This window comes from Platalea leucorodia, assembly GCF_965183815.1.
Source record: "Platalea leucorodia genome assembly, chromosome: 4".
NCBI classification, from domain to species: domain Eukaryota; kingdom Metazoa; phylum Chordata; class Aves; order Pelecaniformes; family Threskiornithidae; genus Platalea; species Platalea leucorodia.
In genome coordinates this window covers 121,646,566-121,718,654 of record NC_138826.1, presented here as the reverse complement: position 1 = coordinate 121,718,654, position 72,089 = coordinate 121,646,566, and positions in this window count along the sequence as shown.

The window sequence follows — 72,089 nt, the reverse complement described above, 5'->3', positions numbered from 1 at the left end:
AACCCAGAACAACATGGTTCCCACATATAGATCTGGAACTGCTCTTAGACTGCATTCAGATCTCCCTGCTGTTCGCTGAGAGTTGCGGCTACATCTGTGGGCAGTAAGTTGCTCTGTTTGCCATGTAATTCATTAAAATCTGTGGTTAATGAGAGCTTACATCGTGCACGCAGGTCTTACAAGTGCAACTGCAGAGTCTTGTTACATGATGCCATGATGCTCAAAGCTGGCTAGATTGCTATTTTATGTGGACTTTGAGGTCTTCTCTTACATCTTTACTCTCATTCTTCTCACAAGAAGAATTTAAAAGCAGTCTCAGTTCTCCACCCCCACATCCCAGAGAAAAATTAAGTTACCCTTCTATTAAGAGGTCCCCTAATTTAAAAGTACTCTCTCTAAGTAATATTTTCTATAGTAAACTACAATCTGAATTTTTCTGTTGGTATGAGTGTGGGATGCACTTATTGCACTTTACATCCTTTCTTCTCTATCTTATCTATAGATACTGTACAACCATGCACAGCAGTGTGTCCCAACAACAAAAATAGGTAATTATTCTTAAAAGTGACAAAGTAGCACAAAGACTTTGATCCACTGCAAAGAAAATTCACGTTGTTCCCATTGATGTGGTTGAGTAAAGGCAACAAGACGAATGAGCATGGATAAAGCTGCAGGTCCAATTCCAGGAGGCATAACTTTATCCTATTTACATGCAGATAAGAAGTTACCTTTGCCAGAATTATTTTTTGCTACAGTTACAGATGTTTACTGGGCAGGCATCATAGCAGAAAAATCCTAGGAAAAGACTTCAGTTAATTTCCAAAAAAAACCCATCATAGTCGCTCTTTAAGAAAAATAAAACACCTTAAAAACAAAAATGTCCTCTAATGTACAGAAACCTAGCTTGAATGTACTGTATACTTGTATTAATCTGACTGTACGAATCATTGCCTTGTTTTCCTATTAAACTCTCTGCAAGTTATTACAGGGTTAATTGTACCTCGTGTATTGGCAATTCAGGTTATGGATTAAATTTAAGCAGATATTATGAAAATACAGTCTATAACAATGGGGGGGGAAAACAAGCTCTGTTGATGAAAATGAGCCATGTATACAGTGAGCTTGTGATTTGGACATGAAACAATGTGGGGCTCCAGGTTGCAACATCACAAAACATGACAATTTGGAGGAAAGAATGAGTTCTGCATTTATTTCCTCCCCTCCTCCATTTGTTCTTATAACACACAACAGCAGTCGGACCACACAGGAAGGTTGCACAAACCTACATGGTGAAAGTGGGATGGGAAAGCAGAACTAGTTCAGCAGCAAAGGGCTGAGCATTTTTTCTTTCTTCAGCAACTGGAAGCTTAGTGTGGCACTACTGAATAAAATCAGCTGTGCAGGAAAGAAGCTGTATAATCAGTATGTATGACGGTTTCTTAAGATGTGATGATCTGGAACAGAGCAGTTACCTATATATGGTATCTTTGTATCTTCTCAGTAGTAGCAGCCAATTTTGAATTCCTTCAGGAAGATGATAAAAAATGTGCTTTAACCGAGGGGTTCCAGCAATAATTAGCTAATAATTTCAGACCTAGAAGGACTTCCTTATGAGGAGTGTTTTAATTACGGAGGCGAAGAGTTGTACAGAATAACAAGCACTTCTCAGAAATGGTGATTTAGGTTTTTGTTGTTTGAATTTTGTCATAACACAAAGGGGGGAAAAAATCTTGTGAGAGATTTGAAACCAATAAACCTCATGACAATCGGATCGCAGGATACTGTGCCAGTAGAAACCATGGAGGCCAAATGCTTAAACTGGGGAAAAAAAAATAAATGTGGATGATGAGAACATCTACAATTAGATAGGATTAAAACGGATGAGGAAGGATATAAGTCCTCACGCTTTAGGCCAACTACTATTTGAGGCTGAGAATCATCTTTCCTTATTTGGCAACATATCCCTATCCATGTAGGCTTTTTGCATCTCTTAGGGATAGAAGGTCATATAAAACAAATTCCCATCTGATCCCATGAGACAATTCCTGTGTTATACAAGAGTGTTAAAATCCTACTAATTGAATTTTCCTTCCTAATACTGAATTCTAACAGCATTTACTTTATTGATGCAATGCATGAGTCAAAAAACAGAACAAATCTTTCAAGCCTTGTCTTACTAAAGCATATACTTTTGTTTAACAGTTTTATATATGGTATCTTAACCACTTTCTGGACCAATGAGTTCCACAGGGTAATTTTGCATTGCATTAAAATAATTATCCGTCACCATTTGAACTTTGTGTAATCTCGGATAGGTAAATTGTATACTTTAGCAAGCCAGCATGCATTCCAAAATTGTTATGGGAAAGATTTGCATTAGGAAAATGTAGACTTCCTCCCCCTCCTTCCCATGAAAAAAATCTCCGTGCACAATAGCTGTACTGCCACATGTCATGGGGACATTGTGTAAATTACAGAGTTACAAATTTGTCAGCCTAACCAAATGTCTGAAAGAATAATATCATATTAGTTATATTTCAGCTGTAAGCCTGGCCTGTTTTAACCTTGATTTGTGTGGCAGCTAGCCATACCAACAGCTTGTGCATGGTTGATTATAAACAACTTTGTTTTAATGTAACAAAATTCTCATTTAATTCCTGGGAGCTTGATGCAATGGTGATCAAAGTAAATTCAGACGTATTCCTGAGGTAAAGGATTAGATTAGACCGACCAGAAAAGACAGGGTCCTGAAGATTTCAAGATCATAAGATCTTTTGTATGTTGTAATTCAAGCTTTCTGAAATTGGATAGTGCACCTGAAAATATATAGACAGAGAATTGCATTACGTTTATAGCAAGCCTTGATATAACTTGGACCTATTTTGATTTTTACTTAATTCTACTTTTGTGTGGAAGGACCTGTATGTTCAACCAAGATTTTTTTTTTTTTTTTTTTTTAGAAAAGCCTTATTCATTTGGGATTGCAAGTTATTTTTCCCCTACATTATCTTTCCACATTAAGGATGAAAAATTTATTCTGGAAGAGCTGGAACCCTTGAAATCTGTTTTCTTTGTTTGGGGTTTGTCTTGGTTGGATCCTCTTGTCCTGAATCAGATGAAAATTCAGACTTGGGGACGGGGCGTCCTAGTTTGGGTTTTTAGATATTTCTGGTGGCTTCAGTGTTGTTGGGGTTTTTTTTGTGTGGGGTTTTTTTTTCCCTTTTCTTTCCTCTTTATTATTATTTAATTTGTTTTAGAGTGGGTTTTGTTTTGGTTTTGTTTGTTTGTTTTTGTGAGGATTGTAAGTGTCCTTGTCTGAAGCGGTGTACCTGAGAGGCTCTCTGTCTTTACTTGACTGCCTATTTCCTGGAGGTTTAAGACAATTTAGTGTTTTTGAGATTACCACCTCCTTGCCAAGGATCTCAGAAGCTGAGCAAGAAGTTCAAAAAAGGTGGGAGGGTTTAAGCTAACATTTGTATGTGACTATACTTACACGTCTGCTTCCTAAAGAGGGTGGGAAGGCACTATGATGTTCACTTTATTTTGAAATCAGCAATAGCCAGCTTAAGTCTGTAAATGTCACATCTGAGGGTTTTGGTTACATGAGCAGCAAAACCTGAGTTGAACCTTTGAGTGGTTCTTAAGCTTGTGGTGAACTGAATCAAACTGCAGGAATGATCCTTAACTTAATTACCCCAATAAACTCCTGCTACTTTGCAGCTTTATGTTCTTTCTTCGCAAATAGCTGATTTTGAACACTGCCTCTTTCCCACCTGTAGAAAAAATACAACCCTTGCCTTCAAACAGAATCAAAGCTTTACACAGACATGGTCGGTAAGGTTGGGAAAAATGTCTTTTTTTCCCCTCAAGTATTCAATTCCCGATTTTTTTTGGTTTGAGACATAAACCATGAACTTTTATTTTCTGTGTCCCTTGCCTTCAAACAGAATCAAAGCTTTACACAGACATGGTCGGTAAGGTTGGGAAAAATGTCTTTTTTTTCCCCTCAAGTATTCAATTCCCGATTTTTTTTGGTTTGAGACATAAACCATGAACTTTTATTTTCTGTGTGGTGTTGTCAATGGTGGGGTGGGGGAACAGGAGTAATAACCTAAGGCTCTTCATTATGAGTTTGATATTTGTATCATAGGGCAATATGGCGTTGCCCATCATCATGGTGTTGGGGAATCTTTAGGAGTAAAGATAATGAATCCAGTGCTGCCAGTTTTCATAGTTACTTCCTTGGCTCTGGGAAAAATGACTATGTGAATGAGGATTTCTAGTTTATAAACACACAGGGAAAAGGCACAGATACTCACATGTACACAAAGGCTTTTGAGGTCAATAACCTTTTGTTCAGTCAGAAGGTAAAAATGCAGAAATTTGCTAGTATTTTTTTTTTAATACATAAAATCACATAGTGGGGTTTTCTTTACCTCTACGCTAAGATTATTGCACAATCTTAGGACTTGCTTTGAGACCTACATTTCTTTTGTGGTTGTCAGTCCATGAGTTTTTGAAACAGGAATGACACAAAGATTTCTGACCTCACAAGGTAACAGAAATTACTCTTCTAAATTCCACATGAACTTACAACCAAATGTTCACTTCTGCTTCAGCTGTGATATTTCCCCCTCAGTCTGGACTACTTGTGGTATAAATGTTTCTTGACTCCAAATGGAAGCATCAGTCCTGTTTCTGGGCCAAATTTTAATGGTCCTTTTAAATGTGTACTACAGAAACTATGTAAAACTCCTGCCCAACATCCACAGAAGACATCAGCTTGTGAAGGTTTCTGACAGTGTGCTTCAGGGAAAGATTTTAAGTCTTTAGTTCTTTTATATTCTCATGCTTATAGCTTGCTGGTTTAAAGACCTGTTATTTTTAAGACTTCATACCAGTACTAATCAATCTTAACTGTATGTCCCCAGATTATATATGAAGACAGTGTATTTATGTTTTTATTTGTCAAAGACAACTCTATGCCAAACCAAAGGCTTAATAATCAGTGAGTGCTGGGTGGGGATATTTTTTGTTTAGCTGTGTTTGTCCTGGAGATTGTTAGGCTGAACTATTTGTTTAAAAGAAACAAAATGAAAATGAGAGGTCTATAGCCAAGTTCTCAAATGATTCTCTTGCTCACTGGCACTCGCTGAGACAGGAAAAGTGATGGCTAGTTCTTCAAAAATCCTTCGTGCTCTCATTTTTTGGAATTTGAGCTCCTAAGAGAGTCTGGCTTTTTGCCTGCATCCTGAGATTAGCCCAAGCACTGGGTTTGTTTTTTTTTCCAGTCTGCACAGTCTGAAATTAAGACATAGGTTGGGAAGTTTTTAAGCCAGTTCTTGTTAAGGCATCTTCTTTGAGGTATTAGCCTTGTTTAACTATTCTTGACTTCAAAGAGTGTTGATGAGTGAGTTCCATATTGGCATATCAAAACAGAAACCGACCCCCAGTTTGGGGAGGTATGCTTTCATTAGGTTTTGGACCTCTCTTGCCATTTCTTCTCTGTGACTCTCAATTGTTTCTAATACTGTGTTTAACTTTGCGGTGAACTTTTGTTTGGCAAAGGAACGTATTTGCTTGTTTGGGGCAGGCTGTTTTACTGCTTTGCTGGTGTTCTCCAAAATCACAGTGGCTTACTTGGGAATCTTGCCAGTGTTTTAGACTTCAAATAGTGATAGTAAGATTTGTGTGCTCATTTGAGGCTTACATAAGGCTAAAGCTAATATTTGTGGGCATGATTAAATGTATTTGGTATTTTTGGGGGGAGGGATGTATCTAGCTTATGAGTTATACTTGCTGCCTTGTGGGGAATCTTATGAAATGTAGCAGCAGCTCAACAGGTTATCTAGCAGAGGGAGAGTTAATGCATAGTGCTGATACTCATAAATCAGTAGATTAGTGCCTGCCTTACACCTCTTAATAAAAATAGCAGAGAACAACAATCTTATCACCATACATGTAATCAGTAAACAAGTGTCATATTCATATACAAAATAGTTTTTTATCAGTCTTCTGCTTCAAACCATGTGACTTTGCAGTGAAGCACTTGCAGGAGATGAGTTAATACATGTTTGACGACAGTTGCAGCCAAAAAAAAAAAAAAAGACAAATCATGAATGCTAACATGAGGAAGATAATTGGGATGTGTGGGCGGGTGAATGTCCAGATTTGAACTTTTGAACTATCAAGCATAAAAGCCTGCTGCTTTCTCTCAGCAACTGGTACAGGCTGGTTGTAGATTTTGTGAACGCCTGGACTAAGCAAAAGTGGCACGTGCTAAGTCTTCCAATTAATAAAGAGAGATGACATTGATGCATCAATTAGCAGGCTGACCACTTGTTGTCCTTCTGCACATAGACTATTTTGATTGGTAAATGGGAAGTTTGGGGGCCCAGAAAGAAGAGAAGGCTGAAAAGATGTGTCCCTAGAAGGAAGTGGTCTTGGAGAGGAGGAGAAGGTGGCGGCTTAGAAAGAAGATGATCACAACTGGAGGAAAGATCTGGGAAGTGAAGCAAGTCCTAGAGATGAGAACGATAGGCAGAGACGAATGTTGAGGGATGTCTGGAGACCTTGGCCAGTGATGCCCAAGATGGGTAACTGCAAGCAGTGGCACAGCACAGATCAACACAATGTCCTACCCAACCTTCCCAGACCAGGGATGTTAAGATCTTGTGAATGCACCATGAATGTAGTATGTGAGGTGATCAAGTATTGTAAAACTGAATGTCCTTGGTTCCTAATTAACTCCTTGCACCACCATGAATGGTCTGCTGAAACATTAACAGATATTCAAGCTTGCATATATAAGGGCACTCCTTAGGTGGTGGTATGTAGCACTTTTCAAAGCACAAAACAAATTCTGGCCCCTAGATTTAAACATGTCATGCATACATATGCATGCACATGATATACAGGCTCAAAGATGATGTGGAATTACAGTAATTCGATAAATGGTGTTTATAGTAGGTTGTGGGACTGTAAGCAGCAATGTAATCGTACATATTTTGCAGAGGAGATTGTAGTTGCCATTTCAATGCCAGTCCACTTCCAAAAAGCCCAAATAAGCTTGAAACATTTTGAATTAAATGGTACTCTGTGAAGAGTAGGTAGGATTCATTGCACACATTCCTAATTAGGTCTTTGAATATAAATGATTTTATATGGTATTAAATAACATATTTTGCTTTGAACTCTCAAACCTCACTCTAATCACCTTCTAGCTTTCTTTGATACTCTTGGGTACAAACTAACCCCCTCTCTTTTTCCTCAAATAATCTATCAAGGGTTGTTAGCTGTGGGAAGAGAGTCCTCAGAGAAGGCAGTAAGTCAGTCACATAATTGGTTTCCTCTCAAAAATGTGTATGAATGAAGATAGTTACATCTGTTAGTGAGTACAGAGATAAACTTTCCATGCTTTGATTAAGAGTCTTTTGATACAAGTTATTTGTGCATACATTTTGCAGCTAACCCATTTTAAGGAAAAATTTCAATAAATAGGATATCTGTAATTCCTAAAAAGTGAGCTCTTATTAAAAGTGAAGGAAATGATAAACTATTTTAAATGGCTTAACTTTCCATAGGAGAGACATGGAAAAGTAGGTGTAAACCCCTGGTCTGTATCTTGAAGCTGTAATAAATGATGACAGGCATAGTTATTGTTTCAGTATCATCTTCCTACATAAAGCTAATAAACCATTTTTCACCTGATTTTCTCAGGGCTTTGAAACTCCTAGCATAGGTGCCTCTCCTCCAGCAGGTCTTATAGCCTTCATCACTGATGGTTTGGAAAGTTAGAGAGGAAGTCTCTCTTCTCCTGCCCCCATCTCCTCACCATCCTTAACCCATCTTCTCCAAACATTAATTGAAATTAATGTTAAACCATAAATCTGAGCAGAATCCAGGTGTCAGACCCCTAAATCTTATCCTTTAGAGTAGCTAGGATATATAATAGCTGTATTAGCCCAAGCAGAGGAAAGAGCTCTATCTTGTAAAGATGGCTTAGGCACTGGGCAGAACCATTTTGCCTCTAGTCATACACAGGGAGCTCTCAAACTATCTTATAAAAAGGACAATCACAAATTGTTACAGCTTCAGATACTTACACTTGGAATTGAAAGAGTTTGGATCACCTGTAGTTAAATTGCAGTGGTGACTGAGACTCCTAACTCCCAAACCAATGCTGCTATTGAAAGCAGACCAACATTAGCTCTGAGCCAGCTAAGACCAGGTTAGATTTTAAAATACATAAATATGTCTGTCTGTCAACAAAGAAATTTTAAATTAGGTCAAGTGAAGCTACTCCATAACCACAAGCATGGCTCTAGTGCAACATTAGTTGTTTGGTGGGGGGTTTTTTGTTTGGTTTTTTTGTTTGTTTGTTTGTTTGTTTTATGCAAGTCTCCATCTTAGAGAGTTGTACTCATGTAATTGCCAGCCAAATGCTTGACTGCAATTTCTTTCTGTCAAATGAAGACGCAAATACAAGAACAATTTAATTTACATGGCGCGCTTTTTTTTTTTTTTGTGATTTACAGTGATTTTTACAGACGTGCCCAAGTGGACAGTGGCCCCACTAAGTTCAGCGTGACTTTCAAAATCTGCCAGAAACCCTGGCAAATAATTGAGCAGTTTGTCAAGGCTAAGTTCTTTGCTACTTAAAAAAATATACCGTTATCCATTTTCAAGTAGGTTGGGTACATTCTGATCTAAATGAGCTAGACTCAACTCACGAAGGACTAAAGGACTGGGGGTATCTTTTGTATCTGTACTGCAGCTATTTACCTGTAAAAGGAGTTTGACAGGGATGATGTCCAGGTAGATGCATTATTAAACTGGGGGGGCCACCAGCATTTGCACCAAGGTACACCACTCCGAGATGCACATGTGAGAAATGATGTGCTGCACACAAGGGTTTTTTTCACTAGTGTATGAAATTGGTGCAAGTGTGAAGTGTTTGAAGTTTCTTGTATTAATGCATTGGTTGTACCGCATCTTCTTTCCACTGATTGCTGACTGAAAAAAAAAAAAAAAATATTTGCTGTCTCAACTGCTGGGTTCACAAAATGCTTCATTCAGTGAGTCACACCAAATGCACAGTATAGTTATCATCTGTCGGGGTTAATTGATAGAGAACTCTTCAGAAACAGAAATAGACTCTTAATTCTACTACATACTGTTTCTCCTTTGTACAGAGATGACATGAAGGGAAGAAAATCTTTATGAAGAATCTCATTGAATTGATAAGGTTATACAAAACAGTACTGGAGACAATGTATGGGTTAATGTGCCTAAACTGTGTTGTAAAAACCTAACAATTTACACATGCCTATTTGGGATATCCAACATACATTCCAGAGGATACTTGTAACAAAAGCCCTGTGCTTGCTCTCCCTAACCCCTTCCTCCCCTGGGCTACACCCTGCTGTTGAGTTGAAGCCTTTTTTCATCACATCTTGATTAATACTAGGTGCTAAAAGCAAATTGGTGATAACTGCTGGTCATGACAGCTATTGTGCAAGCTCTTGCCAATGGCAGTGCTAGTTCTTTCCTGTTCTTACCTGCAGCAGCCTTCGTATTTTAATCATGGGCCCTGAGCAGAAATTGTCAATTAGATTGAGCCTTGTGGTTGTCTTTGAATAAATGTTCTTTAGCAGATAGATTTAGTGCCTTGCTACTCTGTTCCTGTGGTTTCTATGTGCAATATACTTTCCATATACACTAAAATGAAGTATCTTCCTGGGGAAAAAAAAAATCTATCCAATCACACACCAGATAAAGTGGCTACTCTGCTGAACTCAAGAAAGAAATGAGAGGGCTTGATGAATGCCTTGAGGCCAAAACAATGATTCTCTTGCTGCTTTCTCTTGGAAAAAAAAAGAAGTAAGATGGAAAATCTGAGTTATTTCAATTTAAACAGTACAGAGGATTGTGGTAAAAGAGGCAGAGTCACTTCTTTTATCACGTCTACATTTGATCAATGCTTCTTGAACAGTTTTGTCCCAAGTGGGATAAGGGAAACTGGGATCTTCTGTGTAACTGGCTACAAATTATTGATAAATGGGGCAGGATCTGTAAGGATGCAGGGTGGGTTGTTCCACTGACTCATGAGAGCTTTGGGGGATGCTGCACACAAACGCAGCTCAGTTGTGCTTCAAAGGGTAATTGCATAGTCAGAGACCTGCCCATCTTAAAAATCACAGACAATTTGCACATAATTATATCTGTTGGACTTGAGTGGGCCGTGAAAAGGAAAGATGATAGAGTCTGGAGTTTGGTTATGCCTAGGGAAAGTCTAGCCCAAGGCAGGGAGGGACAGAATGTCATCTTGCATCAAATTTACAATTTTTTGAGTTTCTGATTCTTTTTTCAAAGAAGTTTCTTAGTTATGTTTTATAGTGGAATCAACTGTATATGTAGGATTCTCATACACTAGGGTGAGTGAATGAGGGAAAGCATCCCACTTGAAGGGAATGTTGTGGCTACCAGCAGGGCACTGAGACGACTCCAGGATCCCACAGCACTCCATGGTGCTGGGCTGGTACATGGCCATATCAGCCATAGGAGACATAGGGAGAACTGCCATTATCTACCGAAGAGGTGGAGTCCAGAGACTAGTGACTGGGCACTGTGGCTGAAATTTTCACAAGGACGGTTTGTTCTTTTTGTTTTTCTTTTTTGGTTGGTTGGTTTTGTTTTTTATTTTTCTTTCTTCATTCCACTAAATTAGTAAAAAAGAAAAAAAAAAAATAGTAAAATAAGAAAAACACAGGAAGAAGCTTATCTAGCACATATTTCAGCAGTTGTCCTGACTGGCCCTGAGTGCACACATAGATGTGACTTGCTGACCGAAAACATGATGTTGGGGGTTGAAGGTGGACAACGGGATTTGTTGTGCTTGGCAGCGTACGTGCATGCTGTAACACGTGCTTTTCTGTAAGAGTGTGTGGCTGGAGGAGGTAAAAAAGAAAGCGAATAGTTGTTACCATGATATGAATGGGTATAATTAGGTGCCTTGCCCAAGGTGACATGGAAATCCTCTGTCAAAAATGAAAACGGTAATCCAGGTCTTGTGGAGAAAAGCCTGCTGCAATAAACACAAAGTTATCCTTCCTCTTCTAGCTGCCGTTTTCCAGCTAAGCCCTCTCCTCCAGGGCTGTGGGCTTTGGTTTTACTTCTAGTAACATAATGATTGAAAAAAAGGTGCTTGGGCAAAAAGGATTAGCTTCCTACCACGGGCAGTGTGTAGAACAAATGCCTTTTACTGGCAATTAGTTCAAAGGTCCATCGTAGGTTGAGGGGCTTTTTAGTGTTTTCACTATTCATTAATTTTGTAATTAATATCTGAACTTTAGAATGGAAAAGACTCCTGTGCAATGCAAACTCCAGCAATTTTGTACTGAATAAAATGGAGGCAGCATTTGCCTGTGCTTCCCCTGCAATTACAAAGCAACTCTCTTGTTTTGTTTGAATTTCCTTTGTCGTTATGAAACACAACAGGCTGACGGCTTGATATTAAACGCAATTGTGTTTCCATTCATGCAGATGCCAGCCTGTTTAGGTGAATTTACTAAGTCCCTAGACGTACATTTTTATATTATTGCTGTCTCTGGGCCGTGCTGAGCATTTTAATTCTCTGAAAATAACCTCTGTTTTCCTTTCATCTCTTCATTAGCTCTTTCATCATGAGGACATGAATTTAAAAAATATATACATCTTAAAATTGTATGTAATAAAGATGTTTTTATCATTCCAATTTGTTGAGCTGTGCTTTTAAAGTTGCACGGCTTTCACAACCATAAAATGGCACAATTATTTTTGTGTTGTATTGCTTTGTACCCTGAGGTTCCATTTAAAGCAAAGCAGAGAGACATGTTTATAGGCAGTATTGAAAGCAATGTATATGGATCTTGATGTCAAGCATATTTTATTGGAGTAAGATTAGAAAGGGATCTGATGACAAGTTCTGCACTACTGAAGTGAAGTCAGAATGAGGTTTTGTGCCAAGCTGCACATAGTTAAATCAAAATTAAAGTAAATACCAAGATGTGTTGTTATTTTCGTGGATTTTTGGTGGCATCTTTTAAAGACGGACTTTATAGCCAATTATGAGTATCTTAAAGTAAGTATTCTGAGCTTTTTGGACGTGTTGGTACATTGCAGCACACGCTTATGCTATCCCAGCTAGGCATTGGGGTTGGGGGGAATTTCTGTAGGTGTATCAGATGTCTGAAGATTGCAGTTTCCTGCTATATATTGTAAATGCATGCTTGGATTAAATCCTTGAGAGTAAAACTAATTTCCTTTCTATATAAAATCACCACGTTAAGTACATTTCAGGTGAAAAGCCCTTTTTATTTGATCTCTTCGTCTATTTTGTTAATGTTCTGAAAACAGGCTGAGAAGGTTTGTTTTTTTCAAGAGGGATAGGCTTAAATTCAATCTGTTTTTAAGTCAAGTGCCTGGGGTTGGCTCTGGTTAATATCTGCAGTACAGGAAGGAGAATAGTACCAGAAAATTAACAAAATTGTGGATTTTCTTTCTGTGTACAATTTTGCATTGTGCTGGGAAGCAATCCCATAGGAAACGTAGTTTTGCTTTCAAATTTGCATTTTGGATTAATAGAAGGGATCCATTTCTGTTTAATAGAGGGGCCACCAAAACTACAGGTTTAATTAGGCTATTTGTGCTTCAGGATGTGAAGGAATCACCTCTTAAAGGATGGTCAAATTAAATATCTTGCTTCAGTGCTTTACGATGAGTTACTCTGCAGGAACACCTTGTAGTTTGCACATGCACTAAAATTTTTGTAATGCTACAGTATTAGTGTCTGGAAAATACAGTTACTTGAGGCTTTTGAAGCTATGAAGTAGTGTGACTCCAACTTCTTAGTGTGCTATTGCAAGAATTTGAGTATGTAAGGGAACACCAGGTTCCTATTTTAACTGCCAGCTCTGCGTGTTCAGCCTGGGCTCTGAATGTCAAGCTGGATTTTTTTTTAATCATCACTGGCATTATTATGTCTCTCACCTCTCCTTCCCATGAGACAGTAATCTTAGAAATATATTATCTAATAAATATAGATGATTTAAAATCCCAGCCGCCTTTACTCCATCTAGTCATGGTTTAGCCGCTGCCTGGTATGTGTCACGTAGTAACTGTCTTCACCTTTTTTTTTTTTTTGGCTGTTTCCCTTCCAGGTTTTTGCTTCTTTTCCATTGAAATTGTAAATGATGGAGACTCTCCTGCAATGTGTTTTATGCAGCATTCAACACAATCAGATCTGGTTCCCATTTTAGGCCTGTAGATGTTGGCATCCCAAGCATATTCCTACTTGCTATTATTATTTCTTTAACGTGCTCAGTCCTAGACTCCCTTCAACAAGGGTGAATAACATGGAGCTACTGTGCAAAATGCACTTCTTCGGTCAGGTGCGCTTTTTAGTTCCAAAATTTCTGCTTTCATCACTGAGTGATGATTCTATGCAATAACATATTATATGATTATATGGAGAGAATCATGTATAATATGATTCTATATAATAACAAGATCTGCGGTACAGAAGTATGATTTTTGCCTGTGCACTGAATTTGACTGTGAATTTGGGTTTTGTTTTGTTTTTTTTTAATGTTAGCAAAATCTATTTGCAGATTAAATCCTATCCTTAGGACTACTACTAGGTGAGGACTAGTAATCTTTAAAAGCTAGTTTTCTGAAAATCTGTTTATCCAAGGGGAGGAAGGAAGAAAAGTTGCTTTAATTTAATTTTACATTTTGAGTTATTTGGATGGCGCAGTAAAAAGGTCTTTTGCCAAGCTCAGGGGGAGAAGATAGTAAATGACTTATTGTTGTCTCAAATTTTTGGCTGTTATAACTTGAGTATGCTAGACCCACAGATTTTTAGTTAATTTTTGGAATTTTTCCTTTTGTTTCAGTTTTTATGGAGAAATTTGACATGTGGAGAAATTGAGGATTTTACCACCCAGCAAAAAAACAAGCTGAATGTATTAGTTAATACCAACCCCAGAGTTGGTTTGTCCATTCTTAAAGGGACACATACTGCTTGGGCTTGGAGAATTAATGAAAATAAAAGACTAGGATGATATATTCAGGGGAAAACTTTGCAGACAGTCATGTTTCTGCAAGTTTGCCCAAATGGGCAAAACTGGGGAATCCATACCAATGACCTTCTCTGTCTAAAAGGCACCACTCCTGTGTTGTTCACTGTTAATAAAAGCATAAGAACTGGGTATTTGGGAAGCTACTGTCCTACAAATAATGAATGTTAGTGAATGGCAGGGAAAATGCACAGGACACTGTCTGAGATCAAATTACTAGCTTTAGCAGAGTTGTCTGTCACCCACTGCAGGTAATACACAGAGAAGGATGTCTTGAGGGAAATGATGTTATCCATTTTTGGTTGCTTTTCTTCTGACGTTGGCATGAAAGCAAATAGGCTTCATAAGATCTGGGGGCTTTTGGCTTCCCATTTGTTTTTTGGTGCCAGATGACCTCTGCCCTTGACACTCAGTGCCGTTCTCAGCCAGGCATGTGAGTGCAATACGTGTCAGCAGTTGCACTGCATATATATTTTTTTTTATTTATCCTTGGGACATGCATGGTGAAAGACTTCTTGAGCCCCTGCTGTAATGCAGCATGTCAATTTGGCAGCCTTGTTTATACAGGCACTCGTCCTTTTCCTTTTCTCATCCGTTCAAATGCTCTGTTTTGGCACGTGTGTCAACAAGTGTGATCAGGTGTAAAGAGGCATGCCACACAGAAGTGACATAGCTGTCACATAGGATGGACTTCCCGCAGTCGAGACGGCACCTCCCGCGGTATTGCACAGGCTGCCCGTACACAGCCCATTGGTACCTGTGCCCCCATGAGAACCAGTTCACCTGCGAGGAGGTAGCATTTATGTCTTTTGGTAAATGTTTGTGTTTTGACTTCAGCGTTGCAGTGCCACCACTGCATTAGCTCAGTGCCTTCCTTGCTTTGCCCTCTTCTTGGCATGGGAATGCGGTGCCTTTCATCCCGCTCGTATTTCGGAGCAATTTGGAGGCCTGCCAGCCGAAGGTGACTTGATTCCAGCTGTCAGTGTCAAAATCTGCAGACAACGAGACATCGCTGCTTTATTGGTTGCTGCCAGGAAACCATCCTGGTAGAACAGACCCTGAAAGTAATTTAATGGGACTGCTACATTTCAGACTGCTTAGAGGCCTCCACTGAAAGCAGGTCTTGGTTAAAGAGAAACTTCACAAAACATCGTGCAAGGCTAACTGCAGCAAGTACTGTATGTCGTGTTGGCCTTCCCAGCAGATGAGGAAGCAGTACAAGTGCTAAATACTGGTGGAAGAAATTATCGGAGAAGTATGAAAACATGATTTGGTCAGTAGGAGTTATGAAACATTTGGTTTCAAACCATTAACAGTCCAACTGTAATGTTTTGAAAAATAGCGTACGGGTGTAAACATTTTGGTGTTTGAGGAGATTGACGGCAAAAGGCATTTTAACTCAACCATCTTCCTTTGCATCTAGCACAAGCCAAACCAGCTGGAGAGGTTTAGCCATCTGAGGTTTCACAAGCTGATGGGATCTGAGACAACTTCCTAGAGGCTGGGTGGTGAGAACCCCAGCTGGATGTAATGCCCTTGTGAAATAAGTAGTCTCTCAGTCCTGTCTTGGGTGTTGATAACCACAAAGAAGTTTCCCTACCTCAGAAGAGAGACCAAGGATGGGTTACTCCAAAGGTCAGGGATTTTAGCTGCTTTTAGCATTTCTCTGCTGCCTGCCCGTGATGTACCAGCGATGGACTCCATCAGTAACTTCCAGCTGTAGAGCTGTCAGTCTTTCACTAGTTCAAATTCAACTTTAAAATAAAGCCAGGGCTTCTCCATAGCTATGCAGGCTATTTTTGATGGCTTCTACCACGGCTGAGAAGCAGGCAGGTGTCTGTGCTCTTTTTCAGTGGTTAGGACAAAGCTTTGTGAGTGATATGGAAGAAGGAAATGAAGAAGGGTCACAACAGGGTTGCATTTTGCTGGGCTTGCCTGTCCCCTTTCAGATGTTACCCTCCCTCCACCAAACACAATTTTTTCTGACTTCCATGAAGTTATAAGTGATTAAGGTTAGGAATCAAGAAATCCCAGAGCATGAGAGCTCAAAGCATTCAGATCAAACAGGGCATGGTGACAAAAATGTAGGCAAAGGACACAGAGCAAAATTCCAACTGTAATTGCAGTTCTGCTGTATCAAGCAGTTATTCAGACAGTGAACAACTGAAAAGCTATTCACATCACTTCACATTTGCTTAGGCTTGTGGCTAACATGTCATTTTGGCTATTGTTAGATGGCAACCAAAAGCAGTGAATAGTCTTTACTACTTGGGGAAGAATTTTAAAATCTAAGTAAATTAATAGTTCTTTCTTGTATGTCTCTTATTGCGCCAAGTTAGACATTGATGTGTTAGGTGAACTCAATCTGCTCTCTGCAAGTGCCTTGATCTGTCTGTAGCATATGTGGAAAGCCAGGGAAAATTAATTAGAAAGGATGTATCTAATTTTTGTACAGTGAATGCTAAGTAACGCAGAATCAAGCATGACAAAAATAAGGTACAAGGAGACATCTCTTGACAGGAGTCTGTGTCTGCTTGCTTTGGAGATTTTTCCCCCAGCATGAATACAGATCTTCTATTTCTGACTTTGGATGAAACTGAAAGAAAACTGAGAGAAAGGCTCTTTTTGCAGGAGGGGCCTATCTGAAGCCTGAACAAGAACTAAATCAAACTTCTTTAATCTAAAGAAAGCATCTGGTTCAAATATTGGCTTTGAAGTTGGCTGCTGCTTCTTCTGTAGAAGCTGTTAGCCCTTCCCCAGGTCTGACCTGGGGCTTCCAAAATCTGAAGGTTTTTCTCTTTCTTTGGATTGCTGGCAGCAATTGCTCTTAACTGTTACATTTAAAAAACAAATGAACAAAAAAAAACCCACAACAACTAAAACACTCTCATGTTTCAAGTCCATGCTATAGAGAGATGATGTATTATAGCTTTGTGAAGCAGTATAAGGGAAACCAGCTACACAGGAAAGACCTTCATTAGCCACAAAGACTTGCAATGGTATCAAAATAAAACTAAAATTAATATTAATCACTGCAAATGCTATTGTTTGGTTTTAGCATTTCACTTGATGTAGAACAAGCTCAGACAAATAAAAGATACCTGTTCATGATAAGGAAAACTCTCCGAAATGCTCTAGTCAAGAAGAATCAAGCCTGTTTGCCCAAATCCTTGAGATGCAGCATACTTGATTTGTTATTTGTTTTAAATTTATTTCCATGTTTCTGCTGAGTGAAAATTGGGCAACACCACGCAATTGCTTTTTGTATGACAGCTAAGATGTCCTTCTGTATGTGTTAACGTGTGGCCTGACACAACAGTTAACATGGGAGAGAAGGGATGTCTCAGACCTTCCTTTTACAGTTTCCAGCTTTCATGAGCCCTTTGGAACAAGTATCAAAAGCAATAACCAAACAGGGTTGGCTGGTTTGATTGTTTTTCATTTGTATTCAGCTCTTTGCATTGTAAGGATCACAGCTTAATTGCTTAACTGCCTAATAAAGAGTCAAAGGCACATGGTTAATAAATAGATCAAACAAGGTCAAGACGTAGGACTTGAAGTCCACAGGAGTTGAGGATCCCATCCCAGGTTGGCAATAGGCATCTTGTGTGCCCCTGGAGAAACTGTTTAATATCTAGGGGGGCGCTGTTCAGTATTAGAAAAACAGGATGATAATAACTTAAGTACTATGAAGATATAACTCATTAGCACTTGCATGGGGCTTGGGCATTGCAAAGATGAAAGCACGTTCCTGATGTGGTCTTAACTTCACGGCTAGAGTGGACTCAGTCAAAATCCAGTCTGTCCGCCAAAATATTACTGAGTCCAGTTTTCTGTGTGCTTTAAGGATAAGAACAGACTAGGTGTGGAGGTTTTTTGTTTTGTTTTGTTTTTCCGTGGTTATGCCAGTTCCATTGACGAGGTAGGAGCAAAAGGCTTTTGGAAATGAGGGACACAGTATTTGGATTGAATGAAACAGTGTATCATGCAAGCTAAATTACTTTGTACAAATAACTAACACGATTATGTTTCTATATTAAAAACAGTAACTCACAGTCACAAAAATCCATTCCCTGAAGACAGCCTAATACAAAGAGGCTGATTTGGCAGTTATGTGTTCCACCCAATCTTTTTCAAAATTAGATATTTATTTTGTTTTTTTGTTTTGTTTTGTTTTTTTTTTTTTCTTAAGGATACTTCAGAAAAATAGTAGAGAGAAATATAAATGGGGTGTCTCCTTCTATAAATTCTTGTATAAACACCTAGACTCAGGAAACCCAGACAGACCTATCTGCCACTGTGCTAGGCTCTGTACAAAAGCAGCTAAATTCAGTCTGTATTACAATTTAATTAAAATAAACTGCAATGAGTATAAGGAAATCATTGAAAAGCAAAGGTGAGAGTCTTTGGAGATTAATCATATTTGTCACTTAGAAGCACTTTCAGTGCAAGTAGGGGGTTTCACGTCTTTAAAATAAGTAAATATATGTAGGTTAGGAAGCTGCTAACATCTTCCAATTAAGAAGTGATAGTTCCTCTATCAGAAGTGGTGTTTCAGGAGGGATTTTTGTAGCTGGTAGGAGTTTCCTAGGAATGTGACCTGGGTATAAAAAGAGTCCAGTTAACCTGTTAGAGGTAGTTATGTCCCTTCCTGGAGGACTAATTTGAGGCAGATGATACTCAATTTTGAAGAAACAAGATACTGTAGTACACCTACATGTGAAGTACATGAGTGAGCAATGAACACCACTTCTGGCAGAGTGGATACTGTAAAATGAAAGTGAGGACTAGAGTTGGTCTTAAGTCATTAAGCAGCACGGGAGTTTTAATATTAAATAATATTTGTTCTCATTTCCTGAAGTGTTCACAGCTCAGTTGTAAAAATCCACTAATTCATAATATTGTGTTGTTTATGTTCTTCAGGAAAAAGTGTTTTTTTAGTACAAAATCTTACTCTTGGTGGGGGGAGAGGGTGTTAAAAGGGAGAGCATTTTCACGTAGCATTCATTAATAGCAAATTCTTTTTTACTTTTTACTTGCAGCTTGTTTTCTGTTCAGAGAGGGATTCATACTTACATATGTTTAAGGGAAGAAAATTAAATTCCTTATTAGATTATGCTTTTTAGTGTTTAGGTCTACTTTCATCAGTGTCGATACATTGGAAAGGCAAAGTTAGACCTATTTAAGTTGCTTGCAGAGACAGACCTCAGCAGCCTTGCAGCCTCTGTTTATCAGGGCTATCCTGTGTGGCTGCATTTATAACATCAAGCATCTATGAACAGGCCACAGGGCAAATAGTTTAAAATGTGTTGCAATTTGAGAGGCTGCTTCTTTTTTATCCTCTCTCTAAAATGGAGTTGTAGTGGTATGTCCCAAACAATCTGAAACAAACTGTTTTATTTTTTTTCTCTAAATTCGTCTTTCTTGGACTCAGTGTAAAGGTTCACTTTCAGTTCTGTGATGAGTCGTAGAAACTCAAAGTAACAAGTCCATCCTAGAAAAGAACATTATCGCAGTTATCTATGCAAAAGAGAAGCTGAAGTGGAATCTAAGTCATCCAGACAATCTCAAGCCCTGAAACCTAATTTTAGTCTTTCAGGGAGTGGAGAGGGATGCACAGATCTACTTACTCCAACATTAGACCAGCTGAAAACGGCACATGTCATTTGAGACTTGAGCCTGTGGAAACAATTTGGAATGAAAATGTAGGAGGAAACTGCTTGCTTAATCATCATCTTTCCACATCTTCACTGAAGAAGAAAAGTAAAGTCATATAAATCCAATTTGCATGAGATTTTTCATGCAGGAAGCTCCTGCTGTGAAGTAGAAAAATATTTCCTCTGCATTTGGGGAAGCCATGGTAGCCTGCTAGTGGCTAGTTTAATACCTGTAAGCCCACCCAGCTCTTAACCAAGTCCTGTGAATCCAGGCAGATAAAGCAATCTTATTTCAAAGATAGTAAGTTCAAATCTCGTGGCTGCACGTAGTGTTTTATCCTCTATGCCCAATCCATTACTGTATTTTCAGCACTTATTTATCATATATCATACCCAGATAGTCTAAATTGAGAACTGAGATATGTTTCACTATGGAGGACCTTGCCTGAGTAGTAGGAATACCTTATTAAATAAAACATAATATTTTTATCAGTGTAGAGGGTTGCTTAAATACTTTTGCTTATATGCTAAAGGAAAAGGTATGATGATACCTGTTTTCAATTAATGATTTCACTAACTGTTGCATGCTTTTATAGTTTTTCCAAATAAAGCCCTTCAAGGGCTTTAGATGTTTTAACTTAACATTGTTAATGACTTTTGGGAGGCATGAGGGCAGAAGTGTGTGTTTTACATTGAAGCCTTCACCATGTCTTTTAGCTTTGCCTGCCTTTGTGATTATGGTGCATAGCATATCACGTAAAACTTCTGTTTTCCTTTTCCAGAGCTGCAAAGTTTGAATTTGTAACTTAGTGGATTGCTCCAAACAGAGCTGGTTTAACCAAGGAGCGTTACTACACACTGGAACAGCTGGAGTTTGGCAAAGTTACAATCCGTTGGTCATGATACGAGCTGCTAAGGGAGTCTTAATTGCAGTTAGTTTTGAGGTACTGCATCAGTATGGTCATTAACATTGGTGTTCCATTGTCAAAGCAAATACTGATCAGAAAGCTTTTTCTACTGATCGGAGAGGGAGATATATATATATATGATATAAGGGGATGGTGCATATTTTCCAAAGGTAAGGAGAACGCGTACTATTTAAAGTCCTTGAAATACTGCTTCAAATTCTGAAAAACGCTCTAGATGTCACTAATATATTTAGAAAATGCCAAGCACCTGGGAATTTAAGTATGTAAAGGTGTGGTGCTGCAAAAGAGGTGATGCTTCCTGTGTGGTCAGCAAGAGCAGAGGACATATCCCACCCTGGAAACTCCAAAACCCTTTCTCAACCAGTAAACTAATAGTTTCTTGCCAGTGATAATTTTCTCTGAATGACAAATAAACCTTCAAAGAAATGCAATATCAAAAAGCGCAAGCCCTCTGCATGACTTCATCTAGCAATGAGGAAATGTTATTATCTGAAAGTGGAAGAATTGAACTTTGGGAACTTTGTTTAACAATCATTTTTTTTTTTCCTGATTGAAATAAATGAGCCCAAAGATTTAGCCCCATGTTCACTCTTCGGAGAAAGGGCATTTACATTGAATTCTTTCAATGAGCATAATTTTTTATTTTGATGTGCAATTAGGGCAAATTCAACTTATTTTTTCCAGCTCTTACTTTCACACAATGCCCCTTAATTAAACACACTATACAGAGATGGCAGGTGACTTGACGTGCAGGGCTGAGACTCTGCTGTGATCAGAATTACAGCCACAGTTCCCACCAGCCAGTGGCACTTTTAAGAATATAAAGCTGCAAAATTGAAAGGTTGTTTAGCCTGGAGAAAAGGATGCTGAGGGGAGACCTTATTGCTCTCTACAACTCCCTGAAAGGAGGCTGTAGCGAGGCGGGGGTCGGTCTCTTCTCCCAAGTAACAAGCGATAGGATGAGAGGAAACGGCCTCAAGTTGCACCAGGGGAAGTTTTGGTTGGATATTAGGAAAAACATCTTCACCGAAAGGGTAGTCAAGCATTGGACCAGGCTGCCCAGGGAAGTGGTTGAGTCTCCACCCCTGGAGGTATTTAAAAGACGGGTAGACGTGGTGCTCAAGGACACGGTTTAGTGGTGGACTTGGCAGTGATAGGTTAACGGTTGGACTCGATGATCTTAAGGGTCTTTTCCAACCTTAACGATTCTATGATTCTATGAAAGCCAAAGCCCATAATGGCTCACTACAGAGCTAGCCGGTGAAAGCCAAGCATAGGCTAGCCCTCAGCTGTATGTAGGAGCTGGTGTGTATAACATTGTGTTGACTAGCTAGTGGTCACATATAGCAAAGGATACATCTCACTAGCAAAATCCAAAGCCAAGTCTGAACCCCCAATTTGCTTGCAACTTGCTGTTCAACAGCAACCCCCAGTAAGTAAAAAGAGCTCCTGCTTGTCAGCGAAGGCTGTGCTAATTGTGTTTAATGTGATTCGGTTCCCTGCCCTGAATCCTGGGCTGAAAGCCAGCGGGGACCTTCAGCTCCTCCTGTGGCTTTGGGCATTCACAGTTTCCATTGCCCTAATACGTGAGTAATTCTTGCATCCCGTACCAGCGTGATAATTCTTCAAAGCGCTTTGCAAATCCCTGCGTGGCCAGTTCCAGCTGGCCGCTGTAAAGGCACGTTGATTTGAATGTGTACGTGTGGACACTTACCTGCCTAAGCAATGCTATAGCACAGCTTTGCTTGAATTTTTTTGTGCAAACTGTGTCCCGAAGTATCTTCCAATGATAAATACTTTTTTAGAGCAAAGCAGTTGTGGTAGAATATGGAAGATACAAGGAAATAACTGGGTTTTTTTCTACTATGCTCTAAGGAAGATGGAAAATTGAGAAAGCAAGAGTATCCAAGGAGACTTGTCCAGGTGGCTAAAGGAGTATTTAAAGCGATTTTCGTGCCAAATTCTTTCAGACTTTTAAATTCCTGACCTGGTCAGGATTTCAGTTTCTTTCTACTACGTATATCAATGTTTCTTGACACTTAAAACTAAGAACATACTCAAAAGCTTAAAAAGGAGATCAATGTTAGGCAAAGGGGAGACAGGGAGGTAAACTGAGCCTCTGAAAATGGGCTTTAAGGATAAAACTGGGCAAACCTCAAATTCTGAGATCAGTTGGTATTCCAGCAATAACCTGTTTTCAGATGCTACATGTTTTGCTGAATATATGACAAGGATAGCTATGACACAGGGACTTGAGGAGCCTTGGAGAAAAACATAGTTAGAAATACTTCTGGGTTGGCAGGATTTTTTTTCTTTGTCTTCTTTTTAATATATCCTGACTGCCACAGTCCATATTTCCTTTGTTCGAAACTGTACAGTAGCTGTCTACAAACTGCTGTAAAGTGCAGTTACCTGTTATTGCCCTGTAAATAATTGAATAACCTCTTCCAGGCAACATGGTCAAGATGCAGATTTAATTTACTCACAGGCCAGGAGTAAAGATGGTTGAATCCGTTCGGTTCACTGTCTGTGTCTGGAGGTGTTGCGTACGGGTACATAAATAGTTTACTGAACCTGTCAAATTCTCTGCCAGGAATGAGCATGCCCTCTGGTCTGCTACATGTGCTTATATGAAACAGTTCCCCTTCAGTTCTCAAGCAGTAGGGAGTAATATATTTTCCAATACTTTTGTGGAAGTAGGTAAAAGACATAATGAATCATACACATAGTAGCAGAAATGGACATAGGGTTTGGGTTTGGGTTTTTTTCTGGTTGTGGGTTTTTGGGGTTTTTTTGGAGGTTTTTTGTTGTGTTTTGTTTTTTTTCAGGGGGAAGCATGGTATGAGATTTTTTTGTCTCTGTGCTCTTGTGAAATGGTATAACCTCACTGGAAATGTGATGTGTAATTGTCTCTGCCAAAATGTTGAAGGTAATAGACAATAGGGCTCAAATGCTCCCTAATGTAATGTTCAGGTTGTGAAATGAAGCGCAGGAAAATGAAAACTCAAATTAGTCACCATAAACATGAAATCAGATGTGCGTGGCCTGCAGCTTGCTGTGGCAATGGCCCTTTGAGCTGTGATGCTGGGGACCAGCTGGTTGTTTCGTACTGAAGTCAGGCTTTCAGAAGTGCTCAGGGGGCTGCTCCCCATCACCAGGGCCTAGGTTTGTCACATCTCTAATGAGGATGTCACATTAAAACTGCTTTTTGGAGAATTAGTACCATGATAAGGAGTGTGATTTAAAACAAGAGAGTAGCTTATATTTTACTTAAAGCCAAAGTCAGTAATACCCCTTGACTAGTTACCTGAGCCTTTCAAAATCTTTCATGTCTGATTTTCAAACTTTTTGTATTGCTTTCTGTCTAAAGAAAAAGCAAATGCTTTTGATTCTGATCTGCACTCATTACATAAAACTTTATATAAATTTCTCCTCAGGTTAGTATGTTTTGAATTATTTAGTCTCTGTTATATTTTTTGGTTTTCTTTAAAGACAGATGAAGAGAAAGAATTGTTTAGGGGTGGGAGATGTTGGAGGGAATAGAGAGAAGAGAGAAACCTTCCTTTTATGAAGACCGTCTTAAATGAGGTATCGTCATCTGCAGATGTCCCATTCTCTAAATTGCTTTTCCAGAATAATTAATAAAACCTGGATGCCACTATTTCTTCATTAACACTATCCCTTTGGAACTGTAGATGCTAAAAATCATGTTGACAGCACAACTCTTCCAATTGCTGCCATTAAAAAGGCTAAGAAAATAGAAAAAAGAACACTCCATTCAGCTGTCAGTGCCCAAGATGTCAAAGCTTTAAGACCTGATCACATGTAATCAGTAAAATTCCTCTTTGTTTTGGTAAGATGGTGGGTGTCTAACACACTGACACACACACACACGGGTTTGCAATATCCTGGCAATGATCCAGAATGGATAATGATTTTCCTGTCTCAGTTCCCTTACAGTTTGGATTAGATACAGTATTTTTCTACTCTTGCTGTTGTAAACTCTTTTTATATCACGTGGCTGTGCGCTGTTAAACAGCTGTTACCTTCCTCTCTAGAGGCAGATGCATTAAGCCAGGCCGTTTGCAGAAATACTTTAAGTGCTTTTTAATGAAAAGTATAGAGGTGGGGAGCCACTGTCCAAAATGATGATATTTTCTTGGAAATGGCCTCTCTGAAGGTCAGTGAAGATATTCTGTTGTTTTGAATGGGTGGTCCATAGCCTTTCAACAGTCCATGTGTCCCGTTTGTGATTGCCCTCCATCCAAGGACAGTGCGGTGCCTTCCTGCAAAGTGACCAAAAGGCGACTGTAACCAGATATGTAACCATCGCACAAGTGGTTTGCCATAACCCTGACCAATAAAAATGTAATAGTACCAGATAAGACAACGTGAAGCCAGATCCGGTATCTCAGAGATGATGAACCCGGTGGCAATATTGGTACCCAATGACTCTGTTAATGCACGACCTGGGAGTTTCAGAAGGAGTTGCTATCATTGCCGTCACAAGGCAAAAACTCCTGACTTGAAGTCTGATAGTTTTGAAAATAACCTTCTTGTATGGATAGATATAGGTAAAGGCATTATACCTGTATATAATAATGTGCAGCTAATATTTATAGAAGTGCTCTGTACTGCTTAATAGTTTGTCACTTTTGTTGCAAGCTTACATAAAATCTATGGCTGCTGTAGGGCAAAGGTATAAAACTTTCATGAGTAATATAAAATATACAAAATGTTGTTGTTAATATTTAATACAATTTGCAGCAGTCAATGAGCACAATCAATGTTTATTAATTAAGTTGTTCTGTTGCAATAGCAATTTCTTCTTTTTGGTGTACGTGTGTCTTCGGGGAGAATTTAGCAAGTTTTTTTACCCTTTTGAAAAAAAATGGCGTGTTTAACAATAGTGTTGGCAACATCTTACGTTACTTGTTTGCCTTTTCTTCAGCAAGTAAACACAACTCTTTTAGTGACATCTTCTATTTAAACACACTACATGATAAGAGAACTGGGTTTTGGCCAGGGTGTTTAATAAGATGTGTCGCAATTCAGGCTGTTCGTAGCAGCCATGCTGACGCACTGCAGATAATCTAGCATCTGGGGGGGTGATTTTTTTTTTTTTTTTGTTTTAACCCAATTTCTGACATGTTCATGGGGGTTGCAGATGGCAGTATGCAGGGTAGGAGCTGAATTTATTCAGCTGATGATACCCGTAAGATCAGAAGACCTTTAGTTAAATTTGTGTGTGTCTTGCTGTACCTGTTGAATCAGGCCACATACCAAATTGCCCCAAAGGGGCAGTGCTTTGGCCCCAGGCACAGACGCGCCCATGTTGGGGTTGCTCCCCCTCGAGCCTACAACACCATGGTGTGCTTCCGCTGAAATCACAGGAGGGAAGCAATTCCCAGACCCAACTGTTCTTGCAGAGTTGAACTGGCCAGCAACAGTATTTTAAGTAAACCCTCTGCAGCTCAGCTCGGTCTGGTTTATCAAGACTGCATGAAAACCACTAGCTTTGAGGTCTTCATAGTACCAAAGTGGCTGATTTTGATGGAGAGCCCAAGGGCCAGGGCCTGTTTTGGTGGCAGCAGATGCAGCGTTTGATTCAAGTGGATCCAGGAGATTATTTCTGTCACCTGAAGTATGTGGTTAATCTCTCACTGTGGTTTTAATCTGTCTTCCCCATTTTTCCATGTTATGTTTCTCTTAAATAAAACTAAACAGTTTTAAGATGACTTCTTCACACTATAAAACAACTCGATACATGTATCAAAAACGGTTTTTGTGATAGTGCTTAATGCCATATTCAAAATTGTGTGTAATCTGTAAAGTCCATCCTTTCATTCTCATCTCGGTGCTATACCAGTCGAGAACAGCTCAAGTACATTTTACTTCTGTTTTTTCCCCTAGACCATGTTGAACTCTCCAGCTGCATTAGAACTGGAGCACTTCATGGTTTGGGTTTTTTTCAGCTTCTTCAGAAGTAAAAACATTTTACAAGATAGACTAGAGCAGTGTGAGAAGTGGTTCTGCAGCAGCCACGAAGCGGTTAAGTCATTAATTTATTTGTCTCAAATAATCCCTAAAGTAAACATAAAAGCCATGATACTTTATTTAATTTGTCCTCTGGGCTAAAAATGTCTTAAGATTACCAATGATCTTAGTTGTAATAACTTATATATATATATATATATATATATATATCTGTGCCACATTATTTTGAACTATACTGCTAGGGGTTTATTGAAATATATCAACCTTATTGCTAATATTTCACAGACGGTTCTTCATTTCAGCAATATAGAATTCAATTTAGCAGAAATGTGATATTCCTTCTGAAATTTTAAATTCCCAGCAGATGTATAATTCAATTAAGTCCAGAAGATTAAAAAAATTGAAGTCATTCTCTATACATACACTCTTTCTGCTCAGTTCCAAAATAATGAAAAACTACAGCTGTTCAGTTTTGGTTCATCTATCGCTTTGTACAATTTTTATGGGTTTTATGTGTAATCACATTTGCAGAGAGAATTTTTATACAGTCTGCTCCATTTTGCACAGTTATTATCTTTCCACGTTAAAAACAGATTGTAAAAACTGATACACAAGCCTTGGGCCCACTCCTTAAGGAAAGTAAAGCACGGTCATTAATCATGGTGGGGCAGGCAGGGGACAAAGGCGCTTGTAAAACTTAATTGTTCTGTTTCCTCATGCTACAGGATGGCCTTTGTCTCCTCTTCTTCCTTTCATCAACACGCTTCTTTTATTTTAAACTCTTTCCAGTCTGTGTGGAACTAAAGGGGTCATTTATTTGTGCGTAACCAACTTCAGCAGAAATTGGACACACACATTACCTAAAACCGTAATTTTCCTCCAAAGGTGAAGAGGTCCTTTCATGCAAGTGCCTGCATGCTGAGAGTCTTACCAAACCCTTCTTAAGTTCTTGGCTCGTGTTCCTAGGCCAGCGCTCAAGGTCAGGTTTCCATGTCAGATGTCACAACAGTATGTGTTCTGTGCAGAATAATTTAATTTCCTGTGCCTCAATTTGTCCGTTTTTGAATGCAGCTGCAACACAGACCTGTTTCAGAGGGTGCTACTTGCATGTCAGAAATAGCTCGGTTTGTTAAACTAGGATGCCTACAACCTTGTTACTCTATAGGGGTATAAGTGAGGTAAACCTTGAATATATTCATATAACTTATGCCTCAGAGTCTGCACGTTTGTTTTTCTTCTAATCACATTGGTCTATTAAAATATTACCCCTCCCTGTCTCTCTGAATTCCTGGTCCAGAGGGGAATGAAAATCTATTTCATCTTGGCATTTCAAACATAAAATATATAAAACATTTTTATTCAGAGTTCCAAATGTAGAGTGTCAGAAGGGTATTTTGAAAAAAGTCTGATTCCTTCCAAAAAGAGAGCATTTGCAACTCTCCCTAAGCAGTCACTCAAAGGCAAATAGCTTAAGCATTAGTGATCACCACTGCATCTAATCAACTACCTGATTGCCTATATGAACCCTACACTGCTCAGTATTGACCTCCATGAAGAAAAAATTGATTCACTGACCTGTCACTAGATTGTTTTCCAGAAAGTACAAGGGACTTACCCATGCTTGCTGAAGGTGCTTCTTATCTGTAAGGTGTCTCTCCTTTAGCAGATAACAGCGGGGTTTTTTTCTCTCCTTCTTCCCCAGCAAAACTGGAATGTACAGCTGTTGAAATGGGAGAACGAGATGATTTCACTTTGATTCTGTTTTAGCTAAAGAATCTGGCTTTGGGGTGAATAAATCAGCTGAGGAAAAATAACCGGCAAAAATTTAATGTTGGCAGGAGAACAGTGTTGGATGGAACTGTGAACAATCACGCTAGGTGAAATATGATGTATGTACTTGCCATAGCATGTGCAATAACACAGCTGTCCTGTCCATGGTTACTACTTCAGCAGCCGTGAAAAGGTTTTCAGATCAGACTCTGCATTCATCTGTGTTACAAACTGATAATCAGACCACCTTAAAAATTATGGAAGAGAAAAACTTATTTACTGTTGACCTGTGGTTCTTACGTCTTGTGTACGTGGCAGCATGTTAAGATCGCAGTCATCATTTGGGTACTATGCATTCCTCTTCCTCCTCCTCTTAACCTCTATCTTGGTCTATGAAATGTGTATAGAGTTTGTTTGCAGATTTGTAGAGATCCAGATCCCAGGTTTGTTAGTTTTCTAACAGGAAAAATGCCCATGCCATCACGAACCAAAAGGTATTAGTACCTACTCTAACTTTTCACCTCCTTCTGAATCGTGTCCTTTAAAATATGAAAATCTTTGAGCTGCAGTTGAGTAATTATTTCTTCCCTTCCTCTTGAAGTCTGCCTGCGTCATAGATGCCTCCCTACATCTACTAAGTTACCAAACCTAAACACTGTGCTCTTCTGATGCTGCTATTCCTCTTTTATTATACAGTCCCTTTCCTTGGACTTCATGCTTCTACATACGAACTAGAGCTATAGGAGATACTCTAAGTAAAGGACCATAAGGAAGGTCAGTGCTTACTGTGATCTGACCTCTGTGCTTACCCATCACACTTGTAACATGCAAGTTGGACATCTGCTATTATATATGTCTAGTTATGTGAATTCTGCATTCCTCTCACTCCGGACATGGAGACCATATTATTCTCCTCTTTTTGCAGCAGCCTTTTCTGTATTTGAAGATGTTGAAGCTTCCCTCAGCCATCTACTCTTCAGATCATCCCAGCAACCCCAGTTCTTCCCCCTTTTGCTACTTGTAGGTCCTAGCGTTTCAGACTTGGACCATTCTTGTGGCTCTCCTCTGGGGTCTCTCCAGTTGGCTCATAACTTTGTACTAATTTGGTGCCTGAAACCTCAGCAGCACTGGGTAGAGTGCATTGTGCTAAAAGTTACTTTGATGGAACAAAAATTCCCAGTTCTCACTGAACTGTGTAAATGTGGTGGCACTGACTTTGTGTTTATCTTTCCTGTGGTCAAGGAGGTCTTCCCACCCTTCCTTTCACATCTCTGTATGTTCCTTTCAAGACAAAACACCCTCTTCCCACTATGTCCACACTGCACTGCTGTATTAGGACTTAACCACCTGCAGAAAGAACTCCTTCAGCCTGGCCAGCCTAAGCTGTAACGAAAAGAAATAATTATTGTCCAGTTGGATGATAATTTATCTGTGATGTTTTCTTGTTGAATTTGCTGTATTGCAAAACTTTGAGTCATGTGCCTGTAGCTTATTTTTTGGAAGCTGACCCTGTTGACGTAGGAAAGGCTCAAGAAGGGCATCCAGAACAGAAGATGTTGAGACATCCTATCCATCTGGCTGACTGATGACACAAGAAAAGAAGGATGGTTTGGGTTTTTTTTGCTGTTACCCAGTCTGTGCTCAGACATTATCTGCAAATCCAGACACATTGACTTTTTCCCAAAAAATCTCTATGTGAGAATTTTTTCATAGTTCTCCCATTGCACTGAAAATTTATTGGCCAGTAGATGGGATGGCAGTACTGAGATACCATATCTATATGTGATAAGTTCCTTGAATGACTAAATAATGCTTGTCGGTAAATACTTCTGGGGTTTTTGTGCAAAAACTGTATTTTCTTCATAAGTGGGTTTCCCTCTCTTAGATTATTAAATGAACCAGCCATTTAAATTTGCCATTTAATTTGACTGGGCAATAGGTTATGTGACTGGAGCCAGGAAGGAAATGGAGCTGGATTTCTCACCTTAGTGTTTTGCTCTTTTTATTGCAGTGAGTATGTTTTGTTGTCAGCTTATACAGGTTTTCATGCCTAATGCCCCACAGCAGCCCCTATATAATTTACAATTAATCAGGGCCTTAATGTAATTTCCTTTGTAAAAACTTGATAAAAGTTTTGAAAAGCTTGTGAATTTACCTTTTATCAGGTGCAGGCATGAGTCTCTACTTAGCCTGCCTGAGTTGCAAGTGAAGAATAGTCTGGGTTGAGCTTTGAAGTATTTTTTTTGCAACTTGCCTACAGTTAAACGTGACTCTGTTGGTCTGAGAATGATGGACTTATTCAGCCAGATTCAAGAACATAATCCCAAATTAGTAACTGAGATCACCCCAATTTGTAAGATAATTTCTCCTTTGTTTTAAAATGTTAAATCCTTTATCTCTAGTAACTGGAAAGAAGACGACGGACTAAAGTGTGCTGCCACAGGCCTGGTCCTTCTTTCTCGTTTTTTTACTGCTGGGTGCACATTAGGCTTTCAATTACTTTCTTGTTTACATCAAGAGAGGAAAACAATGCTGATTGTACCCACAGGTGGTCAGCCTTTAGGTAATCAAATGAAAGCAATTAATTCCTTCCCTGCACAGCAATGCACTTCCTCCTAATGGAAAATAAACACTGTCACTTCCCATAACACAGCCGAACAGCAGGGGAAGGGCCCACGGACACAGGGCTTTCTCAGCTGCCATATTGCTTTCCCTTTCCCCCCTGAGAGGGGAGAGGTGAGGGGTTGGAGTGGGGCAGGGAGGATCTCTGAATGGATGTTTTATTTCCCAGCTGATGCCTTTCTGGAGAAACAGATCAAAACACGCAGATCCCTGATGTGGAAAACATTGGAGCAATCCATATCCACTAAACTCTGGATATGAGTTTGGATGGATATGGAATAAGTGTTTTAAGGGGCAGTTTGTGGTTTACTGAACTCCCAAACTCTTAAGCAAGCAGCAAATAGATGCTGGAAGTGACTGAATTCTTGCAGCAGCACCTGCTCTTCAGCGAGCCGGGGTCCAGGTACCTCATGGCCCAGATCCAGGGTCGGTGGTTTCACAGCTATGGGTGCACGCTGGGATACTGTTGACTTGAAAACCAGCTGCTGTCTTTCCTTCAATGTCCAAGAAAAGCACCTCTTTTTACCCAAGTGATGGCACAGCAAAAATGAAGATGAGTAAAGCAGGCATTGTCTGGATAAAGACAGGAATCCACTCATCCCAGCACTGGTAACTAGGTATTTAAGAGATCCTCATTAAAACATTACAGCATGGGCCCTCAGAAGAAACTAGAAAGATGGTCTTTCAAATGCTCAAAGGTATACAAAGCTCTAAAGTTGTTAGTTTGGGTTTTTTTCTCTCCATTAACGTGAAGCCTAGAAACTTACTTGTAAAACAAACAGAAAAAAAGCATCCTGCTAAGAAAAGTGCCACCATGGGACTAGCAATAAAAGTGAAGGAGCTGATAATCCTGTATCCCATCTTTCCCAAACATACATCTGAGAATTTTACGACTTTGACCTGGGTAAGCATGAAATCTTACTCAACCCTCACTTGAAACTCTTGTGGGTTTTGTCTTTTGAATTGTAGTATGGGTGAGTTGACTATACCAATTTAGGTATACTTAATGTTTTGTTGTGGGTTTTTTTTTTACCATCTTGAAATTAAAATGTCTTGTTTTCTAATATTTACAAAGATCCTGAAAGTGTTTCCTTGTAAACTGAAAAAAAAGAAAAAATTCTCTATAGTGCAGTCCTGTTTAGTCTGTTTATATGCGTAAGTGGTCAGCGTGATACTCGTAAGAGATTGCAACCTAAGTGTGTCCTAACCCAAAACAAATTTGGAAAAAACTCAGCGATGGACAGGGTAGGGCCTTATTTTAATTGGGGCTGATTTTTTTTTTCCCCTCATTAGTTTATGCTGCTTTAAGGCAGGACCAGTGATAGAAGGAAGACACTGCAAGGGGGATGAGTTTAATGCTATCCCCAGTTTAGTAGACAGCAATGACTTAGAATCATAGAATCATTAAGGTTGGAAAAGACCCTTAAGATCATCGAGTCCAACTGTTAACCTATCACTGCCAAGTCCACCGCTAAACCATGTCCTCAAGCACAACGTCTACTGGTCTTTTAAATACCTCCAGGGAGGCACTCCAGGAGCACCACTTCCCTGGGCAGCCTGTTCCAATGCCTGACTACCCTTTCAGTGAAGAAGTTTTTTCTAATGCATTTTCTTAATGCATTTTTTCAACTTTTTTTTTTTTTTTTTTTTTAAAATCTATTAACTCCTAAATAGTTGAGAGCAGTGAAAAAGAAAAAAGAAAAGGCAGCAAGCACAGCTCTCTGAATTTATCAGACCCACCTTTCCTGTGCTGTGGCAAGATCAGTCCTATACAACTTCTTGTGCAAATAAACTTGAGTAACGTGAGCTTGATAATGCAAAGAATATTAGTGCTAATCACTTGGAAGCTTATGTAGCTCTCTGTCACATTTATCTTTGTCACATACATCAAAATGAAGTTTACCTTTTTTCTTAATATCTCAACATTTAATCTCTGTAACTGGACAACTCAATCTCTACTCCTACTGCCCCCCAAGATGTTACAGAATAACTAATGTCTGCATTCAACAGCCTGCTCATCCTATGGCTATCCACAACAACCTCAAGAAAATAAGCTTTTTTTTTTTTCCCATGCAACTGTTAGGCCTCCAGACATCACCTTTTCTGTGTTCAGTTTTGTATAAAGGGCATAATTGTTCTTGTGCTTTAAGTGCCCATAGGAGTGACCAAAGCCTTGAAGTCCGTTTTGCTCTTTAGCAGGAAGACCACTGTGGTTTGTGCACATCAGCTTGGCTGCTGCTATCTAACGTGTAAGTTGTAAATGTGAAGTGTCATGACTCCTTCAAGTGGCTCGAGTGCTGAGAAACTGCCTTGAAAGCTGTCAAACCAGCCAAAGCATTGCTCCTCAGACATGATCTGTCACTAAAAAATCCTTTCAGCTAGAAGTTGCCTCAAATCGCAAACTCGTTACCTGGGCTATCTGACCAATTTCTATTCATAGGGTGGAAGAAAAGGAATGTACAACACTGGGAAAATTACTTGCTGGTAATTTTTTGTTGTTATCCTGTTCTTTTCCCAGACTGCTTTCCTTCTTTCTCGCCTGTCTGGGATGTTGCTTGACAGATGTTTCCTTCTTATCTCACTCTTTCTTTATTGCTCTGCCAGTAGTATCTGATTGATAGAAAGTGGGCAGGCTGGTACTTACAATACCGTTCTTGGCTGATAACTCTTTTGCCACCTTTTTTTAAGAGAGCTGGAGTCATTGCTCTGTTTTGACTGATTTCTGCTAATAGAGCAGGAAAAAGAAAGTAGGATAAATTGCCCTGTGGTAATTATTATTCTTATTTTGCATGGAATTTTAGTAAAGCCTGAATATATTTGAGCAAATCCTTGAGTTTTAAGGATCTGAGTGATCCATTTTACTTTAAACATTTAGCTGGGCTTGGACTTGGATTGAGCTCAATGATGTAAAAAGATTTTGGGCAAAAGTTTAAGACCTTCCATCATCTCTGTATAAATAAGCCCTACTGACCAAATTGCTGGTTATGTTGGAAGTGTCACCTTTTTGCCTGGCTTTTTCTTTCCATTTGTGCAAGTGCTTATTCTGTTGCTGAATATCTTTGGTCCTGGTCTTAGTTCAGTAAAACATATGCAAGTCAACAGCACGGTTTGTGTGAAGCAGGACCATTAGTGGGGATACGGAGGAGACCTAATGGTCCTCCTAGGCGTAGGAGAAGCATATTTATTGGTTTCATTGCAATTTAGTAGACAATTTTTGTCTTGATGGCTCTTTAAACTATCTGGAACCTATAAAACCACTTATGTGGGGAAATTTTGCCGAGTAAGAAATGGAGACCGGTCCAAATTGCCGTAGTGCCTAACGCATTAGGAGTGATCTCTGTGAGGATTTTTGTCACTGTATTTCTCTTTTATCACTTTATTTACTATATGTCATTGCCAGTACACCCCGTTCATCTGTGATTAATAGGATAATTTCATTCTTGACTTAACTGGGACTCTGCATAGTAAGAAAAATGTGGTGGTTGTATTGCTTTATGCGATAAGAGTTGTGTCATGTAAGCAATTGGGGAAACATTCTGCCTGCATGTGTTTATTACAGTGCAGTACTTTGTAAAGTCCATTTGAATTGAACAAGGCTTTTGAACTATTGATTTAGCTGGCACTTTGCACACTGAGAATAATAAACAGTTGTATGTAGACAGCAGTCTATAAAGAGGTAGGAGTCTGCTGCCGTATGTAATGCAACAACCAATGTCAGCTGCACTGATGGGAAGCAGTAATGAATATGGTAAAGCATAAATTAAAAAAAAAAAAATATAAAGAAAAAAGATCTTAACTTCAAACCGTCTAAGCACGAACATACAACGCATTTTGTCCTGAGGCTGGCTTTAGGTATACAGGAAATCCCATAATGTGTTTTGCAATGATGTATACTTTGCTGAAATAATTTACAGGGTTCAAATAGACTTAGAAATCGATCTAATAGGAGAATAGCATATGTATTTATATTGGGTAGATATGTTTGTATGGGCTAACCTTCTTCTTCTGAGAGATTTACCTGGAAATAAAGAAGTATAAAATACATTGTCTGGAAATTTTCTAGCCAGCTTAAGTATTTGTAGATTATTTATGAAGTTTGCAGCACAATGATAGAGCTGCACATCTTAAATCTTTCTGTTTACTAATGTATCTGAATCGACTTTTCCCCTCTATCAGTGAATGGAAGAGAGGGTTGCACCCACTAAGATGAAGCAGACATAAGAGATAGTAATGCAAAGCTCATGTGGGGATAGGTCAAAATTGCTGCGGGGTAATGGGGATGATCTTTTTTATCTCTGGGAACTCCGATGACTAATGAACGCAGATCAAATCCTCAGCACCACTTTCACTTAGTTGTGTTTTTTGGTTTTTTTTTTTGGTTTGTTTTTTTTTTTCTTTTTTGTTTTACCTCAAATGCCTGCCTGAAATGACATCCATTAAAAGTGTAGGCGCTAGCTTTGTAGAGGACGATGGGCCACATCACGCTGTCACTTTGGAGGCAGAACTCCCACGGACTTCAGCGAGCGCTGCTGGGAACCAGATGGCGTGTCTTGGCCCAGCCGAGGCGTACGAAGCCGAACCGAGGCATGAGCAGCCTGTTCGGCAAATCCTTTTGAAATTGGGGTAAATTCTTGTGGCTTTCTGTGATCTAACCTGGATTTCAAATAGTGGGATTTTTTTTTTCTTTCTTTTATTCCACAGCATCAGCAAAGCTTTTTCACAGTCCTGCCGATCCATTGTGATCAAAAAATGGTGCTTGAGTCTTGCTGCTGGTGGGAGGTTTCATACGGTACCTCCGTGCACAGAGTGGATCCTCTGCTTAAATTTGCAGCAGGTGGAGGGAATAAAGCAGTGTGTTCACCTGGTGTACATTTTTATATATTTAAATGTAACGTTTTATGACAGAATTCAAAGCAACCAACTTTATATTCGTAGAGAAGCTCAGAATTAAAACTGGTAGGGTTTTTTTTCCTTTCAGATTTTTTTTTCCCCTTCACAAAGGCCTAGAGGCAGCAGCAAGATTAACACATCGTGAGCTTTTAAGTGCAGGAGCATTTTTTTTTTTCCCCTTCATTTGTGTTTGCCACATGCCTAAAGTTAACCACGTGCTTAAGAGCTTTGCTGGATCAGAGGTGAAATCCAGCAAGTCTGGCTGTCATTTCTAGCACAAGCGAACAGAAATTAAGGACTGTCAGTGAGGTTTAGGTAGCCACAATTGTTTGGGACTCTGGAGTCCCCGGGTAAAATTGCTGGACCATATTGGGTGTGCAGAGTTCACAGTTAACCCGCAGTAGCTGCTTTAAAAATTTTTTATTTGATGATATACTCTCCATAGTCTGCCTGAAGCATTGATCATAAACTGACTGATCGCCACCTTGATCCAAAGCGTGTCGGCTGTCAGCCATGGAAGAGTTTTGGGTTTTCCTGTGGCATTTGAAAACTGGTTTTGGTTTATTTTGGCCCTCCTTCCTGTATTTGTGTTGATTTTGTTACCCTCATTTTCTGTAAGATGCTCCGCATCCTTTGACCCTTGCAATGAAGGGTTTGCATGTACATGACTGACCACAGGAAAAATGTGGTGTGTCGTTATTCCTGACGTGTTGTGGGAGCCAGATTTTGGTTTGCTGGTCCTTTTTTTTTCTTTTTTTTTTTTTTTTCTCTCTTTTTTTGTTCCCCTCCGTTTCACTGAAGAAGCAAGGATTATATAGTTGAATTGTCTGTCAGCCCCTATTTTTTCTCCTCCTGTCTCTGTGGCTTTTTACGCCAGTGAATACATTTTAACCAAATTTGACAGGCACAGAGGTCTCTGATATATTTAATTTCTGCCAGTTTCATGAAAATAACAGGCATTACAGAGGAGAAAAAGTAGTCTCTACGAGGGAAAGTCAGGAGATCAACCTTTATTAGGTATTCAAAAATTCGCGTGGGAGGGCAACTTTGAGACATAAATCAATAGGCAACAAGGCCCCTTTGGTTCTGCTGCTCGCCAAACCCCTCGTCTTTCTCCCACCTCTACGTTTAGCTGAATCATTAGGAGCAGATATGGCATAATTCTCTGTCTGAGCACACTGTGGGATGACATAAGATGAACGTGAGCTGTACTAGCGTTACATTGAACACAAAAAGCAGTTGGGGAAACTAAATTCAGATTCACTTATTATCTCTGGATGGACTTCAGAGCCAGGGAAGGCAAGGAAATGGCCCCGCTTAAATGGTCTGCACACTTAGAGTGGTTGAGCATGGGAGCGGGTCAGGCGGGCTGGTGCTGCCTGTGTGTGTATGTGTGTGTTTGCAGTGATGATTAATTAAATTTCTTTGTAGCTTGGTAGCAATTTCATCCAGGGGAAATGAAAGGATGTGCAGTTAAATAACGTTCTGTGTGTATATGTAATTTCTGGAGCTGCCTGTGAATGTTAATATTGTTATTCAGTAAGTTATTTCTCGGCTCTTGCAGCCACCCGGCAAAGCACAAATGGAAGTTTTGTGAACTTCTAGGTGATTTGCCCAGTGAAGACACAGCAGGTTGGTGAAGGCATGATCTGCTTTTGTGTTTCTCTTCAGTTCCTAATCTCTGGGTAAAAATCTCCATTTATTTTCAAGGAAATAATAGGGAGAAGAATGATCTACAGCTTGTCTAAAAAAAAAAAAAAAAAAGTCTGAAGTATAAATTCTTCATGTATGTGAATTCAACTCTAAAAATGAATCTAAGCTAAGGAATTTTTCACTCTGAAATCTGTGGATTTGATTTTTTGTTGTTCTCTACTTCTGGTTGCCGTTCTGTGAGATGGCGCCTGTTTGGAGGTGTTAATCTATACATAATGAAATTTCAGAGAACACACGTCCTATATCTGTAGTGCTCCAACTGTTCTTTGAGATCCCTGCAAATGCATCTCACATAATAACCAAAGAAAAGAGCGGAAAGTCTGCGATTAGAAACCTAACAAGTAGAGCTTATATAGCAATAGCTAAAAAAGCTACCATTCACGTGAGCTCATTTTCTTTATACAGCTCAACAAGATAGATCTATGCCTTTGATGGAGTAGAAAACACTTTAAAACAGAGTACAGGAATTTATGATTTCCATGGCTCTCTTTGAAAATCGATCTTTTTCCAATGTTTTTTCTTTTTTTTCTACTGAAAGCTCTTTTTGAAGGTGCAAGACCTGTTACACTAGCCAGCTTAATCTTTTTTCCCCACCCTGTGTAAGTCAGTAAAGTGAGAACCTTTCAGGCAAGCAGCACTAAAAGATTAGTACCATTAAAAGTATAGCTAATACCTGTGTTGAGTCAATAACAAAGCATCTTACATAAAATTACTGACCATTCCTTATGTAGTAGCTTCATGCTTAGTCTTATTTTCTAGGACATTGTGTGTTTGTCACTTGCTAAATAGGAGGGAAGATGTGGTCTGTGTCAAAATAACTTATATCTAAGCAGTCTGTGGCACGTAGATACAAATATGAGCATAGTAAGAAGTAAGGGAAGTGGCAATTGGCTATAGCTGAATATTGCAATATATTGGTAATTTGTGCACTGGGTTGTTATGTATATTCCAGGTTCACTATTCTGCATGGTTTGAGGGAAAATTTGGCTTTATGAAACAGGCCTGATGTACTAAAGAAGTTTTGTGTAATGGATAAAATACTTGTGTTTGAATGTTATTGATTGATGGTAGAGGAGGTGAAATACAAGACTGTATTTCTGGAGGCAAGGGTACACAGACAGATCAGAATTGCCAGAATAAAGCAAGCTAGGGCAGAGGAAGATGTAAAAAGGGATTGAAAAGCAAGAGGAGGTGACTGCGAACTGAATACTGGGAGTAAACCAGACTAGAAGAGATTTAAAAATAGAAGTTAAAAAGACACATGAGTGGCAGTGAAATAAGGAAGGACCACTGAGATTTCTGCCAGGAAAAGATGTGGAAGTATGGAGATAAACCTCAGCGGTGGAAGAGAAAAAGCAAGAACATCAGTCAGCTTGCTGGGTTTTGTCTTTTGGTTGGTTTTTTGGGGGTTTGTTGTTTGTTTGTTTGTTTGTTTGTTTTAAGATGGGTAAAATCTCGTGCATGTTGATAGTATTGGAGTATGAGGGGAGAACTTCAATAGCTGACAGACAATAATGTAACTGTCACTGTTGTGCATGTGGGGAAATGTCCCTGGAGTTTATAAAAGTGTTTCTAACTTCTAGTCCTTCCTATTTAAAATACAAAGCTTTAGTGTCGCTGTGGGGTGTGGATTTGGTGTTCACTCAGGGAGCGTTACTGGTGAGAGTCGCCACCAAGAACTTCCTGAAGCATCTGGGGTTCCCTCGGAGGTGTCTCCCACAGTCCCAGCCCGACCTGGCCCCGTTTCACTTATGAGATCTGACGAGATTGTAGCCTGGGGTGGGACTAGCTTCTGCAGAGTTCCATAGATTCGGGGAATAGGACGGATTGGGGTCAGGCTGACAAGATTTAAGTTGACACACATTTCGTGAAATGAAAAGGTCATGTTTCAATGAAAAAGAAATGGGTTTTTTGTTTGTGGGATTTGTCTTTTGGCTTGAATTTCACTGATGGCAATCTGGTCCACAAACGTAAATGAATGCCCCAGTCCTTGAATATCAGGGCTTTTGTAGGGATTTCAGGTGGTTACAACTCATTCATCTGATGTGTTCCAGTTGTCTGAATGTGCCAGTTCACTCCACACCTCCCACACCCTCCATATTTCAAAAGTGTTGCCCATGGCTTCATAAGCTAATAATATCCAAGAAAGCTTTGCCCCTCTCAGCGGGATGGCAGAGCTGCTCCAATACCCCTTCGTCTCAAGGGATTCAGCTGGGGGAAAGTGTTGAGATCTCTGCCTGGCTGAGAAAACTCTCCTTTTGTCCCTGCTATAAAGTTTTAAACCTAAAGAAGCAAGGATTTTAAATGGGGTAAATCTTCAGTAAGGACAGGTTTTCTTGCATTGAACCATTCCTGGTTTTTTCTATTGAAACACTTATGGCATCACCTCAAAGCTCTAGCTGTGCTCTGTGATGTCTGTAAATGCAACAAAAAAGTTGCTTCTGGCTCAAAGAGAATATAATATATATATAATATAATGCAACTAGAGGGAGTTCTCACTAATACGGGCTCCTCAGCTGGAAATAAACTGTTGTAGATATCTCTACTGTGGACAGGAGGGTTGGAGGCTTCTGTTTTCTGCCTTTGAGATTGCTTTTAAAGGACTTCTGCTGATAGCTATTTTTATTCTTCTCAGTATTTTTCCCTTTGGCATTGATTTGTTTACAGCTCTTGTAGTTGCACCCAATTTCCACCTGTCATGGAGTTGCGATGACTTAAGTTGGATCTCATACATAAGGAGTCCCTAATACCAGTTTGAAATACAGTACCCCCTAAGGTGTATGTATTAAGACCCTTAACACTTTCATTCACTGGTCCTACTTTTTCTCTTGTGCAGTTAGCATGGTCGCTCCGAGCAGCTGGCACCAGAAAGATAAATCTTCAATTTTCCTAAACACACATGCATTACGATGTTATTGGAAGCTCTTTTTTGCCCAAATGGTATTATTGACTAACATGACAATGTGTTCTTCCACCTCTACCCCTTCCTAGAGGGCCAAATAGACACCTCCATTTTTGCCTTCTTTGATCAGAGCAATCAGCACACCCATAGCATCTAAAGATGAGTATTTCCTTACTCAAGTGAATGTGATAGCAGCAAATCTCTGCTCCATGGGCAAATAAGTTGTCAGGCATTTTAATGATGAGGTAGGTTAGCCAGGTTATAATTGTCTTTAATTTGCACTTGCAGAAGCTGTAACATTTACCTGAACATGATTGGCACTGGGAGAAGTGGAAAATTCTGTTGCGCTTTTTAAAAAAATCAAAGAAACAACTTCAGATCTTGTATTTGAAACAGAATATCCTGCTGATTGACCATGCACACTGGTATCAGTAGGATTTTTTGATCCGTAGAGCTGAATGATCACTGCAAGTAGTGAACACAAAAAAAACAGTTCCATGGTGGAAAGTAAAGTTTTCCTTTTATTTTGTCTTTTTTTTTTTTTTTCTTTTCCAAGAGCATTTCAGAACACTCAGCCCTTTTCCCTGCTGAATGACACGTTGAATTCTTTCTCTTCTCTCTGCTGTGCTCGGAGACTTGGAAAAAATTTTAACTGAGGTTATCTAGGGTTTTGTCTAGTTTAGTTATTTTTAATAATGGAAAGAAGAGGCTGTCCTTCCCATCCCGCCCACTGTGGCACCTTTTTACTGTAAAATATAATTTCCTTCATGAGTGAGAAATGAGTGATGAAAATAACTAGTGCAGGCCTGTGCACCAGTCCTGGCACTTCTCATGAACTTGTAAACCAAGGTTGCGTTTTCGTATTCTGTTGTGTCCTGCAAACTTCCCCTTTTCCTTTGCAGAAGTTTTTACAGGAAATACCCATAGGCTTTAATTTCATACTTACTGCTGCATTTTTTGTTACTTTTCAGCTTCTGCAGTGAATGGTTTTTGCTTTCAGTGTTTCTGTTCTGTAGGAGGGAACTGTGGGTGGTTACAGCTGTAACGTGTGCTCCATAATCTCGAAGCATTTGTTCAAAAATTTCCCGTTTGCTCTGTTTCAATTTTTAACCAGTTGAGTGGCGTATGTCGGTGCCCTGGGGGAGACTTGCTGCTCCAGCATCGCAAGCTGAATTGCATCCCACCAACACTTGTAGCACTTGGCAATTGCAACAGGACCCTACAGGACCCACAGCCTCCAAAGAGAGGATAAGATGAGGGATGAAGTTTGTATTGTAAGCCTAGAAATTGCTGTGGGTGGGAACAGAGGGGAGAGGCTTCTGAAGATTTTATTTTGTGTTTGGTTTAATTTTTTTCCCCATAATCTTCTGGCCAGCCGGTCCACAACCTACGTTTCTGCTGAAGCCCCTAAGGGAAGGCATGAGGGTGTATTAGGGAACAGTGGGAGTTGTCTTGTTGGTAGCCAACAGCAGAAGGGCCAAAGTATTGATTGGGAAACATGTGAGAAAAGGATACTGCTTCCTAAGAGGAAGCAGAAGGCATGAGCAGCAGGCAGTTTGGATGGGAAGAGGGATTTTGGATTAGGGGCAAGGAGGGAAGAGACCACGGCTTGCCTTGGTTTTCATCCTCCTGACTATTTGGGAGCATGTGGATGTTATGTCCTCATGTTAACGTTCTCCACAAATCCCTTTTTTCCCCCTCCTTGTTGTGATAATGTGATATTTGCAATGCAAGTTTCCTTGATATTGTTGTTATAGAGACATTTCTCCTCTCCTTGTGCCAACTATTAAGAGCCATCATGTGCAATAGCATTTGAGCTTATTCTTCTCCTGGCATTAGCAGAGAGATTTCTTCTCTTTGTAAATGTTGAAATGTTTTGCAGCTTAGTTATAAATATAGCAAAATCATGTCGCTTTAGTTCCAGCATCTGGTAGGATCACTTTAAAATATAATTGAGTAAAAATTAGAATTTAAACAGCAATTTTGTCCCTATTTTGCTACTTTAAAACCAAAAAATCCAACTTTTTTGTCATGATATGTATAAACAAATCTCTTCTTTCTTTCAGGAAACTAAAAATAACTACAAATGCAGTCTCTTTCCTAAATTGCTTGCAATTTATATTAGCAGTGGCCTCAAGATTCAAAGTGTGGATCTGCCTATTGAACAGTCCCTGAACTGATGGATATAAGATTGTGGGCTTTGTCAGGGAGACAGCCAGACATGAAACTCTGGTTGCCTCTTGTCTTCTATTATGAATGTTCATTTTTGATAATTTTGTAAAGAAATGAAAGCCAGATGAAACGTGTGTGAATCTCGTTGCTGTACATACAGGTTCCTGCAACACAGGGTGTACACCAGGGATACAGATATCTGTTCTCCATTCCACTAAAATGGGGTATTCAGCCCCTCTCTTGGGGAAGTACCTGGCAGGTTTGCGGTGGGGTCTAAAATTGAAGTAAAGGATCTATTTATTCTCTCTCTATTTTTTTTTTTATTTTCTTTTTTCTTTCTTCTTTTTTCACTGTCTTGTTTTTTGGGGTAGCCTTTGGACCAAAGGCCTTTGAAATTCTGTCCCAGGTTTTGCCTTTTCAAGTCTGGTCTTGGTTTCAGTGCAGAAGTTTTGCTCAGCCCTAGTGGTAGGTACAAACCTCTGTTCAGGAGAGGAGGCTGCTTGGAAATAGGTTGAGCGCCTCACATTTTTCAGGGCACTCCTGTGAACCAGTTGTGAGTTTACTATCTCGGTCTAACCTTCTTCTGAACAAACAGTGGCAGTCATCTTCTCTTTTACAAGGAAATTCAAGCCTCTAAATTCCTCGTTTATCATTTATTTTAAATCAGTTGATGAAACTTCTGTGATTCTCTGCAAGGAAGAGTTTATTTATACATACAGAGAGAGCCCACTGCTTCTCTACAGAGCTGGAAAAGGGAAACGCCTCTCTTCTGTCTCAGAGTTCCTCGTTTGTTATGTTCATCTTCGCAAGAGTAAAATACCTTCATTAGCCCTGGTTTGTAATTTATATTTCTGTGTAAAAGTAGTAAGCCTATTGCTTGGCAAAATAGCTGAGCCTTGGGTAATTTCACTATGTTTTCTTCTGATGACTTGAAGAAGACGACTAAAGACATACATGGGAGGTTTGTGACTGTGTCTCGAAATGTGTTTCTTTAGTCCCTGTTGCTAGTTCAGCTACTTTGGGGGAGGCTCTTGGTGAACAATGTCTGTGCTAGAGAGATTTGTGGCTGTAGTCAGAAACCTGTTGCATCTGTTAAACACATGTAAAAGATGGATCCTGCCGCAAAAACTTCTTCTAAACTTAATCAAAGCAAATAATGTGGGCAAAGGATGGATCAGGAAACAGTTCAGCCGTGATCCTACCCCAGGCTTCCCAATTCCTATGATTTAGATTACGCTGTTCTTAATCTCCTCAAAGACTCACCCCTTGGAAGACATGGCCAGTAGAAATGGAAAACTTAACATGACTTGGTGGTTGTAGTTTGCTATCTTTTTGCATCACAACACTTATTTTGCAGTGTTCAGAAAAGATGCGTTACAGAGTGAGAGAATTTTACATGCCATATCTTCATTAAAAAGCTGTGGCACGCACTAAATTTAATTACTCTCCTTCTATGGCTTAAATTGAGGGCAGCTTCAAAAATGAGGGTGGCTTCTATTAAACTTAATTACTTTTCCCTGCAGTCTGCATGGTTAGTAATCGCGGGTAGATTCTAAACAAAGATACAGTAGAGAGATTCTTTTATGAGAATAGGGCTGGAAAGTAGCCTGTAAAATATAGAGAAATGCCAAATACCTTTTATGCCCAGCTTTAGTTTATTATTGTTATAGTTAGCTAGTATAATAATAATAATAATAATGTTTCAGTGTGATTAAGAAGGTATTGCTGGGGAAGCAGTGTTAGTTGAATTTGGCCTTTAAATGTTTAAGCAATGAATTCTTCAATTTCTTCTAGTTCTTTGCAGATTTATGGGGTGAAAAAAGGTTAATGATAGAATTTTTTTACAATGTGTTCTATTGACTATAGGTGGCAGATCTGACAGTTAAAATGAAAATTGTTCCAGAAGAAACTTGAGTCAAACTAATTATTGGAGATGTTATAGGGATGTATAATTATATTCACCTTTAAAAAAAAAAAGAGGGGAAAAAAGTTTTATTACAACTGTGCTTTTTAAAGAACAAGTGGAGAAATAAAAGCTGTAATTGTTCTTAATTATAGCTAACTGTAATTGCACACGACCGCAATATGCAGCACATCAGCAGCAGATTAAGAGATCCTGGCATATGTGTAGTGTACAGAGCAACTTTGAGCAGAGGTGTAGTTTTATGAATATAGTTATGTATAATTTAGGTCTCCTACTTTGGATTCCATCCGTGTTGATTTTATTTTATTTTTATGGCTATTGTGGCAAGATAATTGTCACTTGGAAAGTGCTGCTGCAGTGATTTATCTGTTCCAAATGAGTCAAAAACCTTCAAAAGGAAAATGTGTTTTCTTTTACACCAATGATGTGATGTGACCAGGAGAGATTTTCTCAAATGCCCTTGTGTATCTACTGATGCAGATAGATGGCTAGCAGGATTTTTTTTTTTTTAAGCATCTCAATATAATCGGCACTGAGCTCCCAAGGATTTTGCAGCATGGTTGAAAATCTTTGTTGGCAATCTATCCACAAGTTTTTTAGATTCAAACCCCTCAAAAATGTAACCCATGAGTCTTTAGCCCATGTGAAAATGCTGCTTTGAACAAAATCTAGGGATGTGAATGCCTAAAGGTAGACTCTGATTTCTTCCCTTTGCATGTGATTTACAGTCAAACTTTTTTTCAGCTGCATGTAAGCAGTTCCTGGTTTTGAGTGCAATTTTGCCTGTAAAATATTAAGCTGTTGTTACTCAGTGAACTAAAGAGGGAATGCAGATGCTTAAAGGAAGCTGTTGAGCTTCAAAACTACTGGTTATATTTTGTACTGCAGAACAGATTATTGCTGAAAGAGTGAGGGTCAGTGCACACCATGTTATTGATGAATGTGTGCATGTTCTTGTGATGGTAATTTCTGCATCTCTTGAGTGCTTCAGATGCATTCAGTCTTTGTCTTGATGTGCCAGGATCCTCTCCGATGTTCCCAACCTGTTTTAAGCTGTTCCTTTTACCCAAAAATAAATAAAATCCATCTGTCACTGAATGCCTTCCTTCCAAAACATACTTTTGCAAAATGTTTCACTCTTGGACCAGCAGCAGAGCTGATTCAGCCTAAACTTTGTGGACCAGAAAGGATCTTCTAGACTGCTGGGATAGGGTTGCGTTTTTGCCCTGCTTGCTGGCACAAGCTGTAGCCCCAGTTGTAAGGAGCTGTACTTCTAAGGTTTTTTCGGCTTTGTAGTTTCGGAAAAGTGTGTATGCCTGTCCCAAAGCAGTAGAGAATGCTTTATGAAAGAACAGTGTGTTTTTAAAAAAGGGGGTTCACCAAGGACAGTGATGCACAGAAGTGAGAGGGAGATTTCTGAGAGTAAGAAGCAGTACCAAGAAACTGGGAGAAATCAGTCACAGCAAAAAGAAGAAGTAAAATGGATGGCTAGTTACACAAGGAAGCATGCAAAGATGCAGGTATAATAGAAGTTAAAACTCATTCTAGCAGGTGGCAATGAGAAATCAAAACTTGTTGTTTCAAAAGATTTACCGCATGGAGAATCTCCCGATTCTCTTAGAACACTGGCGTGTTCTAAATAAAGCGTTCGCTTCAAATGGCAGCACCGTAGCAGAAATGTATCTATTACAGGGCTGCTAATAAGCAAATGTGAGCAATATTTCTTGACAGCAGGCTGTGGGTGTTTTTTAATAAATCTGTGTTAAGTAGAAAAGGAATAAAAGCTGAAATCCAAATAGCAATCCACTTTGGCTACTGTTTTCTCACTCCAAGTATAGGTGGATGCATTGACCCCGGTCAGAAATTCTTGAAGGATAACTCTGGTAGTAGAAGCTAATGTGGAATTAAATGTGTATACATTTGTGTATGTAGAAAAGCTAATGATACGATTCCAAATGCTGAACATGTTCCCCACTCCTCTTTGTTAATACAGTGTTGCTTATGCTCGGCAATAAACTATTATTTCTGTGCTACTTCTGTAATTACATTTAATAATCAGCTCTCTCAGTCCAATAGTATTAAACGTAGGAGTCTTTTCAACAAACTATGATAAATAGCTCTCGCAAAACTGTTGTACTTGAGGAAGCTTTATGGCTCTCTCTGTAAGATTTGTCATTTTCTTAATGCAGCTTCAAAAAGCTTCTGAGCTTCGTTATGGACCGTCACTGTATTTTCCCTTCCCCCTCTGCCTATGAGTGTAGCCGGGTAAATGAAGCTTAATGTGCCATTTCCAAGCACTGTGACACTCCTCCAGGGCTGGTTACATTTACCATTGCTAAAGTCTAAATAAGTGAGTTTTAATGAGCAGGAATGCTTGCTAATAGCTGATTCAGGTACTTAGTAGTCCATGTTATTTAACTGTGGTAGAATTACAGAACATAAATGGTCTGATGATTAATAAATGTACCTGCTATGTAGTGCAGCCTAATAGTTTTTGCCATTAAAGAACTATCTTAACATCTTCTGGTTTGGATGTGGTTGAGGAGAAAAGGACTTGCTTGTAGATTTATATCACTGGTAACTTACACCTTAAAACACTTTACATAATAATTTCACAGCAGCATCAATATATTGTTCAGTAACATTAATGAACTCATTAGAGAATGGTGGTACTTGTGTACTTCAGCTTCCTGAGGGGGCCAGCTCAGCAGATTTAGTCTCTTTGCTTAGGGCTGTCAAAAATAAATTCAACCCATCCTTTTAAGGTCAAAAATACGGCGGTGAATTAGATCCTCATCTCCTTTCTTCTCTTGTCCTGTTAATTTTGGGCAGCAGTAAAGGGACCAGTAAGAACAGAGCTTGACAGAACAGAGCTTTTTTAAAAACTTGTGATTTGTGGACAGGCAGGTGGCAAGAGAAAAAAAAAAAAAAAAAAGGCAAAAAATAACAGATGACCAACAAATGAACAAGAATGAAGAAATAATAGCATCCAACATCTGTTGCGGTTTGCACTGAGATACTCCAGAAGATACTGTGGTATTTATGGAAATAGTATAAGGACTGTTTTGAACTGCAGCTAATGGGACACAGACTGCTGGCTGGCAGGCTTGTTCAGAGTCCTTTCTGCATTTTTCCTATTCCACCCCATGTTTCAACCTGATGTTGTTTTTTTGGATCAGAAGGAGGAGATGTCAGGACAGAAAGGAGCTAAGCAGTGACTTTATCCTTGACTAACCAGTAGAGAGAAAGGCAGTAACTATTTCAGCGGGTGGATTAAAAGACAATATAGGCAGATGTCTGAAGGAGATGTTGGCAACACTGGTGTTCCAGGTAGAGATGAGCTGTTTTCAGTAGTTCCTCTATCCATTGGATGAAACCTCTAATAAAGAAAAGCAGGATTTTCCACAGTCATCGAATGCTTCCTCAGAGCTGGGTTAAGGTAGCTGCAGCATTTATCAAAGCTGGTTTCTGTTTCCATAGCTGGGAGTGCAGACAGAGGAGTTTGCATCTGCCTGTGGTACAGCATCTGGGCATGCCCAGCATCCCTCCGACTGCACGACGCTTCAGCGAGGGCTGACCTTGTGACATTTCTGGTATTTGCTGCCTTCTGAGTGGAAAAATACAGTGAGTTCACTGCTCTCAAAACTCGAAGTAGGAGGACCCCAAAGCCTGGAAATCTGTGGGGTTTTCAGGGGGGTTTGTTGTTTTGGGTTTGTTGGTGGTTTTTGTTTGTTTGTTTGTTTGTTTTTCCCTAATTGCTGCCAATGCAGTTCCTGTAGAAAACAAGTTGTTTGCATATTGAATTGAGCAATCGAGGCCATTCCCTTCCTAATGTTAGTTCTTCTAAGGTGCCTGTATTTTAGCATCTTACTTTGTTCCAGAAGTCCCTCAGCTTCACAAAACTTCAGAGATTCCCAAATGCATGTCTCTGCCTGGTCTGCATTGGGTAAGAAAATGAATAAATATTTGAATACATAATAGCTGAAGTATCCAAGTTGTTCTGATTCAGTAAAGTATTTTGAGACTAGGATGAGATGCCATTTCCAAGCTGGTAATTTCTTGGTGGAGAATCAAGAGTTACTTCTCTGAAACAAGTTTAAATAAAGCCTCCAAATTTTTTGAGTGGCTTCAAGTCTGTGTATATTAGTGAAAACATCCAACACCAGGGAATACCAGAGTTTTGAACTGTTAGCATGTGAAAATGGAGGGGAGGGGGAAGAGTGAGGTGTGGACATTCAATGGAAAACAGTTGTTAGGGTGGCTTTTTCTTTTTGGCATTCATCACCAAAGACATCAACATTTGACCCAACCGACAGCTGCTACATCATAAAAGATGCTTGTGTAGATGGTACATATAACTGCTCCCTGCACCCTACACAAATATGACAAAATCTTAAATATCAGAAGATATTTACTGCAGCCTGTGCAACATCCTAGAAATTAAGGAAAGAATCTAGGCCATCACCGTCTATAGAACTTGAATAATTTCTATGTCTTTCTTCACATACCTTATGCATCCTTGTGATTATATGACTTTTTGGGATTGTTTAGCCTAGAGAAGAGAAGGATCTGGGGAGACCTTATAGCAGCCTTCCAGTACATAAAAGGGGCCTACAGAAAAGATGGGGAGGGACTCTTTATCAGGGAGTGTAGTGATAGGACGAGGGGTAATGTCTTTAAACTGAAAGAGGGTAGATTTAGATTAGATATTAGGAAGAAATTCTTTACTGCGAGCGTGCTGAGGCACTGGAACAGGTTGCCCAGGGAAGTTGTGGATGCCCCATCCCTGGAAGTGTTCAAGGCCAGGTTGGACGGGGCTTTGAGCAATCCTGTCTGGTGGAAGGTGTCCCTGCCCATGGCAGGGGGGATGGAACTCAATGATCTTTAAGGTCCCTTCCAACCCAACCCATTCTATGATTCTTCTGTAGAATTAACACATGGCCCAGAGTTCTCCTTCAGTTCTATATTTGTACAACTGAGTTTGACCTCAAATTACTGCTGAGACTTCAGGCGTGATTCCCCTCTTTTCCTTTGTACAGTGGAGAAGAGATGGTGGTAAAGTATAACACCGCAACCAATGGAAATGGTAGTGTGAGCTACAGGTCAGTCAAATACCAAGTGTGCAAAATTTTCTACGCAGGGAGGTTACAGTAGGTTTAATGAGCATATGGGGAGGAACGTCTGCTCTGTTTTGGATCTTGCTTCTCATTTTGGAGAGAGACAGAGGGCATTTTCCTCCCACTGAGCTCATAGAGCTCCCTGAGGCAGGAGCCTGTGCATTACTTCTTTCTCTCCGGGTACTAACAGGGTGAGGATGTAGGAGTTGGTACCATGGTGGATTCTCCTGCGTGCTCTTCCTGCTGCTTGCTGTGCCCCAGAGAGCCAAATTCTGTACCCATGGTGCTTCCTTCCTTCATTTCTGACTCATTAACTTTCAAAATGCAGCGCTTCCCTGAGACGACACACGGCAACGGCAGCCTCTGTGCTGCGGCAGCCATATCTGTACATCCACGATGGCAGGGTCTACCTTGGAGCAAAGCACCAAAGTGGAATCTTTTTCATTTCTTCTCTATGCCCTGGCATTTCTCCCTGATGACTCTGGCTAAATTGCATCCTATCCATGCCTCTGTTACCAACCTATAAAATGGGCACACTACTGTGTTTCTTCCACCTAATCATTTTTATCTTGCTCTTTAATACCAAAGAAGAAGGTGTAAGAGAGAGGAGCTTTCATCTGATGTCCTTGGCGGGTACTTAGACAAGAGGCCAAGATCTTAACTGGGATTTGTGGGTAAATTGCAAGGAGTGCAGATTTGGCCTAAATTATGCTTTAACTTGTAAGCTATAATATTACTGTCTTCAAATATATAAAATACTCCCAATGAAGAGGTCGTGTTTTATTTGGGGTATTATTTGTATATTGGATGTACACTGGACTTACACTGTTTTCGTGGCAGGCGCTTATCACTGAATACACAGAGATTTCTTTCCTCCTTACCTAAGGAGGAATGAAAAATTCAGAAGTAGCAAATTTAGAATAGTGAAAAATGCAGCTTTTAAAAATAATCATGGGAGAAAACAACAAGCATGTTTGCTCATGTCCTTTATCTCAGTCAGCTAATCTTGCAGAATGTCAGCTTGTATAGAAATAGATTTTTACATATGAACTTGTTACATCACTTCCTAAAAAAAGAGTATTTAGCTTGTACTTAAATAGCACATTCAGAGACTGTTTATGCAGTATTTCTGCTGCAAATTTATGATCCTTGTTAGGTAGCTAAGCTCTGTGTGAAGTTTTAAAATTGCAACGTATTTATTTGCTGCCTACTGTGCGAAAGATAAAACACAAAAGAATCAGTTTGAAATCTTGATTTCTTTTTTTTAATATCTTAATTTTTTTTAACAGATAAAATTGTTTGCTGCCATTTTGATCTGCACTGGTGACAGGGCACAGTGCTAAAAAAAAATGTTAAAAGTGTGTGATATAGAGAAAACAAAACTTTCTGTGGAATCCATCAAATTAGTCATAGCAGGACTGAATTCAAAATTTAAACCCCATATTTTATCCAAATGTAGCTGTTTATTTTGCTGCACTCTAACAAAGCTGAGAAACTATCCAATTTAGAACTGGTGAAATATCTTGTGTCTCACAATGGTATGTCAATATACACTATTAATTCTTCCAAGTCAACTTGGACATAGATCCCCCCCATGTGATTTTAGGAACAGCAGAGACAACAATGTGTCTGTGGAGGTGCTATTTTTCAGCTGAAATGTAAAATCAATGTCCTGACCATTTTGGGTCATTAAAAATCCCATGGCACTTTTCTGCAAGAGTAGAGGCATTGACTCCCAAGTCTTGGTGAAATTCCAACTAAGTAATTGTATTCCTCCTGATACAACCTTCCTTTTAAAGCTAATTTAATGTTCGTCTTCAGCTGGTCTCCCCTGCTTTAAGTGGAAAATCCTTCATTTCCCTTTGTAAACTTTTCTTTAGTTCTGCTTTGTACTGATAATTAGTAGCCGTCTTTTGCCACCTCACTGATGCATGTATGTGCAGTAGCAGTGAGCATGTGTGCAAGCATGGACCCCTGCAACTGAAAAAGCTGTTTATTGGTGGTCTGGTTAAAAGCCATTGAAATTACTGGGATGTATCCCTTTGAGTTGGTGGTCACAGGAGCCATCAACGCTGTAGCTGAGAGGTGTTGCTCAATGATACCCCCCTCTACCCTGATTTTCTTGTGTTGCTGAGTGTAGTGTAGAGAGTTGGTGGCACGGTGTCTGCTCCCTGTCTGTGTATAGGCAGAGCCAGGAAAGAGTGGTCGAAAGCATCAGGTGCATTGTTTGTTCTGGCAAGCCAGATTTGCCCATGGGGCAAAACAAAGAACAACTTCACAGTTATGCAATATTTGCAAATATTTCAAGGTAGACCTTCCTAGTTATCAACATTATTACAATTTGTTACACACAACTTATCAGCACACTTGGCATATCCAGTTATGCCCACAGTGGATATTCCTGGAAAAATACATACCTTTTCAAGTGATTCTCTCAAATACCTCATTTCTCTTCAACTTATTTTTATTCACAAATATATCCCTTCTGGTATGATTAATGCTTGTGCCACGTGTAGGACTCTGTTTAGTAAAGGGTTGAATGTTTCACCCAAACCAGAAATATCAGCTTAACCTCTGGGGTTTTTTTTGTGCTTCGTGGAAAATGAGCGTAAGTGATAGAACTAACTGCTGCTACACAACCCAGGGAATCAAAGGGGTCATGGACACTTGTCCTGGAGAAGACAGGACCTTCTAATCCTCCTGGTTGAAACAGCTGCTGGCTCTGATGCCTACAACCATGACCTCAGGCTGTAGACACTTCTCTTCACAAGTTGGAAGACTCCCATATTGTGCATCTGGGGGTTTTCTGCTTGCATTTGTGCTGCTTTCTTAATAGTGCACCATACAGATCCCTTCTTCAGCTTCGCCCTTATCCTTATGTCCTTATCCTTATGTGCCTCGTGTGCTGTAGGCGGGCTTTATCCTCTCCCCAAAGTGTGAGATGGAAAAAGGAAGAATGGTGACACGATTGCAGGAATGTGTTGCTGCTTTTCTTTTTGCATCTTCACCAGCACCCCGACAGATTGCTTAGCTTGAATCCATATGCTTTCCTTCTCACAACAAAAATTGTTCTCGATGGAGACCTAAGGCTTTCCAAATCACTAAGGGTCATGATCCTGCAGAAGAAAAAATTGTTTCTAAGCATAGTCTTGACTCACATGGTTTGAACTCAGTACTTGCTAAGTTTTCTGGCACACATCTAGTAGAATATACACAAGTTTACCTCAGTTGCCCTTTAAACCCCTGAGCTATCTCTTGTGCCTCAGTTTACATCTCTGTAGAAGCACAGCATAGATCATTAAAAGGGACAAAAATGTTGCACAGTTAAACCTCAGAGCTGTGGTGTGCCAAACCCTGCACATAGGTGGGTAACAACAGCTGCCAGTCAGCCTCTGAGAAAAGAGCACCATATGATTTCTCAGTGAACAAAACGTTTAATACAAACACAACACTTTCCAAATATTCTGAAGAGTTTTCCTCAACAACTTTCTTTAAACAAAACTAATAGGCAGTAAAGTCTGTTTGCTGATCTTTATGCAGATCTTCCCACTTCCACTTCACTACAAGGTTTTTGACTAAAATATTTATACTTTTCTGCTTTGGTACACATCCTACTCTGATCCTACGGGAAGGATTTCTCAGCCTGTAGAGAGAAATGACAAAATGTGTGTGTGTGGTGCTTAGTTCGCCCACACTGGCTTTCTGGGTTTTGAGAATAGCTACGTAGTCCCCTCTGGAGGGTGGAGAGCCTCTTCAGTAGGTCAAAGCTCCTCACAGGTCTAGTGAAAAATTTGTAAACCTGCAATTTGATTTTTTGGAAGATCACATGTGAAGGGGTAGCATTTTGGGGTGTGGGCCTCCCACCCAGCACCCTCCTGGCTTCAACAGCACCTTCGTCTTCCATATGTACGGACCACACTGCCCCAGATCCATCCTGCGCAGCTGAACACAAAACGCTAGGAAATTGTAAATGACCTTCCTGGAAATGTTGCGGCTGCGCTTCGTAATGTCACCCTCCACCTAACAGCTTCTCCAGGGTCTTTAGCCTTGTCCTCTTCTGTCCTTAGCATTGCTGTGCATTAGCTTTTCCCATTTGCATTGGCACTGATTTCGGTGGAATTCGGGGCAGCCCTGACAAAGCATTTAGGTTTCTATCCTCACTCTTTTTCAAGGTCATTCTTTCTCATCCTAGACAGGACATGTAAATACCTGGTCTTATATTCATTTTCCATTTGAGTATTATCCTTCTCTTGTTTTTATCCAAGAAAAAAATATTTTTTTTCTGTAGATATAGTAAATTATGAGTTATATTTATTGTGCGTGTCATTTGGGAGTACTAGGGATCTGAAAATTGGTTGTATAAGTCTAGCTTCAGTTTCTTGAAATACTGCAGAATGAGTATCCATTATCTTTAAATAAACTTTAAGGGTTTTCTTGATGAGTAATTTGCTCCATAAGATTTTCTTTTTTAAACTCCCATGAAATATATTTATAGAGCAGTGTTTCAATTCCTGATATTTATAGGACATTTACAGTGGACATTAACTATCTTCAGCAGTCCGTGTACCATTTATTTCCAGTGACATTGCAGGGATAATTGTGTTTGTTTTCTAGGAAAATAGTATTTTTAGTGTAATAATCTAAAGGCATTTTTAATTTTCTTTTATGCTTTTAAATGTTTACTGAGCTAATGAGGAACAGTGAAATCTTTGGATAGTTGGGAAGTAATCAGACTTCTCTTTTACTTGTGAGTTTTAGAATTTTATTTGAGTTTGATCTGTATTTCAAAAATCATTACCTTACATATTTTTGTTTAAAATTGGCATTTGATCGGACTAAATGTGAAACTGGCAATACAATTAATTACATTAAAAATGTATATGATAAAGGCCTGCAGTGTCTTTGTTTAATATTCTGATCACATTCAGATTTTTTACCACTGTATCGACTATGTAATAATTGTTTTCATAAGGCCAGCATCTCTTGTAGAGAGGGTTATTCAACAAAAATGAAAATCTTTAGAAATTTCGATGCACCAATCACTCACTGCTCTGCTCAGAAGCTGACAGCGTGTTTCCAGTTTAACATCCTCTTTTAAACCTAGCTACTTCTGCTTCTTGATGCTTCCTGCGCTACCAACCTGTGATTTGCCTGGTTGTCTCTTTAAGCTGGATGAGCAACTGCTATTTTATAAAATGTGCTCCCATACCCTAAAGCAATAAGGTCTGTGCTATTCTGTTATTAGAGTGATAATAGGTAGCTAAAGGCTAGGGAGTCCCTTTAGAAGAAGAAACAAAGCAATGCCCAGCCTGACTTTGTAGTCCCAGTTCTTTCCCCCAAAAAGCATTTCAATGAAGGGAGATGATGCCTGTGATTAGTGGTGGAAGGGAAAAATTTCCTGACTGTTAGAACCATTTAGTGATCCAATTCTTTGTTAGGTTACAGAAAATATCATATTAATTCTTTGAACAGTTATGAGTGGGGCTTGGAAAATAAGATGCTATGATACCAATGTGCAGGAGTTTAATGAAAATAAAATATCTAAAATATACAGCTGTATCAAATTACCCCATAGAAACCAAGTCTGTATTGCTCCACTCTGATTTCATTTTCTTATCTCTTTATGTTCTCTTCCTCTTGCTCCTGGCTCTCACCTTTGATGTCATTTATATCATGGACTGTGTTCATCACAGGCACCTGCTAAATACGTACGTGTCTGCCTTTGCTGGGGTGGGAACTGGCTCTTCTGAGAGGGCTTAAGTATCTGCTGGTCTGTTGCTGAATGGTGTGTGCAAGAAAAGGGTGTGAGCCATCTTTTTATTTTTTGCTTATTCCTCTTTGCAGCCACTGAACACGGTTCTGAGCTGTGCCTTTTGAAGCAAAACACTGGGAGGTTTAAGGCAACCTTCTGTGACCAGCAAACTGCACAGCTTGAAGATACTCAATGAAAATGCAAAGCCGTGCATGTTTAGAGGGACCATTTTATCTTCTCTGACACTGTAATGGAGTCTACACTTGCCAGTGTAACCATTAAAGAAAAAGCCCAGGTGTCACTGCGGGGTGCTCAATAAAAAAAAAAAAAAAAAAATTAAAAAAACAAGACTCTTGTAGCTGCTCATAGTTCATATAATGCCAAAAAGCATGGGGAATCTAGAACTAAAGAAAAGCTCTGAATTATTGTGCTTTTACTATAACAACTCTGTAGCTGCCCCATCAAAAATGTGGCTTCAGAACATGGTAAAGCTCTACAAGAGCCTTCAAAAAATAACTTTCTTTTTTTCTTTTTTTTTTTTTTTTTTTTATTGGATTCCTAAAGAAATTAGCCTTGGGGGTTCAATCTGTATTTATAAGGTTTATACCCCCACAACAAAAATGTGTAGGTTTGGTTCCATATTTAGAGAACACTAGATCCATGGTTTTGGGAATTTTTAAGGCAAGGAAGATTTTGAGACCTGTCTTTACCACCACAACTCCCCCCCCCCCAAAAGATTAGATTTTTTTTTTTTCCCTTCTGTATGTAAAAGTGGATGGAAGACTTTCTGTTCCTCAGCTGTAAACAAGAAGAGAGTATTATGTTGAGAATTGTCCCATACCACAAGTTCAAAGCTACGGATGTGAAATTTTGTAATTTGGATCTCAACTGAAGGAAGTAGGGTATGAACTAACCAGCAATCTTTTGTGCAGCAAACTTAAACATAGGACAGAGATTTCATAATTAGATGAGCAAAATGTGAAAGGAGATGGACCTCTGGTCAAATGTAGGAGAATGAACCCCTTTATGCCTCCTTGCTGGTTTTTTTTAAGGTCTTATATATGGGAGAGAAAGGAGAAATGGAGCTTTCCAGCTGTATTCCTGATGTTTGGATAAGGTCTAAGCAAATGTGCTGGGGAGGGGAGCAAGGACATACAGTGGTGGTAGATCTGGGATGTATTTTAAGGATTGTGTACATAGGTAATGATAATGTATTTCAGTTGTGCTTTAACGTGACATACTGGTTACATTAGCCCACTTTCACTATCACACTCTCTGTTTCCCTGAAACAAATTGCAAGCCCACAAAACAGATTCAAACAAGTAAATTGGATTCAAAATCACATATTTGGAAAATAACTATTGCCTAAAACCCCATATAAGAAGATTTAACATTAACATCGTACTTTTTTCAGTGCATGACATCATTATAGATCTGTCTAATGTCTTGCTTTTGCTGCAGTAGTGAAAGAAGGGAACTTTTTCCATTGGAAAATTGGCCCAGTGCTACGTTTTGGCTATGCAGGATCATACAGTGCTGGCATTTGAAATAGTGATAATTTTATGCCTAAAAAATGAGTAATTGAACCATTAAGAACTTTATTCTGATGAAATCCTTAGATCACACTCCATCATCTGTTTCTCACATTCTTGTGTATATGATCATGCAGACATCGCATCCGCAAACGATGCATTTGCGTATAAAGCTGTGTATGTGTCTCTGCACTCCTAAAAAATACAAGCAGTAAAAAGGCATCTTTAAAATTTTATAGCTTCTTTAAACACAAGCTAATTTTTCCTCACTTTGTGTCTTTCAGAGAAACTGCCACAGAGTTATCTGGAACATTACCAAGGTAAGCAAGTTGTTCTCTACTGCATCTGTGTATCAATGTCTGGAAGGTGCTGAAAGAAGCATGACCTTTTGAGCCAGAACATGATGCTTTCCCTAAGGAAAACTGCTGGGATATTGAGAACTAGAGGTGCAGAGAGGAGAACACACACTGTGTGCCATAGACAGACAAACGACTGTGAAATACTGGCGCAACCAAAACTACACAGCTTAAAGCGACACGTTGAAGTTGCTTTGAGGCTCAGCACAGTTGTGCACCTGATGAGAAAAATCCCAGATGTGGCTTTCTTCCAGCTGTGCAATTATACCCATTGCAGGTGGTTTGGCTTTTGTTTTAAATTTCACCTGAGGGATGAGGGGAGGGAAACTTGGAGGTAGGAGGAAAAAACACTGTGATCTTAAGGCATTTTCATTTGGAAAGCAGGAAAGCAGCTTAGACCAAATTCTTCTGTGCTGAGAAAGCTTTTAATAAAATAATAGAACTAGACAAGACTTCCAGGCTGCGATAGAGGTGTTTGATGAGAGACCTGCCTACATATTGTCAGAGGATGCAATAAAATGCTGTAATCATGCAGATAGAGAAAAGGGTGGAGGGAAGGGAAACAAAAAAATCTGGTACGGTAACCTGTCACTTAGCAGAGATGCCTGGTGAGGAAAAAAAAATGGTGCCCTCAGTCTTCTTGCATCTTCTGCCACAGGTTTTGCTCTTTGAGGTGAAGGGGGTTTTAATGATATCGTGGTTTGGGGGGGGGTTATTATCCTCTGATTAATACCAATGTTGTAGTTCATGCAATATATAATGTTAAAAGGATATTTCAATAAGAAAATCAGTTTTCTTGTTTTTTCTTGTTCTTATTAAGCATGGTAATACATACGAGTTATTTCTTCTTCTAAGGCAGAGGAAAAAATGTCTACCTTTATAGTATGTGTGGTGTCTATTAGTTGGCTTGACTGTGGCGTTAAGCTGTAAAAATGTAGATTTTCACTGTATGTGATGTTTTTCCCCCCCTTTGTAATCTATAACCTTGTTTTGTAGGTACAAACTTGTGTAATTTATATCAGTCATTCATTTATTAGATACCTTTCTTCTTATGACTTACCATCACTTGATATCCTCAGTTGTGTAAGCAAATATGCTGGTGAAATTTTGCCAAGCGTTTGAAGTGCTGACCAATGATCAGGCCCACCTGACGTGTAAAAGATTTTGTTCATCTTCATTGCAAAAGAATTACAATTCTTCATACATACAAAAAAAAAAAAAAAAAGAAAATAGAGATTCAACAGAGTAGCTGTCTCCTTGATTAGGAATGTCAATAACACTGCTTAGCTGTATCTTTTGCTGGTTTTAGTGCTAAAATATTTCCAGTTTGACTGCATCCCCCTAATTGGTTAGGTATTATATGACTAATATACTGGAAACATGAAGTTCTTGTACTGCAGAAATGAATTCCGTTTTAAATTAAAGTTAAAATGAGAGATATAGGTGCTTGAATAAACATCCAGTTTCATACTTGCCATTAATGATTGCCTAAATGTGTTTTTTGAATTATTACCACATGGCTTTAATTTCAACTGTGGCAAGTGTTGCAAGTAAAAATCAGATTACATAAGCAATGTGCACAAGGCATTGTAATTGTGTTATAAATATTAAAACCAATGATCTTGTCTTGATTTAAAACAAATGTTTACAGCTGTGTGCAGGTTGGCTAGTCCTCCAGCCTTCTCGGGGATTCACCTGTTCCTGCATTTCTCTAAACAAGCAGTTCCTTGGGGTTTTTAATCTTATGTTGTGATATATTAATCTAATATTTTTGTTCTTCTTTCAAACTTCAAGTGAACCACTTTTCTATTATTAATTCATAACAGTGAAACAGTCTAATTTCCCCACCAACACCACATCTTCCTCCACCTTCACCCTGCAGCTACTTTATAGCATATGTATTTTTAGGTGTTGCAACTTGAAATGATGAAACTAATAACCGCTTTCCCATAGTTACTATGCTAGTTGTATTTTGTCCGGTGGGGCACAAAAAGTTCTCTGTAATCCTAGAAATCTAACTCTCATTTGTGCCGGTAAACGCAATGCCTTTTCTCAGGGCAATAATGGCTCATGGGTATATTTGTGGCCAGAGCTGATCAAATCCTTTTCAAGCATTTGTAAACCTGGTGAAAGGGTTTTTGTTGCAAGCGATGTAAGTGTGAGCAGATGCGTCTGTACTTGAAATATTTTGTCTGATTGTCAGGAAGACTTTGGCACCAGTGGCATTAATTTTTTGTTGTCATTTAAAAAAAAAAAAAAATCCCCGAAACCCCTCCTGAATTTTACATGGTTGAGTTACAGAAGAGAAGTCAGGGATTTGTTCCCAGAAAGCCCTGTAAATAGTCAGAAGTTACATAAGAGAATATTTTCAATATTTTCTCTTCTCCTATAGTAACCAAGAGAGGTTATTTACATGCATTTTAAAAAGAGAAAATATAACAAAGTGTCTTGGTAAATGGTGACTTTTTAATATAGTCATTTTCCATTAAATACTGCTGATTGATCTCTCATGATTATTTTTAAGAGGAAGAAGAAATTACCTTACCTCTTGCCACTGAAGAATATGTCTCATTGATAGGCAAAAGTAGAAAAATCTGAGTTGGTGGACATCATTTAAAAGGAAAGCTAATAGATTAACTTTGCCTGTAGAAAGATATAAAAATATTCAGCACAATTATATCGTGTCAGTTCTAATTTACCAGTTATTTCTGATGATTTTGGGAAGCTCAGGCTAGAGAAGGAATTGAAAATTTAAACTTAAAATATGATAAAGAAGCTTTACAATTTTTATATTAAATGACATTATTATATCTATGAACATATATTGTTTTTTTCGAAGAAAGGCTTTCTGTGTGCAACAGCACATCAAAGAACAGATCTTCACAAGGAAAACTTTATAATAATATTAAGTTGTTCATTGCATGACCTATTTAGAGTACTCAGATACTTGTTGTAGACTACATAATTAAATTTTAAATGGAACATGATAAAGAAATTATACTGGTGATCTCTAGAGATTTGAATACCCTATTTGGATCTTTACAAGAGTGTAGCGAAGGCATACTTTAAAATTTAATAAAGTTCTGGCCTATTTTTTTTTTTCCTTTTAGATGTTCTATAGCTGCTATGGCAGTCCTAATTCAAACTGTATTTGCTCTCAACATTACATAGATGGTACCTGCGATAACAGACCAAACTAAAAGTATTAGAAGAAATATAGCTTAACTTGAGAAATCCACCATTTAAACATGATACAGAACAATTAATGAATGAAGATAAGCTCCTAAAATCTTGTGGTACCTAAATTCGTAACCACTCTTTCATAGACCAGCATCTGCGCTAAGCGGTGGAGGGGAGCAGTAAATTAGCGAGGTGGAGTGCTCCAGCACAGTGCAAAGCCCTATGGGCATGAGGGAGATGATGTTTGGAGCTTAAACGAGAAAATACTCAGTTTCAATATCAAAGGAATGATTTCAGTCTCTAGTCACTTCTGTTTGTTTCTGTGAAAGTTACTTTATATTTAAAGAAGAACAAATATTTTAAATATAGACTAACCGCATGGATTATTTATTTGCTTAATACTAGGTTAATAATGATAGCAGAAGTAAAATCTGGGCTACTTTTCCACTTTTTTAGTGGCTCAATTTTACATTTCACTCGGGGGAGGGAGTAAAGTTTAAACAGTCACTTCCTCCTCTAAGCTGTTCTTATTTACCGTTAAGAAAAAAATCAAGAGAATAACTTGCATAGATATTTTTTATAGAAAGAATTGTAGAACGATCTCTGCAGCCCCTGCTTAAATCTTCAGCATAACTCAGGAAAGCTTGTATTTTGAGGTAAAGGCCATCTTAAAACTGTCATTTAGAAATTTTTTTGGAAGGGTGGGAGGAAATCTGCAATAAAATATAATGGTATGGGTACATTGATGTGAAAACAATCAAGTATGTTCAAAATGGAAATTTAAATCTTTAGCTTGTCTTAGAATTGTAATAATTTGCAAACTTTATATATTTTAAACCAGTGGTCTGGAGTAGGGTACAAATTTTGAGCCCTCTTGAGTTGGGCTTTTATTCTCCACCTTTCCATAAATTTCTTTAATAATGTCTAAGTTCCATTTACTGTAGAGACTTATGTTCTTGCGTGTCTACAGCATTTTGAAAATAGAATTTAAGAACTGAAGTCACTTTGGTACTTTTGAAAAATGTTAACCTGCAACTTCACCATTATTTAAATGTAATGCAACTAAGCTTTTATCTAAAGGGAAAAGAAGAATTGACAACCCACCATATGACAAGCAAAATGAAATCTCTTGATCACTAACTGTCAGCAGTCTTTCTAATACCATTGTGTTAGGAAATGATATGTCTTCCAAGGAGCTAAGTACACAAGGTTTTGAATCATTTCTGTCTTGACAGCCTAACCCAAGTAACTACTTGTAAGTGCTTGGATGAATTATAAAATCTATGTGGCTCTGTAGAGTGAGTTAATAAAACATCTATGAGCATTTTAATTACTATAACATGAAAAGGATTTTTTCCTGACAGTAATGGGGGCATGGACTAAAGACCTACTTGACATCTCAATTGCTGTCTTCACTGGTTTTTCATGGATGGTGGGAGTTGGGGTTAGCTTCTGGGTTTGCTCTTCTAGTCCTCCTCAGGTCGTCGGCCAAGCAATTTCTCTCGCTTTGAGAACACCAGAAAACCAAAAAACACCTTTTGCCCCTCATGTTTCATATACTGTGGATGTCCTCTCCTGTCACCAGTGCTGCTTTACCCATCATATCAGGCTTGAACACTCATCCACCTACACCATATGTGTGTCTCTGCCAATTTACAGCAGAATTTTCTTTACTTTGATATAACATTTACTGAGGTTTTATTCTCCCTTAAATAAAGCAGGGATTGGGCATTGTCCATTTGTGACACTCTCTTCTAATGGAGAAGTTCTTCTTTCCACCTCCAAATCCCTTCTCAAAACTAACTTTTGTTTAGAGGCATATAAATAATAGGTCAAGAAATGTTGTTCATCCCGGGTGGCAAGCAGTGGTAGCTGATAACATTAAAATCTTTTGAATGTCAAACTATATGTGGCTAACCAGAGTTAGTCTTTGGAAATGATATCATCTTGTATCTTTTCTGAAACTACATCATTAAAAAGAAAAGAAAAAGATTCCAGCCCTCGATATTTAAATGTTCTTAAGTCAACTGTCTTCAAGAGCAGGTTTTCTATAATTTGGATGCCTGCCATTTTCTGAAGAAAATCATTATTTTAAATTGAGACTTGAATTTAAATAATCATTCCCTTAAAAAAAAAAAAATTCTTATGTTTGACCTTTCTCTATGCCTCAGATGCTTATTTCTAAATACTATTTTCTTTCATCTAACCTTTGAGCTGTTTTTCTGTACTGCAAGCAGGACTGCCTATTACCCATTGTATGTGCTCAGTAGGAATGCCCTGATGTTGTTTGGTCTTTCTGAGGTACTATAATATAAATTACAGCAATTATTTGGTATAGTAATGAGTTTGACGTTATTGTAAGTGAACCTGGGTTTTTTTGAGGAAATAATACACAAGTTGTCTCTTCACTATTCTGATTTTTATTTTTTCTAAGTAAAGCTTCAATATCATTAAAATGTGACATGGAGTTATTCCTTCTAGAAGCTGTCGGTATTTTTTTTGTTGTTTTACATCCATTTTGAAATATGTTTTTTACAGCTAATGTTAATCTTAAAACACACTTATGTGCAATCTGATGTCTTTCTGAAGAGATATTTTTAAAATCTTAAGAGGAGCCTAAGGAGCATGGAGGTGATTATCCATATGTGCTTACTGATGACTTGCATTCAAAAATTACTAAGATACCAATGGAAGGATTCACATTGCCTAAATTTAGCTATCACAGAAGTCCTCAGTCTTAAGAACCAGGGGAGAAATGAAGAGAAATAGGTGCCTTATCTCAGGACAGGGTGAATAACCTTGGGGAATTGTTTTTCTTTCTCCATTGCCTGAAAGTGGAGCCTGGGGGAATAGCATAGACTAGATGTTTCACCTGATGATAGCTTTAATTTAAGGTGAGTCCTAGCAGCCTGAGTTTTATAAGTGCTAAAGTGCCAAGTGACGTAAGCCGATGCCTATTGGAGTTTTGAGGACATTGGTATGCTTAACCTCAAAAAAACTTTCGATATTTGGTACTTAAGTCCTAAATATAGACCCTGGGAAGGAGGGGGGAAAGTCGGACAAAAATGATTGTTAGACTTGATGCGGCTCTGACCCAGAAGGCAGTAACTCTTCTCACAGTGCAGAGTCCTCAGAAATCACAGCTCACAGTCTTGAAATGGCTCCTAATTATACATAGCCTTTGAATCTTAAAATGAGTGTAAGTTATTTTACTCAGTGACCTGGGTTTTGAACCCACAATCATTTTTCACCAGCAATTGTTAGCATCTCTCACAAACACTAATGAATTTGACAGCAGACCTTTATCTTAAAAGTCTGTTAGGGCTTTTATTTTTATTCCCTATTGTAGAACTCTAAAACTAGAGACATATTCCCTTCTTTTTTTTCCTGTTATTCACCTTTACCAGACTTCCAAGCATCTTTTTAACTTGTCTTACAAAGCATTGCCATCCATACGTGCCCAATGAGGATAACGTGCAGCAGAAACGAAAGGACTCAGATCTCTTCATTTCCATTCCTGAAGGTGAATTCCAAGATCGTGATTATTTTTATTTATACAGTGCCTAAAGAGTGCTAAATACTTTATGGAACAAATAAAAGACCTCTTGTAAAAAGCACGCATTCCTATAATCTAATTTTAGTCTCAAATCAGGCAGTATGAATGCCAAGCAGCAGGGCTTGAAGAAAAACGGAAGGTATATGAGGGCTACACTAATAAGATTGAGCAGTTATTGAGGTTCATTATCTGTTCCACTTAATAGTGCTGCAATATCTTACTGGTTTAAGTTAAATTTATATTGGTCTGGGGAGAACGTTTGACTGACACAAGAATGGTATTTCTTGGGTTTGTTCAAAAAACGAGCCTTTGAACAGCAGTTTGAATGAAGATAGAGAAAGGGACCATTACAGGTGGATTTTGGGAGGCCATTCCAATATAACAAACAGCAAAGGAAACCACTTTAAAATACAAAGCCTTTTTTCCCCTTCTCACTTTATTTCCCAGCTCAGTTGAAATACTTGTGCTCCAAGTTAGTCATTTGTGTGTATCCTTTGCTTAAGTGTTGTTTTAGCACTTAAGATCTTTGGAACAACGTTATTTAGAAAGTCAGTGCAAAGGACGAAACTTGTGGGAATAACTTCGGATGTAAATATGCATTTCAGGGGAAAAAAGGTGTATATGCATCTGCCCCTGGGGAAGCAGCCCAGGAACTGAAGTCAAGGAGAGCTTTGTTAACATGGCAGAATTGAGAAATTCTCTCTAGTACCTTTGCTACGGCATAGGCCAGGCATGTATCATATATTATGATACATATATTATGATATAATACAGAGTGTTAGAAATGAACTGCTGATATACAGCATTTTTAGTGTGTCATCCTTACCATTGGTCCCAGAAGAGCAGCAATAAGATACATGGATGGGACAGTGTCAGGAAACCCACACCGATACTCCTAGGACAGCAGAGACCCCAGGTTAGTGCTCTCTTCAATGTTCTCTGACTTCTTAGCATCACTTTTATTTATGAAATAATAGCTATTGTAACATTTACAAAAATTGCAACTATTTTAACAGTTCCAAAAGATTTGCTATGAATTACAACCAAATCTTAGACAATTCTTAGTAAATTAAAGAGGTTAAAAAAAAAAACCCAAGAACCTAACGCATTCCCCAGTGTTCAAGGTTAACAGTTTATACTTCATCTACATTATATTAAAAACATTTTTACTGGAGTCCATAAACGCTACTACACATTTTTAAAAGGCAATGATCACAGTGGGACCGGGTACATTACATAAAGCCAGACACGAGATTTGCAAGCAGTAATTGGTGACTGTTTTTCATTTTTTGAGGGTGCTGACTTGAGATTCCTCCTATGAGACGATGCAAATTCTCATGTCTGTGCCTTGCCATTAGAAGCAGGCAGCCCCTAAAGTTTTTTCTGTGGTCAGCAGAAGAAGATTGTGAGCCCCAAACTCACGTGTTCGGAGCAGTCTCTCATAGCGGTGCGGTAACTCTCTTACTAGCGATGATGTTTTGCCAGTTTGGAGCCACTGAGGACCTACCCCACTTTCTGCGTAAGTTCTCCCAATGTGTTTTGCAAGTTGTGCCCTACACAGCACTTCTACAACAGCAAAGTGCCGGTGCAGCGCTTCTCTTAGCTGGGCTATAATGGAAATTATTTTTCATTCAGACCCTTGGAATTTTTAGAGCTTTCGCACTGTTTTCTGCAGGGAACTTTTAAGCCTCAGCAAAGCTATGATGTTGTAGAGTGGATGCAAATCATGTCTCTTTGCCATAATCTAACCTTAATGAACGTCCATGGAGAAAGAAGGAGGGAAAACAAGATACCAGGCTTCACCTAACACACACAAAAAAAGAGAGAACTGGCTTTCAGCCCTTTCTGATTATTTTGCTTCTGAACTTTTAGATACTCATCTCACAATGGTTCACGTACTTAATTTTGGAGAACAGTCCTGCTGATATCAAAGTGATTGCACAAGTCAGTGCAATTTTAGCATGAGTATTGCTGCTTTCTCATTGCTGTGAAATGAGCATCATCTGATTTGATCCCGACTTTGTCACTAAGACTATAGACAGCTCTGCTTCATTAAGAAAGAAGAATATACACATAGAAACTGGGTTTTGGTAGCATCCTCTTGAAACGTGAACTGAGAATCATAAAGTGGAAGCCTAAAATAAGGGCCTAAATGACTCCTAATACTATTTAGATATATAGTTTGGGTTAATCAAATATACTGGACAACTGCAGGTGCCACTGACTTTGGTTCAAAGGGCAAGTGCGCTTTACTGAACCAGGCTATTAATTCAAGTTCGTAAAAGGTGGCTGTGATATTTAGGAAATCTGCTAGGGCCTGCAGCTCAGGAGCCCATCCTTAAATAGACGTTCAAAGCTTATTTTCTTTATTAAGATTTTCTGTTGGGGGGTACACATGCACCTGCACCTATGTGCTCATGGGCGCCAAAGAGACTGTGCCTTGTCTCAGTTGCTGGTAGCTTTCGTTCCAGGATTGCATGGTGAAGTAAGCAGAAGTTCCTGCAGCTAAAAAGTTTTATTTAACAAAAATGAAATATTATTATTCATGTCATGAGTAATTGAATCCCCAGATGTTCTCATTCTGTATCAATGGCTGAGGACAATATGACTCTAGATAGACTGTGACAACATGAATTGATTTCTTCTTTCTCTTCTTTCTTTTTTCTTTTTTTTTTTTTTTATTTTAAACCTGCAAAGTGACTGTGGGGGTTTTTTTAGCTGATTGCTTGGAGCTGACATTACAGGCTGTGCAGCTGTAAGAAAGACCTTCTCATTTTCATTGAGAGTAAATAAAATAAAATATTGCAGAAATAACATTACTTTTCCCCGGTCCTGCCCCTGCAGAAATAAACAGAGATAACTTGGATAAAGCAATTGAATTTGGAAAGGCATTCACAAGAAGAGATGGTTGCTGCTAACATTGAATATTCAGAATGTAATAATAAAAGTAATCATGTTACTAAAAAGCCACCTGTTACTTTCTTCAGTTTTTATCTAAAGCATAGAGTTCACTTTTTTGTTTCTGAATTTATAGCAGAGAGGGAAGTACAGCTCTTTAGAAACCTTATTATATGCAAGGTAGTAATTCCTTATTAAAGTTAAGTAGAAATGGTAGTGAGCATGGTTTCTTTTTCTAAAGCTGTTAAAGATGGATGTTTCCACAAAGGAACAGAAGTAGAAAAACTTTAAGTGCTTGTTAAGGCATGCACATACTGTGCATACAAGCAATAAGTCTGTTTTGCTGAACTGTGAAATTGCACTGAGTAATTTCTCTAATAACAGAATAGATATTGCACCTCTGACCCCAGAGGAGCTCCGGGCTCGGTGCAGCAGCCGGCCCTGGCATCAGCAGAAAGTTGTGCAGCCAAAGCACAGCCTGCGTGCTGGGTGGTGGAAAGACAAGGAAAAAGGTGGCAACAAAAGAATTTGACATACAACTTGTAAATGTTCTGGCTGATTTAAAAATTCAGAAAAAGGTTAATGATGAAGGTACTTTATTTATTGATTCCTGCCCCCACCCCGTGACCTATTCTTCAGAGGACCTGCACAATGGTGTCCAAGTTGTGTTTTTGACAGCTACCTCCTATTTCCAAAGAAAGTATTCAATCCACTATGAGTGTACAGTAGCAGAAACTTTTAATTGGCATTTCATGTTATCTTTTTCTTATAGAAATGATGCAGTGGTGATGTTTTTCCTCTCTGTTATGGAGAATGCCTGTGGAAATAACAGTTCAGTAGCTGGAGCAGGAAAAAAACCCACAGTATCCCTCAGGATAATACTGCACATGTAGAAATGGGAAAATAAATCCTATAATAAAAACATTCAGTTAAAGCAGCAACTATATCTTCTATTTCAAAACTTGCAAGGTGAAAAAGAGTGATGTGGTTTAAAGGGGATATTGATTTGACTGAGCTACGCATGAACTCATGCCACAACCCCAGTACTTCTCCGGTCTCTGAACCTCTTAGAATTAATGCAAGGGTTTTAGATTGATTGCTTGAAGTTTTTCTATAAAAACAGTGAGTCTGATGAATGGCAAGTACTAGAGGTGATTAAAAAATAAATAAATAAAAAGTTACTTCAAGGACTGAGAAAAATTTTATCAGTTGTATTTTCTTGTAGTGCTGTATAGTCAGAGCAAGGCAATGAGAGACTCTACCTCATTTCTTCTGCCTTCCATGAGTGAGTGAGTGACTTTCTTCAGCAGCTCCATCAGGCAATGTGACATAAATGGGAAATAAATTCCCATCATGGATTTGTCTCACAGTGCCAGGGACATAACAGACGTTTTTAGATATTCACCCATTTGAAAAAATTCGCAGCTCAGGCAGATGTTGAAAACGTGGCAGTCAAGTTTGGCTTGCTATTCTAATGCAGGTTTCCAAATTTTGGTCTTAACTAGATAATATTTTATTAACTTGTGGAACACTGTAGAGCCTTGGTAGTGGGTGCTGGATAATAGAAAACATGTGGCAGGAGCTGTTTATCTTTACAGCAGCATAAGAGTTGTTGTTCAGGGGGAAGCCAGTGGTTCATCTCTTCGTCTGGTATTATCTAGCAGCTGCTTTGAAAGACAGGTTGGCGAAGTCGAGAAGAGGCAGCTATGGAAAGAAATATCTGCAAGAAAATCTTCTCAGTCCCTAGCCAAACCTCTTTTCACGCCAATAAGAAGATGCTTTATATCTTTGTTTTCTATGGTTTTTAGGGCCTGTATAACTCCTAATATTCTACCTTTTCAAGAGATACAGACGTCCAGTTTTCTTCTGACTTTCAGCTGTGATGCTTTCTTTGGATGAACCAAAAGCAAAAACATGTTGCCTTTTGTAAATTCAACTTTGGATTAACTTCATTCTGTGAGACAAAGCTTTAAAGAATTATGGCTAGAGTTCACAGAAACAATAAATAAGGAAATAAGGATTACCAATAAAAAGAAATGCTCCAAATTCCTTTCCAGCCCCTGGTTTCCCTGCATTGTGGATGCATCAAAGCTGGTCACTTCTGACCTTCTAGAGACTTCTAAGTTTTATGGTCTTTATAAATCTTATGTTGAAGCATCAAGTCTAATATACGAAAAATCAAACTGTCCAAAGGAAAAAGACACAGAAAACAAAACAAAAGCCCAAAACCTCCACCAAGTCCATCTTTGATATTATTCTGCCTGCGTAAGAACCTCTCAGAGTAACTAGAGACAGTTGCACACGATTTTCCTGCGTCCGGTACTGCCCGCGCAATGCTCACCAGTGGGCTGCTGCTCTCAGGCATGCGATGCATCAGTCATCTTTTGCTTCTCTCGCTGTGTTTTTTAGTCTTCCTTACATTCAGAAATTCTCAAAATGCGCTTCCCAAAAACAATCATCTCTCCAACCACCAGTGTCTCTTACTGGTGTTTCCTGATTGAAAAATAAGGGCTTTTATCACATATCCCATATGTGCTTTATGGTGCTGAGACTTGATAACTGAGATATGATTTTATAATGAAAAATCCCCCAGGGAAGCATGCAGATGTATTATGGAAAGATACTGACACTTTGTGCTTTATTTGTAGGAAAGGTACAAACACTTTCTCCCCTTCTTTTTAACAAACAAGAATATTAAATTAAAAAATAGACTTGTGTCTTTTGCAAAAGTCCTGAAGATATGTCCAAGTGGTGGCTGAATGACGTGCACATGTTAACATGGTACGCTGCAAAGCATCAGGCTAAAATTTAGAAACGATACCTGATCATTGATGATATCACTGTTTCTTTTCCTTCAGCTAAAGCTGTAGGCTTTTGAAGTGAATGCTGCAGCTAGGGAAATTCAGCAAGATGGTAGTAATGGGGGCTATTGATGGCATGCTCCGTACTGGAAAGCTGTCTTGTTATTGAATGCAAATGTGACTTAGATATGTAAATTATATTCAAGATTTCATCAGTAAGGCTTTAATATATCTAGAAACTATCTTAAAGCATTTAAATAAAATGTTAATTGAAAGCATGGAATAGTGTTAGCAAGCTCTTTCAAAGAAAGTTTCAATTCCAGGCACGTAACAAGGAAGCAAGCACTCTGATCTAGTCAAACAGAACCTCCCATGGTAAAAACCTATAATTGTTTTAAAGTTCTCTAAAAACCTACATCTCTGTTCTCATCTCATCCCACACACTGTGATATTCCTTATGTTCCTCACTCTCCTCTCTCAGAGCTGACTTGCTTTGTAGCCTTCTCCCACTCCCAGCGTGCTGCCTTCTCTCACCTCCTACGCGTGGAGCTGCCTCCTGCTGCCCATACAACAAGCACTTTTCTATACATCCCAGCCCTTTCCTTTCCTTGAGCTCATCTGCATCGAATTCCCCATGAAGCCATCAGGATGTCTTGCCCTGCATCAAAATCCAGAGGGTGAACTTTGTTTCCAAACTCAGGAATGCTCGGTAAAAAGCCAAGCAGTGAATTTAGATCTTCTGAGAGTGATCATCAGATGGAGCAAATGACTGATCTTTATATCTAAAAATAAACCCAAACTTATTTTAAAGAATAAAGAGAGAGTGATTGAGCTAGACTGCATCCCTCTGGTGTTTATGGAAATGCTTTCACAAGTGGCGGGGCAGTTGTCAGCAGCGTTGACTTCAGTGGTTCAACTTCAACCAACCCAGGTCCAGTTCATCAACAAAAGCTTGAAATTAGTCCTAAGAGCTAGAAGTGTGGGAACACAGAAGCACAAGCATCTCTTTCTGCACCTCTGGTTTTGATTGTCACTCCTTACCTACTTATTAAGCAGAGGGATTTTGGAGGTATTTACTAAGTTACCTTCATATCTGTAGATGGTCTGCAACAGTGACAGCAGCTGTTCCAAAAGCGAGCATGAAGGGGAGGTATTGTCACTGCTTCGCTATGTTTACAAATTTGTAACAAGACTACTATTTAAAGTACGTTCTTTTGTGGCTGCATGCAATATGTTATCATCTAAATGTTGCTGGATTGACGGGGGTCATCAAAGGGATGCGGCACAGAGAGATTTCTCTGCTTTGGAGTGGTTTCTTTCTTCCAGAGCTTGTGTGAATCTCGTAGGTTTGGGCAGAGGTTGCATGGGTTACTACTACAACCTGTGACTTGCGCTCCCATGACCAGAGGAAAAAAGAGGGCAGCCACATGATAGTGTTCAGCTGACAGGAGTTTACTGGGTAAGGCTGGGGAAGTGCTTTAGTTCAGGAAAGACATAGTTCTGTACTGAAAAGCAAAAAATAAGTAGAAATAAAGCACGTTTAGTTTTTGCATGTTGAACGTACTTTTGATGATAGAGGAAAACTGCCAGCTAGGAACGCTTTCTATGGTCTTTTTTGACAAATCACTACATCCACAGACCGAAGGAACCCAGCCGCGTGCTGTGCCTCAGGGAGGCCACTGGAGCACTGGGATGCTCTTGCGTGGCTCCCGACCGTCTCTCCCAGCAGCAGCGACTCAGGCAGGCTGTGCTGCTTTAACTGCGATGCCACACGGGTATGACCACAGTGCACAACTCGTGCAGGCAGGACCCAGCTCCTGAAGCTGTCAGGACCATATCAACCCAAACCATACATGAGGGGTGAAAGCTAAGGTCCTGCCCATGCTCTTGTAGTAGAAGCTTCTCAGTTTCAGTGTATCCTTTCTGTTGTGCTTTACATAAAATGGTTACCATTGAGGATGGGTTTTTTTGCTTTGCAGCTCATCTATGAATGGAGGTTTCTGACTGCCTTTTTCTATGGGAAGTGTTCACAGAAAAAAGAAAAAAGAAGAGAGGAAATGCATTTAATCAAAAATTTAAATATAAAATCTAAACTTTTTAGTAGGGAAGTGAAAATCCAAGCTGCCTCATTTCCATTGGAAACATGTTGAGTTTTCCGCTTCTGTGACTCATTGCTGGTGTTTGTGTTATTCCCACTTGGCTTT